Source organism: Nannobrachium achirus (genome assembly GCF_963921795.1).
Source record: "Nannobrachium achirus genome assembly, chromosome: 7".
NCBI lineage: Eukaryota > Metazoa > Chordata > Actinopteri > Myctophiformes > Myctophidae > Nannobrachium > Nannobrachium achirus.
In genome coordinates, this window is record NC_137816.1 from 78,652 (window position 1) to 150,740 (window position 72,089).

The 72,089-nt window shown below is 41.5% G+C and overlaps 1 protein-coding gene across 1 annotated transcript; it reads left to right on the top strand.

The window, feature by feature from the left end:
- Positions 1 to 21,624: 21,624 nt before the first annotated feature.
- Positions 21,625 to 44,319, top strand: LOC308288046 (uncharacterized protein; the record flags this gene model as incomplete). The annotated part of the gene is made up of 10 exons (XM_080729389.1): positions 21,625 to 21,742; positions 27,080 to 27,385; positions 27,969 to 28,253; positions 29,589 to 29,699; positions 31,505 to 31,561; positions 34,609 to 36,490; positions 37,627 to 37,800; positions 39,856 to 40,029; positions 40,246 to 40,437; positions 43,797 to 44,319. 10 exons carry the CDS (start codon positions 21,625 to 21,627, stop codon positions 44,317 to 44,319), a joined length of 3,822 nt encoding a protein of 1,273 aa, XP_080585515.1.
- Positions 44,320 to 72,089: the final 27,770 nt, after the last annotated feature.

Here is a 72,089-nt window from a genome sequence, read left to right on the forward strand (position 1 = left end):
GTTTTGTTTTGTCTTTCAACTATTGTAAAAATATGCTGTGTATACAAAACATTAACATGCACTATGGTTTGTTATTCAGAGAAACAGTGTAATGTGTACACAAAGTCTCACCAACTGATTATTTTATTTATTTTTATGAACAGTACACTACTAAAGCAGACACTTGGGTTGGATGCCTGTGTGTTAATGACACCAAACAAATGTTATCTTTTTATCTAATGTTTAAAGGCTGTGTGAGGGCATGCAAGAGCTTGGTGTTCTCCAGGCCCTTAAGGACAACCCTGCCTTACACGGCCAGTTTGCTGGTTCCCCTGCGGTGCTCCAGACGACAATCGGAAGAGCTAGCAGTCGGTTATTTCCGAGACTGGCTCTCTGATGTAGAGGGTACAGTGTGTATCACGTCACCATGGCAATAGAAGAACAATAGAAGCTAGTTACAAAGACTTAAGTAACAATTTGTTTATGTATTTTAAGTTAAAGCACTTTATTTACCTTATCTCCTCATAAATATTCAATAGTGATGATAGCCAGGGACCCACTCACCCAGAATGTGAGATGACCCGTGATGTCATGCCGTACTTTGTATCTATTAGTTTGGTCATTAAGGTCCACAGAATGAGAGGTCTGCGCTGCTGGAAACATCGCGAAAAAAGGTTATTTAAGGTCATTTGTATATTCACTGTCATTCCCATTCCCATGTGGAGATCAGATATTTCTTTTTTAGTACTGTATACTGTGTACATTTGAGTATTTTTTGTTGTTTCTTAATGCAAAATCCAGATTTTTGCACTTTAATGGATCACTAAAACTGTAACATCCTATAATGCTCTTTGGTCGCTCTTTTATCCTGTGATGGTTGTACCTCCATGGAGCGTGATCTCTATATTACAATTTGACATTACAGAATGTCTATCTGACAATGCACATTTTATTTGCATTTTAGCATGTTTTCTCTACATTTTAAGTTGAAGTTAAATCAAGAAGTGAGCAACAAAGAAAATAAAACATTTTGTTCATACACCTTATCTTAACTCATCTAGTGCCGATCCCGGACTAGTTCGGCTTTATTTCAATCCAATACAATCTTTTTTTTATTAATTCACTTACCCCGAGCTGCTTGTAGAGTCGTGGGTGGTCCTGGCTCGCTAGCCGCTAGCCAGCTAGCCATTCTACTCTGTCCGACGATATATTCCATTAAAAATGGTTTAAAATACATTTTTGAGCTCCCCAATGTTCACCCAATGTTCGGCGCCGCTTCCGATGAGTACACGAGAATGCCGATCCCGGAGTAGTCCGGCTTTTTTTAATTACATGAATAAAATGATAAGAGGCCTTCTGAAGCCTGGCTTGATTTTTGTAGCTACTAGCCGAAAGCTAACAACGTCCCAGCCGGCCGTAATTTGCGAACGCAATCGCCAATCTCCGCCTAATCCAATGAAAGACCGCATCTTTAAAGGCTTATATCTCTTTTTTGTGTTTTAGGAAAGCGGCGCGAGGTTTATTTACGGCGAAATCGCCCAAAAATGATCTTTTAGATGACAAAATGGGAATAGCCATTCTGTTAGCATCTTCATCCGGGACATTTCCATGCAGTGCATGAACGTGAGCACGTCAGGTCCTGGAAGCTGAAGTCCTGGAAGCTAAAGCGCTCGCCTATGAGAGATGCGCTGGCATTCTTTGGCCCCTAGAGGGCGCTGGCACGCAATGAGTTAAGCTGTGTTAATTTATAGAATTATATTATCAGTACATGAATGTGAATTAATTTGTTGGAACTGGCACATCATAATAATAATTATTTTTACATTCTCTTAGTGTTTCTGCCTGCGTTGTTATCTGTCCATTGGAGTGCGATTAAAAAAAATAACTCATTTTAATCGCACTTAGTTTTTGCACCACAGAACCTTCAGTTTCGGGCATACCGATCATAGCGATGCACCAACCAAGAAGAGACAACAAACGCAAAGGGAGAAGTAGCCCATCAGAGCGCTTTGCTTGGCCCAGTGGATGCGAAATTTTGATTTAAAAAATTCACTCGTTGATTCACTCGTACAACAAAATGTGTTTTACTTGAAAAAAAAAGGTTCTCAGGTCAAATTTCGATGTGTGATTAAAATGCGATTAATTAATCACAGAGCCTGTAATTAATTAGCTTAAAATTTTTAATCGCATCCCAGCCCTAGTTTAAAATAACAGTTTTTACTTTCAAACTGAAACCTGACTGGGGAGCGAGTGTGGGAGATAGATGGGTTAGTGCAATGACTCAAATGACCTTTGCATCCTAATGAGAAAGACAAAGTTTCAATGGACAATCAAAATCTGTTCCATTTAATTTTGATGTGGTCAAATGTTTTGAATTGATTTATTTATTAGATCCCCATTAGCTTACTGTACAGTTACAGCAGCTACTCTTCTTGGGGTCTTAAAAACATGTCATCATCAACGTCAGCTCAAGTTATTTTTTATATTTTACATAGAAAAACATACAGTCCATTCATACACAACAGTACAATTCAAAAACACATAACCTGTCTAATACATTTGATAGCTCCATAGTACAAATCATTGCCAAGTGGGATATAGAGCCTTTTTTATGTATGTTATGTTATGTAATGTAATGTTGATATGGCAAAAAACTAAAAACATGGCACTTAATGTCAAAAATGTTGCAGACCCATCCACAGATTTTTTTTTTTTTATGTATTGTTTTACCCATAGAGGTTTCAGAAAATATTTATATTATAGTTTAAACCTGTCTGGAACCAAGCATTCCAAGCCCCTGGGATATTTCATTCTAGACTATATTTACTAACTAAATACCCTTTTTGGGGGTTTTCAAATATTTTCTGACACAGAATCAAATGTGTTATGGTCGTGATTCACAAGGATCCTGGATGGCTTGCTTGGTTCCAGGTTTAAATAATATTTTTGAAATTGATATATGATATACTTTATTGTCAGTTCACACTGAAATTTGTCTTACAACACAGCAACTGAGTCGCGGTGCAGCCCCTGTACCAGCGCACCAGTTATTAAATTATCTCCGGTAGAAATCATTCGGCTTTCCAAGCCGCCACTGCTATGCTCAACAGCAAATTAATATCATGGTTTCAGTCCAGCTTCAAGGGATATCATAGTAATGAGTCTTCCCTTGCTCAAGATGCAAAATGACCATTGTCATGTATGAGTGTGAAGTAGGACCCAAATGCAGGATGAACAGGTAGACAATGTTCAGGAATGCTAAACGTAAGCACTCAAGACTGTTGATACAGAACCTGAAATGATACTGACAAACTAACCAGAACCTACCACCACACACAGGTGGGTTTAAGTAGACACAACACTAACAGGACACAGGTGAAACTCAAAGCACTATCAACACAGGATTGGACAAGACTAACAGCACACAGGTGAACCACATAAGCAATAATCAGAGTGGGACGAGACAACAGAGTGGGATGAGACAACATAGTCCATGGGCCAGACGGGTTGTCGGTATCAAAAAGGTGGCAAAGGTTACCATGCATTTTTGAAAAGCTCTATATCTGTAGATTATGTGTTGGTATGATAACCCTTTCTTAGACACAGCTAAATTGGTGTTATCAGCCAGTGGAGTTGGTGTCCCATTAACTTTACATTACAGGGAAAAAAGCAAAAAAATAATCTGCTTTTAGTAGCATAAGAGGGGTCAAACTAGGGGTTTGTCATGATGCCGAATCCATTGCAAGCATCTGTTTTGCACAAAAAACATTCCTTGGGCTATAAATGGCCTCAGAAAACGATGCATGTATGGGTGTGCATTCATGTTAATCAGAGGCCTTAGGGTTTTATTTCTCGTGCTAATCAGTCTAAAAGCGCCACATTTTGCACAGATGTAGCCCAGGGCATGCTCTAATGATTTAGCTAGGGCGCCCGAGTCGGTGACCTTCGGGGTCGCCACAGCTCCAGAAAAACAATGGTTTAGTGATGAAAAGTGATGAGTCATCACTTTTCAGAGTTTTGTGGATGTTTTCTGGAGCCCGAAGGTCACCAACTCGGGCGCCCTAGCTAAATCATTAGAGCATGCCCTGGGCTACATCTGTGCAAAATTTGGCGCTTTTAGACTGATTAGCATGAGAAATAAGACCCTAAGGCCTCCGACTAACATGAATGCACATGCATACATACATCGTCTTCTGAGGCCATTTATAGCCCAAGGAATGTTTTTTGTGCAAAACAGATGCTTGCAATGGATTCGGCATCATGAAAACCCCCTAGTTTGACCCCTCTTATGCTACTAAAAGCAGATTATTCTTTTTACCTTTTTTCCTGTAATGTAATGTTAATGGGACACCAACTCTAGAGGCTGATAACACCAATTTAGCTGTGTCTCAGAAAGGGTTATCATACCAAAATATAATCTTCAGATATAGAGCTTTTCAAAAATGCATGTTAACCTTTGCCACCTTTTTGATACCGACAACCCGTCTGGCCCATGGACTAAACACAGGTAATGTACAAGGGCAGACAGGAAGGCAATAACCGGCCCCACAAAATGATGGTTTAGTGATGAATCATCACTTTTCACCGTTTCGTAGGGGCCATTTGTAGCCCACGTAATGTTTTTTGTGCAAAACAAATGCTTGCAATGGATTCAGCATCATGAAGAAAACCCAGTTTGACCCCTCATATGCTACTTAAAGCAGATTTTTTTTATTTTTTTCATGTATGGGACACAAACACAAATCAGTTTTTTTTTTATGAGGTTTGCCCCGGGAGTTGAATTTCAACCTTTTAGTACATATTATTACACACCTTTAGAAACACATTGGTGAAGACATTTCTTGGTAAAGATTTACTTCGCAGATTTTCTTATGTTCCCCTTACTATCAGGGTTGTTCAATCAAGGTCTCAACACACTGGTAGTGTTTATGTTATGTCTTTAATTCAGTGGTTCTCCCAAATGTATTTGACTGCGGACGCCCATCTGAAAAGGTTTGTGCCACGGACCCTCATAAGAGAAGAAAGACCAGTAAGACTCCCTAAACCGGGAGATACATACACAAACTTTAGATTCAATGCTGCAATGTTTTTTAAACAAATGAAACCCCAGCACAGCAGCCAAACATGAATACATTCAAGCATTTAAAACATTATAAAATGTAAATAAACATTCAACAGACCATTGGCATCTTTGGGCAGAATTCATCGAGTGGAACTTGGAAGTTTGCATTTGAAGCTTCTCCTCTCTGGAGCCTCTTCTCCCTGGAGATTGTTTGCTTGAATGCATGATCATTTCCACTCCTTTTCAGGTGCACCCAATCAGGTGGGCGGCCATTTTTTCTGATGCACTCTGGGAAGTGCAGTTCTCTTATCTCTGCTGAGTTTTGACTTTACACCTCCCACTTGAGCTCCTGGTTTTCCATAACCAGAGAGCTCACAAAATTTCAGTCTTGTCTTTTTCCCCCCATCCTCTTCAACCTGATATTCTTCAGCCTGGCCGTTTCTTTCCTTGAATATTGTTCTTCGCTTCTGGTACTTTTCTTCTTGAATCTGTACACTATCGCTCTCTCCTTAGGCCTGGCTCCCTTCTTGAGCCTCATCTTCTTGGGCCTTGTATAATGATAGACACAGGACACAGAGGAGTAACGTGCAACTGTACTGTTTACTAGTCTTTCAGGAAGTAACCCCCGCCCCAAAGCATCCTGGGAGATGTAGGCAATGCACTACTGCTACACCTCCCCTTCTTAGCTCAGCAAATACATTTCCTTTAACTTCTCAAATGAACTGAATTATTTAAACTTTTCAACTGCACATGAACTGATATTAAACAATGGATTATTTAAACTTTTCAAATGCACATGGGACATACATCCTTATTCACTCTTTTTTTTTCTTTTTTTTTTTTTTTTTTACATTTCAAGAACTGACATGTCTTTTTTCTTTTCTTTTTTTTTACAAAAAAAACACATGCATCGCATTGTCAATTACAAATCAAGTCTCTCAGGAGCCCTTGACACTCTACCTGACCTGGTGACTTGTGGTTGTTCAGGAGGAGTACCTGTGGCTCTGAGGTGGATTCTGTTTCTCCTTAGAATGCCCCTGTCAGTCTCTACCAAGTATGACCTTGGTGTGTGGGCATTACTCAGTACAGTCCCTGGGGCTGCCTCTGTGGTGACCCACACTTTCTGTCCAGATGGGAGCTCTGGAAGCATTCTGGAACGGTGATGGTGGTTGTAGTTTGCAGCTTGCTTGCGTCTCCCTTCCTCATCCTTCTGGCGAAACACCTGCAGATCTGGCCATTTAGGATCCAGCTTGCTTGAAGGCTGGGGCAGAGATGTGCGCAGGTTCCTCCCCATCAGCAACTGCGCCGGCGAGAATCCGTGTTCCAGCGGAGTGGCCCTGTATGCCAGTAGCGCCCTGACTTGGTCAGCATCTTTTTCCCATAGCTTCTTGATGGTCTGAACAGCACGTTCAGCCTCACCATTTGCTTGTGGGTACCGAGGACTGCTCGTGACGTGTGTGAAGCAGCACTCTTTTGCAAATGATCTGAATGTCTCTGAGGAGAATTGGGGCCCGTTGTCAGAAACCACGGTCTCTGCGTATCCGTGATGACTAAAAACGTCTTTCACAGCCCGAACGGTAGCCTCAGATGACGTGACTCTGAGCTCTGCAACTTCGATGTACCTGGAAAAATAGTCAACAATAATAAGGTACGTCTTCTTTTTCCATTCAAACAGGTCCATGCCCACTTTTTGCCATGGGCGATCTGGGACTGTGGTCTGGATCAGTGGCTCCCTGTACTGGATTCTGTATTTTTGGCATATTTCACACCTGTCCACTGTCTGTCTGATGTGGGCACTGATACCAGGCCACCATACTGATTCCTGGGCTCTAGCTCGGCATTTGGAGATTCCCTGATGACCTTCGTGTAGTTTTGTCATGATCTCCCCTCTGAGTGCCTGTGGTATCACTAATCTCTCCCCTTTCATGAGAAGGTCACCTGCCAGATACAGGTCTGCTCTGACCTGCCAGTAGGGGGCAACATCCGGCCTCAGTGTGTGCTTTTCTGGCCATTCTGTTTGACAGTAGTGTGACACTGTTTTGCATGTGTCATCTGTTTGTTGTGCCTGCTTGATTTCTTCCAATCGTGTGTCCGTAGCAGGGAGTGAGGACACAACAGCATTCACAAACACCTGGACCTCTTTTTCTAATTCCAAGTCACCAGGTGACATATTGTCTGGCAGTGGAGCTCTAGACAGTGTATCTGCAGTGATGAGGGTTTTCCCTGGGACATGTACAATGTCATAATCATACCTCAGGAGTCTCAGACGAAATCTCAGCACCCTGGGTGGCAGATCATCCAATCCTCTGGTGCTCAACAGTGGGACCAGGGGCTTATGGTCTGTCAGAAGTGTGAAGTGCAGACCCTGCACATAAGAGGTCAGTCTTTCGCAGGCCCATGTTGCAGCAAGCGCCTCTTTTTCGATTTGCGCATAGCGCTTCTCGGTATCCGTCAGTCCTCTTGAAATATATGTCACCGGTTGCCATGAGCCATCGGACTGCTTCTGTGTGAGAACAGCACCTATTCCATATGCTGATGCGTCTGCTGCTACTTGTGTCTCGGCTGAATTTGAATATTTAGCGAGTGCCTTTGGTGAGCTCAGTCCTTCTTTCAGCTTTTGAAACGCAGTCTGTTGAGGTTCCCCCCAGACCCACTCATTTCTCTCCCTCAGTAAGTCTTTCAGGGGCACGGTGACAGTAGCCAGCTGCGGCAAGAATTTGGACAGATAATTTGCCATGCCTATTAGGCGCCGCACATCCTCCACACATTTTGGCTCTGGCATCTGCAGAATCGCTTTGGTTTTGTTTGGGTCAGGCTCGATGCCTTTTCCCGACACCTTGTGACCAACAAAAATCATGTGCTCCTTAGCAAACTCACACTTCTCATTCAAGGTGAGGCCTTCATCCTGCATCTTCTGGAGCACACAGTGTAGTCTTTGGTCATGTTCCTGTCTGTTCCTTCCATACACAAGCACATCATCTGCATGGCACACCACACCCTCAAAACTCTCCAACATCTGTGACATCCTTCTTTGAAAATGTTCGGGAGCGGATGCGATGCCAAAGGGCAGGCGGTTGAACAGATATCTCCCAAAAGGAGTGATAAAGGTAGTGTATGGTCGTGATTCCGGGGTTAATGGGATTTGCCAAAACCCAGATCGAGCATCCAGTTTTGTGAAAACTTTTGCCTCTGACATCATTGCGAGTGTTTGGTCAACAGCTGGTAGAATGTGGCGTTCCCTCTTTACTGCTGCATTGAGGTGTGTGAGATCTACACAGATCCTGATTTTATCTGTCATTGGTTTTGGAACCACAACCATTCCAGAGCACCAGGCAGTTGGTTCAGTCACTTTTGATATGACTCCCATATTGTCCATCCTGTCCAGTTCTTCACGTACTTTCTCCCTCAGCGGGAGTGGGACCCGCCTGGGTGTCGAGAGAGCATAGGGTGTCGCTCCTTGTTCCAGCTCTACGTGATAAGGCTCTTTCAGCACACCCAGCCCCTGGAACACAGATGGATATGCTGCCTTGAAGTCTGTTTCAGGTTGTGTCTCTGTGACTTCATCAGCCCTGTGTACCAGTCCCATGGCTTCAATAGCTGGCAAACCCAACAGTGGTTGTGTCAGTCCTGCCACAACGTAGATATGTTGTTCTGTAGAGAGGCCTTTTGCCACCATTTTGCCCAGGAAACAGCCTTTTACATTCAGTGGGTTGCGACCTGGTCCAAACAGTCTCTTAAGTGGTCTTTCCAGCTTGCCATCACGTGCTGGTTTAAAGATACTCTCAGGTATGGATGTTACGTCAGCGCCTGTGTCAATCTTAAAATTAATTGCTTACCCGTTTAGCTTTAGTTTTTCCATCCAAGGCCTTGTAGTTTGTGTTTGCACTTCACCTAGAAAAGCATAGTCCTCCTGATCCTCAACATCCTCTGATGGGCATTCAGTGACTGTGTGTACTGCTTTGCCTCTGAAACAGGCTACTGCATAATGTCCAATTTTGTGACACTTTCGACATTCTACATTTTTAGCTGGACAGTCTTTCCATGCATGTCTGTGCCCTTTTCCACACCGGCCACACTCTTTTTCTCCTTGAGTGTCTGACTTTTGGCCTTTGTTTGCATGCTGATACCTTTTTCCTAGGTGCTGGAATCTTGTTTGAACAGTATCTACATTTATCTTGGAGTCCCCTTCCCCAGTAGTGCTGTACATCAATGTTTGTTGTTTCTTAACAGTTTCACTTTGTCTCACTTTCTGTATGGTCTTTGCCAAGGTTAGTTCTGAGTCCATTTGTAGCTGTTCTGACAGCCTTCTGTCCTTTATTCCAACCACAATTCGGTCCCTGATTAACTCTTCCTTAAGTTCTCCATATTTACAATGTTCAGCCAACTTGTGCACTGCTGTGATAAATGCTTCTGCACTCTCACCATCTTGTTGGAACCTCATATTAAACTGAGCTCTTTCAAAAATAACATTATGTTTTCCAACACAGTGTTGCTCAAATGCTGTTTTTACTGAATCATATTTCTTCTTATCTTCATCAGACAATGGCAAAACTGCTAAAATGTCATCAGCTGCATCTCCCATAGAATAGAGAAGTGAATTCACCTGATAGTCTTCTTCTTTCTCTTTTAATCCAGATGCAACACGAAATCTCTCAAACCTTCTGATCCATCTTGGCCATTCTGATGGATTTGAGAAGTCAAATGGTTCTGGGTGTGACATTTGTATAGATGCCATTGTCCCTGTGTAATATCTCTTGACGTCCAGAAAGTTTAACAATCACTTCTCCCGTTCTCTCCCGTGTATGCTGGCTCGCGGGCTTTTTTTCTTTTTTCTTTTTTTTCTTTTTTTTTAGCGTGCAGCGCTGTTTTGCGCAAATAACGTCGGCACAGAACGTCCTCCCAAATATCTTCTTGACGTCTGCCGTTTTGCGTTCCAATCGCGGTGATTTTTGAGTCCTTTTTCACTCTCCGACACCATGTATAATGATAGACACAGGACACAGAGGAGTAACGTGCAACTGTACTGTTTACTAGTCTTTCAGGAAGTAACCCCCGCCCCAAAGCATCCTGGGAGATGTAGGCAATGCACTACTGCTACAGGCCTGGTATTTTTCTTGAGCCTAGCACTCTTCATCTTCATTTTCACCTGCTTGGGTGATGACGCCTCCCACTTTGATCGTTGTGGGGTTTTGAACTTGATTTTCAGCCACTGCTTGGGAGCTCTTACTTTTGGTACAGCTTTTGTTGTACGTGTTGGTTGGCCTTTTTAGCCGTGGGCTGGTTCCTGGAGTTGGGTGTGACTCAGGTTTTACCTCTGCTGCTTCACTCTTTGGTCTTTGAGTGTTCAGTAGGTCTTCTTTCTGCGGAGTCATTCTTACTTCTCCAGTTGGATCCATATGCCACTCCTCCACTGGCGACTTCAGGAACTGTGGTCCATTTTGCCATGTGGATTTCTCCTTCTGGTCTTCAGGAGTGGCTGCTTTAGCTGCGATGTCAGGCATCTTTTTGGTCTGAGCCACATCTTCCTTCTGAAGCTGGACTGCCTCAGTTGTTGGAATTGTGATTCTGTGATCAGCAATCCTCCGTGCAATGTCAAATTCAGCTTTCCTTAATTGAAGCCAGTCGTTTTTCTTGAATTTTATAAGTCTTTGCTTGAATCTGTTTATTTTAAATCTGGCTCTCTTCTTCAGCCTGGTGTATTTCGTCAGCTTGATGAGTTTCATCAGCTTGGCACTTTTCTTTGGCCCAGCACTCTTTGGCCCAGCACTCTTTGGCCCAGCACTCTTTGGCCCCTCACCTCTGTCTTGCTCTGGAAGTGCAGGGCTGCTTGTTTTCTTCCTGACCCCAACATCCACCTTCACCCACTTGGGTGTGGTTGCCTCCCACTTTGCCTCATCCTTCACTTCATGAGGGCCAAGCAGGTCCATGTTGGTGAATTCAAAGGGTGCAGCTGGACAGCTGTCAACCACTTTTTCACCAGTTCGTACACCTTGGCTGGGCGATGTTGCCTCGCACTTTAATTGTTTTGGAGTCTCACTCTCCTTGGCCTCTAGTGGGGCAGCAGCATCCACGTCTTCCACAGGGCTTATTTTCAACCTGCTCCGTAATGATGTCCACCATTTGAGCTGGCGTGGTTTCTTCCTCGCTCTCTGCTCCGGAATCATGCTTCCACCTTGCTGTGACAAATTCATATTTTCTTTTTTCAAGCTGCTTGTTGGATGTTCTTAGGGCCTCAAGTCTTCTATCCACATCTTTCTTCGAGTCCAAAGGGATCCATCTTTCCCATATGGACATTGCTGATATGGCCTCCTTCATCCTCTTGCCCAAGATATTTAGGAACACTTCATATCCCTCTAAATTTACACTTACCACAGGTATGTAGTTCGCATAATCATTGGCTTCTCCTGCTGCAATGATTGTCATTTCAAGCTCACTCTTGCCATACCTTGACCACAGGTTTGCTTGTACAATGCCTCTTATTTCCACCAGCTTTGTCTCTGCTTCTTTTACAAGGTCGGCCTCTTCCACTGCCACTTCTGCAGCCTGCAGCCCAACCTTGTAGTCATCATTGACTTTGAGCATTGTTCTGAAACGGTCTGAAAGTTCAGTGAACTCTTCCTTTAATTCAGATTGAAGCATTCTGCTTGCTCTTCTCTCCATATAGTTGGCCTGACTGGTGAAGCTGCTTTTTGCAATGGTCCTCTCAATTTTGAGTTGCTTGACCATCTTCTCCAAGCCATCTCCCGCCATCTTCATCCTCCGCGTCAACAGCTTGTTTCTGGATCCGAAGCTGTTTATCCTCAGGTCCAGGCTGCCCGCAGTGGTTTTCAACTGTCAAGTCACCCTCTAGTTTCAGCTCCAAAGGACACAAGGACGCAACTCAAGATTTTCCAAACTCAATCAACTTTTTATTTTCCAACTTGTTTCTGATCTGTTGTCTTCTTTGTTGATTGGGCAGGTTCAATAATCAGGTTGAAAACCTTGAAAGACAGAAAATATAAAAATTAACAACATTGTCATTTTACAAATTATAAAATTTCTTTCTAAACTATAAGATCTTTCTAAGTATTTCTTTTAAACAATTTGTGTTTCAATACTATTCAAAAATAAGTCTTCAAATAATTAAATGCTTTGACATTTTTAAGTCAACATTTTAAATGAATTAACCTTTTAAATGAATCAACCATTTAAGCCCTTTAAATGGAATAAAGATAAATTTCAAATAAGTAAGCTTTTAAATGAACATTTTTAACTTCCAATTGTTTTTATACTTTTAGCATTTCTTTATAAAGTAGCCCATTTTAAACGGTGTTTTTTTTAACTATTCCAAACATAAATGTCATTCAAATAATGAAATGCTTTTAGACATTAAAGTCAACATTTTAAATGAACATTTTAAGCTAAACGGGCCATTTAAGCCCTTTAAAATTTAAAAGGATAACTGATCTGAGCTTGGAGATCAGACCTTGTCAATGTCATTACTTTTAAACTTAACCTTTTACATTTTAAATCTTTTTAAATGTTAAACATTTTAACTTCTAACCTTTTAACCCTTTAAACTCTTAACTTCAAGCACAACAAAGGGCTTTCAAACTAAATGAATTCAATGCTGCAATGTTTTTTAAACAAATTAAACCCCAGCAGCCAAACATGAATACATTCAAGCATTTAAAACATTATAAAATGTAAATAAACATTTAACAGACCATTCGCATCTTTGGGCTGAATTCATCGAGTGGAACTTGGAAGTTTGCATTTGAAGCTTCTCCTCTCTGGAGCCTCTTCTCCCTGGAGATTGTTTGCTTGAATGCATGATCATTTCCACTTCTTTTCAGGTGCACCCAATCAGGTGGGCGGCCATTTTGCTGATGCACTCTGGGAAGTGCAGTTTTCTTATCTCTGCTGAGTTTGGACTTTACAGTGACATAGCGCTACAGCTGCTACCGGTCCTGCTCCCAACTGTGACATACAAACTCGGGAAGAGGGTTCTCCGCCCCAGCAGCATCGAGACTTGCAAGGCCTTCATTGACGTCAAGCCAACTGTTAATTTAATAAATTGACTGAACAAAAAGGGTTTTCAAAGAAGTAGGCCTACTGCTTATTTCCAAAAGGTATGGGGTGCAGACATCATGCAGCCACTTTTGTAATATAGTCTAATTTATAATTTGTCATAAGATTGATGACATTATGTATTTTAATGCAGTGCAAGGACAGTCATGTGTCATATCAGTGTATTTCAATTAGGCCTTTTGACTCGACAAAAATACAGGGAAGACGTATTTGCATATTATAACCACACCTGGTAATCTATTAGAGTAATGTTAGCTCCATAGAAAACAGAAGTACAAAACTATGGCACCACCTCTTTATCTACAGCACTGAACATTTTGCAGTTCAAACTAACCTGTTGTATCACCTTTTAATATTATTTCTTTATCCATTCTCTCCCCCCCCCCCCCCCCCCCCCCCCCCCTCCTTTTCCCCCTTTCTTCAGCCTGGAACAAACCAGTACCTGACATCGTCAACCACTGAATACCCACATGTGCTTATGCTAGGGGATGGGAATCAGTGTTCCCAAGCTTATGTCATTATTAATGGGCAAGCCTTGGAGCACCCCTCTCTTTTGGGTGCGGTTGATGGGTGTTTCAAGGCGTTTTTCGTCCTTGATCTCAATTACCCAAAACCATGTGCCCATGTTTGGGAGTTCCTTCAGTCTGCTGTCTTTGACATCCCAGGTAATGAATCTAATTCAGTCAAATTAATGTGATCACAACTGTCTGGGATGTATAGTTTTATTAACTGCCTTTTATAGTTTTATTGTTTATTTTGTTGTTACAAAAAGGTTTTATAGAGGTTATGCACTTGACATCATCACCCAGAAGTTATGCCTACTGAGTGGCAAGAAAATACTTTCTGCCCATGACAGCCCATACATCCAAACAGAAAAGTCTTATCTGATTGCATTAAACCCACGTTAAACTCACTTTGCCACTCACTTGCCATTCACTTTTGCACGCACATTCCTTCTATAGTTAAATTGTTTATTGCCAAATGTTCTGTGTGTTTGTGTACACATGTACACAAACATAGTAACTACCTCAGAGTTTAGTTTTTGGGCATTTTGTTCTGAGAGGAGAATTGGTTTCCCATGACTTTCTTTACATTAACTACATTTTCTTTGACTATTTCAAACCATTCTAAATCAATTCAATAGAAATTCAATCATTATTATTTTTCTCTGAAGAAACAGTAGTCTAAGACATTCTATAAAAACATGTTTAAGAAGTAGTGAAAATGGCTGATCTACAAGCTCACAGCGTGCCACGTTAGCTCGTAGATCTGCTATTTTCACTATTTTGGGTCCTGGGCAAATGACTAATTTCTGGGTCACAGGCTAAAAAGTTTGGGAACCACTATGCTAGTGCATTATTATGTTCGATTCTCGAACCAGACTTGTTGTCTGTCTGTTCTCCTCTATGCCCATTGTATTGTAATCAACGTGCCTATTGTATTGTTGTTCTTATATCTTAAACCAGGGGTCTTCAACAGGGGGTCCGGGACCTCTAAGGGGTCCTCAGAGTCACTACAAGGGGTCCTCCAAATATTTGTGTGTTAGAAACCTTTTTTTCTCCTTCTTTATATTAACCACTTGAACCCTAGCGTCCATATTTGTAGATCTGCTATTTTTGGCAAAGAGGTTTTGTAGAGGGGGGAAAAAGAGCAGACCAAGTACAGAGTGAAAGGTCAACTTTATTAAGTACTGACAGTTAAAGTGGTTAAATATCTGAAAACTCAAATTGACATAAATCCAAAAAACACTGATGATTGTGCTGTCAAACTGAAACTATATGGAATATATGAACAGGTTGTGGGGGTCCCTGCTTCATCTCTCAACTATGGGGTCCCTGGCCTGAAAACGTTGAAGACCCGTCTTAAACAATTAAGTGCCCATTGTTGTCCTCATATATTAACCAGTTAAGTGCCCATTGTGTTGTTCTTGTATCTTAACCAAAATGCACTGTGCTATTTTAAATGACATTTGTCAGCTGACACAGTACAAATGGAGCATTTGTTCACAAAATCAATTGTTCTTTTATAATGTTTTGTCCTACAATAAAACCATGGACGATATGAGCTTGCTTTGTTTAATTATTCAATCTATTATGAAAGTATAATTTATTATTTTAGACATTTTTTGGGGGGTTACATTAATAGCAAAGTAGTTTTTAAGCCATGTGTAAGATCCCAACCCAACAGTAAGGTAACTTTTAAAGGTGATACACCATGCATTTAAAAAGTATTTATGTCATATTGTTTATGTCCCAAAAACTTTTTTCAAAAGGTTTGAGGCTAAATTACCACCCCTGAATAGAGAGCCTCTCTCATTTTTGAATGGCTCTCAGAGCATTTCAGCGGCAGTACCACCTTTGGCCTGAACTGCCCCCCCCCCCCCCCCCCAAAAAAAATCTTTTTGAAAAAAATAAAAATATATATATATATATTTTTTATGATGACGTCACAATCGGCAGATGACGTCACAATCGGCAGCAAATCTAGACAGCCTGTTTTGAGAACCTGTGGGATACTTTTAACCTTCGCCTTCTCAAAACCAGAGAAAGATACAACGGTCAGAAATGGGACTTTGTGAGGATAGAAGGTGCTAGTGGGACCCCAAAAAAAGGTTTTAAAATAGGAAAAGTGAAATTTCATGGTGTATCACCTTTAAGCCATTTTTTTAGGTGTACAATACCAACCCAACAAGATGGTTTCACCCTTTACCCAACCCTGTTGATTTACACTTACTACTGGCTGGGCAGGTCCTACTTAACTGGATAACTGCCAGGGGGCACAAGAGGCCGCTAGAGTGCCAGACATTTGCCCATAGGGCTTCACTATCACATCCGGGTATCCAGGCAGAACTGCCTTGAGTTTTCACTGAAATGAGTGTTATCAACGTGAACCGGAGGGAGTGAGCTAACAGTTAGCTATCGGCTGTTTTTTTTTAGAAGACCGATCTGAGGCTATTTGGCCGCAAAAAAAACCTTTTCCGCTGCCCTAGGAACACAGTTCAGAGAAAATGAGCTCTAAAGATGTGACAATGTATTGGATTCGGCGGCGCGGTGCGGCGGCGTTACCCGATTACGGGCCCGTGGAAAGAGATCACGGTAGGCGGCCTGGATGAAAAAATTTAGTCAGGCTTCGTCGAGGCCTCCGATTATTTAATTCATTTTGTTAAAGAAACCGGAATTGTTCGGTTTTGGTACCTCGGATACGTTGCGCAAAAATAGAGTTTTTTTGGGGGGGCCTTAAACTTTATTCTAAACCATTTTCAATGGAATAAATCGTTGCAACATGTAGAATGGCTCGTTGGAACGCGATGGACGAGCTAGGACCACCCACGTCGCTACTAGCAGCTCAGGGTAAGTAAAATAGCAAAACAAATATTGTATTGGATTGAAAAAAAGAACCGAAATTCTTTGGTTTGGGCACTAAATGAGTTAAGAAACATGTTGGGTTACCAAATTATCCAACTTGGGTTATTTTCAACCCACCAGTTTTAAGTGTGTAACCTTGGCCAGCAGGTGGTGTATTTGAGTAACAAAAACCAACTGCAAGGACATGAATTGCATACACTGTCTGTATCTGTAGGCTATGTATATACAAAGGGATTTTAACATGTCTCTGTTAAAGTTTAAATCTTGTTTAAAAGACTAAGTAAGTACATAGCAACACATAATGGCATTGCTGTCTTCATTGTCACATACAGAAAGGCCAGTCTTTATCATATGAATCAAGAACTCTAGTCAACAGGGTCATAATACATTAAAAAGTCTTTAGGCCTATGTCTTATCTATCGGTAGTTCTCAAAGTGGGGTCCGGGGACCCCCAGGGGTCATCGTGGTGGTTCCAAGGGGTCCCCAGCTAAATGAGTTAATATTGAATCAAAAATCACTTTAACCACTTTAACCCTGTATGTTATACTTTGGCTATGAAGTAAAATAAATAAATAAAAAGGTGAACGACAAGCTCACAACGTGCTGTATTTCAACACGTTGTGAGCTTGCACATCAGCAATATAGAACAGACATGTTGTGAGCTTCCAGAGAATCTGGAACATTCTGAAGAGCTTTTTCAGAAGGCGGTCCGTAGCCAAATACATATGAGCATTACCTATGTGCACGTGTAACCTGGCTACACACGCACGCACGCACGCACGCACGCACGCACGCACGCACGCACACACACACACACACACACACACACACACACACACACACACACACACACACACACACAAACAGCCCTCAGGGTAAACGTCTCACTTCAGTGAACAGAAAACCGGTTTGTCCACATGAGGGATGTGAGCTCACATCAGAACAGTGTCTGCTTACATCTTTAAACACTTCTGTAATATTGTTATTGTCTCCGCCAGGCCGAAAGGCATGGGGAGACTATGTTTTGCACCCTGTCTGTCTGTCCGTCCGTCCGTCCGTCCGTCCGTCCGTGTGTGTGTGTGTGTGTGTCCATGTGTGTGTCCCGTCCTTCTGTTTGTGAACAGCTAATCTCTGGCATCGTTGGCACGGTGGCAGCGAAACTGTACATACACACTCCCTGGGTGCCAGAGCAATTTTTCACATGGGCCTGTTATAGCGCCACCAGGAGGCGGATTTGTGCAAAACAATTTTTTGGACAGTACTCTTACATAATTTGTCCAAAAATCCCGCAAATTGGTACACAGTATCTCTGATAGTCATTAAACTAAACAGGTATTTCAGATGTTTTATATTCCTTCCTGATTGGCTAAGATTGGCTTCCAAACTTTGCAGGATTGGTCAGTTTTGGACAAAATGCCATCATGAACACTGCATGCAATTTTGGTTGATTTTGGTGAAATTGTGTACGCACATTCCCAATAGGCAGAGGAAGAAATTCCACTTCGAATTTTCCAAATTAGCCTCATGGTGGTGCTGTAACAGGCCAATTTGTGTTTTAACCTATAACTCAACTGATCAGTGTAAAACTTTGTATGCACACTCCCTAGAGGCCTAGGAAAAAAAACCTTTGCCCTGTATATTTCTGCCTTTTATAGCACCACCAGGAGGCCGACTTATGTAAAAACTAGAATTGAAATATTTCAATATTAAGCTTTGTTGCTTGTCATTTTCAACAAAGAATATTAAATTTGGCTATACCAAAGTAGGGGAGAGACACGTTATTTGTAACACTTCATAATTGCGTTGACTACTACTAGTTTAGCAGTGTAGAGAGAGGGTAACCACAGTCTGAAAGATTACCATACCATTTGTAAGATACTATGCTGCGTCGCCGCCATTGATTAAAATCCTGCTGTGAGCGCAGTAAGAATACATGACCCCATCCATCCTCCCCTCAATACGGTATCTTACTAATGGCAATCTTTCAGACTGTGGTCCCAACTCTCTTCAGGTCATTGGCCAGGTCCTCCCGAGTAGTTCTGGTCTGATCCCTCATCTTTCTCATGATCACTGATACCCCACGAGGTGAGATCTTATACATGGAGCCCCAGACAGAGGGAGCTTGATAGACATCTTGAGCTTCTTCCACGCTCCAATAATTGTGCCTGCAGTTGTTGCCTTCTCACTAAGCCGCTTGCCTATTGTCCTGTAGCCCATCCCAGCCTTGCAGGTCTACCATTTTTTTCCCTGGGTCCTTAGACAGCTCTTTGGTCTTGTCCTAGTGGAAAAGTTGGAGTCTGATTGTTTGAGTGTGTGAACACTGGTCTTTTATACAGGTATCAACGTAAAACATGGGTCAATAGGATGAATTAATACAGGTAATGAGTGTAGAATAGGAGGGCATCTTAAAAAAATATTTGACAGTTCTGTGAGAGCCAGAATTCTTGCTGATTGGTAGGTGTATCAAATACTTATTTCTTGCAATGAAATGCAAATTAATTCTTAAAAAATCATACAATGTGATTTCCTGGACCTCTCCATTTTTTGGAAGTGGGGAAACCTGCTAAATCGGCAGTGTATAACATACTTATTTCCCCCATTGTATATATATATATATATATATATATATATATATATTACTTACTGCATGTTTTTTGTGTGGGTACCTACCCTAGAGGACACGGGGAGAAAATGCAAACTCCGCACAGAACCCCACCTAGGAGACACGCTTTTTTCCTTTACTACTTTTTTCTGGCTTTGCCACTTTATCGCTGCTTGCAGCTATATTTAAGTGTGCCTGCTATGCAATAGCAGAACACTTATTGTAATCCGCCATACTTAAGTCAGTCAGTCAGTCAGTAAGTAATGTTCTTGCAAATTTCTGCTCGTAATAACTGCCGCACAATTTACGCCACCGCCGCAATATATACATCAAAACGTGCGGCTCGGCCGGGAATGGTGTGCTAATACTTTTCTTTCCGATCCGCGTTACCATTGCGACGTAATTCGCAAAAAACGACGCCAAAAAACCCCATTCACTTAGAATGGGGGAAATTTCGGCACGTAATAACTGCCGCACGATTTACGCCACCCCCGCAATATACACATCAAAACGTGCGGCTCGGCCGGGAATGGTGTGCTATTACTTTTCTTTCCGATCCGCGATACGATTGCGATGTAATTCGCAAAAAACGACGCCCAAAAACCCCATTGACTTAGAATGGGGGACTCCGAAAAAAAACCAGAAACTTTGGCGCCACATAACTCTGCCATACTTTTGCCTAGCAACGTGATTTAAACTTTAAAATGCACACACAACTTTGGTCTTTTTCCGGCCAATAGGGATGAGCTGTAATTGATTAAGCCCCGCCCCCTCTGTAACAGGAAGTGCCTCTATAACTCATGAACCGTTTGTCGTACAAACTCGCGGCTGGTGTCATAATTTTTTTTTTTCTCAAAAATTTTTTTTCTCAAAATTTTTTTTTCTCAAAAATTTTTTTTTCTCAAAATTTTTTTTTTCTCAAAATTTTTTTTTCTCAAATTTTTTTTTTCTCAAATTTTTTTTTCTCAAAATTTTTTTTTTCTCAAAAATTTTTTTTTCTCAAAAATTTTTTTTTCTCAAATTTTTTTTTTCTCAATTTTTTTTTTCTCAAAACATTTTTTTTCTCAAAATTTTTTTTTCTCAATTTTTTTTTCTCACATTTTTTTTTTCTTAATTTTTTTTTCTCATTTTTTTTTTCCTCAAAAAAATGTTTTTTTCTCAAAAATCTTTTTTTTTTCTCAAAAAACTTTTTTTTTCTCACAAAACTGTCGTTAAAGTGCGACCCGTGATAACGGCCAAAAATGCGCCAAAACGCCACTAATTAGTCGAAATGGCTGACTTCCTGTTTGGTTTCTGATTGGCTGCTGGCCTTGTGACGTGGGTAGAGCTGCGAGGGCCCGGTCATTGCTGCTTGCAGCTTTAATTCATTAATCGTCCATGACCTTAATTGGGGCCTATTTCGCCAAACAGGAAGTGCCCCTCACCAAACAGGAAGTGACCCTTGATCTCGTGAACCGTTTGTCATACAGACACGCGGGTTGCGTCAAATGTAGTTCTAGTTCTTGATCTCTTCTCCACTAGTCCCTCCTTAACTTTTGAGTGTAGTTTTTATTTGTTGATGAATGTTTCGGTATATTTACTCTCAGTTTTAGTCATCATAGCTTAGTTTTTGTTTACAAACATTTTTCATCATAGTTTTAATCGACAAAATCAACACTGCCTCAGCCCTGCGTCAGAAACGTGTGTATTTTTAATCTAGGACGCGTTAAGCCAATCATCACAGCGTCCATCGGACACATACAACTTTATCCTGCAGCTACAAACAAATGCAGCACTTACATGCGAGAGTCCCACAGGGGGACATTCCTGCACAACATCAACGTGAATAATCTCTCCTCTCCTGCTCTCCAGAGGCAGAGAATCTGCAGTCTCTTTATGCACTGCGCTGTGTTGGACCTCACACATGTAGGCTCCAGTATTATGTTCATGTGAGTCATAAAGTAATTAAGTCATAAAAAGTTCAGTTTTCAAAGCGGAGAATCAAATTATCTGTGATTTACAACTGCATTCTACCAAGTGTCTCTGCACGTAATAGTATTGCAATGCTCTCCGTCCCGAGTCCCCTGTCCCTCTGTTCATCCTCAGCCACTGTAGTGTGTGTGTGTTTGTGTGTTTGTGTGTGTGCGTGCGTGCGTGTGTGTGCATGTGTGTGTGTGCATGCTCAGCTAGCACCAGGTGGAAAAGGTACTCAAATGTTTTACTTGAGTAAAAGTATCACCAAAGCAATGCAGAAATACTCTGGGGGGAGCGTTTTGCTGTTTCTATGTGTCATCTTACGGACCCATTACATTGAAAACTTAGCAACATCACTGATGAGGTGTTGAGAGGAAACTCCTCCTCCCTTGTCATCTGATCTACAGCACTGTACACTCTTTGTCTGGGTGAGTTTGAGGAAGTGACAACGTCCTCGGGTGAACTCAGATTAAGATGAAAAAAGAGTTCCAGACTATATAGCATTCGGTGATTGGGGAATAGTTGAATTCAGTATTATTTCAGTAAACAACAAAGTATAATCGTTACTCTTCAGGGAGGAGCAGGAAGAGACGATGGCGCGTTGCTCGGGCTCACATTCATTCTTCCAAGTCACGCTGTGGACTCTGAAGTCATGGATGGTGATTTATCTCTACATGTCATGGACCGACTGTTACAGCGCTTCTGTCACAGGTAAAGTTAAGGTTGTTGGCTCCTTTCTGAACCTCTCCTTCCGGCCGCTTTTCTGAGCTTTCCCCTGGAGATAGCGAACAGCAGCCAGTGGTGTAGTAGAAGTAAAATGATTGAAAATCTGAAATACTTAAGTAAAGTACAGACTTTCAACTCTTCGGTATTTACTGCTCTTTTACTGAAAATGTCCTGCAATGCACTTTTTCCACAGGTTTCTTTCCGTGTTCTGCCTTTTATTTTTATTTTTCATGGAGAATGGAGCGTATCGGTGATCGGTAAAACACTGTTAGGTGGGTCAAGTGTAGAGCAGGCAGTGTGCTGTTTAGGCTGTTTAGACCCACCAGGCAGTGCATCTGTCCATCTGCCTGCCTGTGTGTTTGTGTGTATGCAAAGGTTGTTAGAAACCTGGGGGTGCCTGCTAGCTTGTGTGTATGTGTGTGCTTGTGTGGCACATTGTGTGTGTGTGTGTGTGTGTGTGTGTGTGGGGAAATGTGCGCTAATGCTGCTGCAGCGTCAAATAGGAGCGACAGAGGAAAATTACAAACATGCCGATACAAGACTTGCTCAAGCGGGCAACTAACTTTGCTCTACAGACTGAGCTACAAAAGCATGGACTGCACTAACAAGCTGAACAGTGTGTTTAATGATACAAATACTGCAAAGAAAATCCAAGGCTGAGATAACAGCCAACGTTATTTTGAAATGTAAAGAATGAGCTTCCTGCAGCAGGTGTGTTTGTGTGTATTACTATATGGGGTATTGAAGTTTGAAGAGCTCACGGCAGTAGATTAATACTTTTCCCCCTTCTCTGTAGCAGTATATTGTATGACTCAAATAGAAAATTGATAATTTTCAGGTTAGTGTGTCATAGTACATTATTATAGATGTCTAGTAGGCTATGGTTGAAGCATTCTATCTTGTGATTATGAATATGACTTGTTGCAATCAATGTTGTTGAAATTGCGTTGCAATTGTGTTTGTAATGTATTGTGTGTATAACTGTGTGACAAAGTGCAGTTTCCATGCATTCCAGGGGTTTTGACCCCCCCAAAACCCCAAATCTTTAATTATTTTTTTAAGACAGGAGGTGTCCCTTATTTGAATCTCTGGGAGTTGGCAACCCTAGTCACATTGTTGACTACAGTATGTGCGGAAAGGGAGTTAACAGTTCGTGTGGAGTCACGTTGCCCTCTTCTGGTAACATTGGTGTACTGCTGCTACTCTGTACAGTGGTGATTCTGATATTGACTTTAGTAGGCCTACTGTTGTAGGCTCCAGGGTGCTCGCCAACAAGCTTAGCTCTTTGGCTGACTGGTTAACGTACGCGCCGTCCATGGTTGCGTTCGGACCCCCCGGATTCCGGCGAGCATGGTCGCGCTTCCAGGTAGAGGGGACAACTGTAGGCTCCGGGGTGCTGCGTTGGCCGTTCGCCAACAAGCTTAGCTCTTTGGCTGACTGGCCCTGTTAAGTAGCGGCCCGGGTTCGTCCCCCTGGTTGTTGCCTTGCGTTCATGCTACACTATTATTATGAATACTGTAGTGTACGTAGTTTAACCTTGTAGATTGGCTGTTGTTAAAACATTTAGATACATATTGAAACATCTTGAAAAATGTGGATTGATTTTGAACATTGAATCATAATTAAACAGATCTTCTCTTATGGAGGTCCCTGGCACAACTATTATTTTAAGATGGGGTTGTCAAATGAATTACATTTTGTTCAATTCAGTTCTCCTTGACATGAAAATGTTTGAGAACCACTTTTCCACCGTGCCTGATCATTTAAAGAGTTGATTGAGTTGAACTACTTGAACGTCCACCATCCATATTCTGGTATTCAGTTGCGAGCTTGTAGACCTGCTATTCTCATCAGGGACATCAGCCAAAATTAGCCTGTATTTTTGGTGAAGAGATTTGGTGTAGTGGGAAAAAAGCACTATGCTAGATGTGCTCCCCCACAAAGTATACTGTGATCTACACCAGGCTCTGGTTATAGGCAGAGCGACGCGTTGTGAGCTTGTATCTGCTATTTTCAGAGCGCAACACCTGAGCGCAACCAACCACACTAGTATAGTTTTTATTTGTTGAAGAAATTGTCAATATATTTAGTCTTAGTTTTAGTAATCATAACTTAGTTTTTATTTAGTTGTTTTCGTCAGTGAAAAAAGGTAGTCGTCAAACATTGTTTGTCATACTTTTAGTCGATAAAAGCAACACTACTGGGAGCGGACCGGTACAACCACAGTCTGATAATAGCGACTTTAAGCTAGATGATTTTCAGGACGCGTAGCGGTCAAAATGGTTAAGCAAAGCCTCAGCGGCGACGGGGTCCCACCCCTTTCACTGAACACTTTGGTTCCCATGGCGACACGTACACGCAGCAGACGGAGTAGGAGCTACGTGGGAAGGGACCTTCTGCCGTAGTAGAGACGGCTGCGGCGACGGCAGGTTTATCTATCGAGCACGGATCATTTCCGGTTACCGTTGTCATCTGCCGTTGCCGTAGCGTTGCTTAAGGTCGCTACTATTGTACTGGGAGCTGACCGGTGTCACGAGTTAATCCTATCGGCTTGTTAAATAGCAATAGATAGGAACTACCCTGACCTAAAAGTAAGCTGTGTGTGTGTGTGCGTGCGGTGTGTGCGTGTGCATGTCAAACTAAAACAAAACGGCACTGTCCCCAGTGTTGGGAAAGTTCACTTTCAAAACGAACTAGTTCAAGTTCAAGTTCAAAACTTCTAAAATGAACTAGTTCATTTCCTAGTTCATAATTCTACATGTTGAAGTTCATGGTTCCCCAAAATGAACTACTAACTTAGTTATTTTTAGTTATTTTTTTAACCATAATATTTTTATACTTTTGGCTATTCAAAATGTTTTTTTTTGTTACGTTGCTGCAAGCTATTATTTGTCAAAATTATTGACAAAGCCCAAATAGAACCACACACAGCAATTACCGTATTTCATCCAACTTAACATTGAAGTGCCCACAATATTTAGGTGCCCACCACTAGTGCCCAGTCTTCCTGCACCCTCATAATGACTGACCACTCACTGACTTTTCATTTAGACCACCAGGATATAGGTGTAATACATGATAATAGATTCTATTGTGTTATAACCACTATCATAATCTATTATAGTGTATTATAATTATCATAGTAATACATTAATAATTTATAGTGTATTACAGTTATAATCCATTATAGTGTATTATAATTTAGGATAGTTGTAATACAAATTTATATTGTATTATAATCACATTTAAGGGTCCATTTGTTTCTTACCAATAGGGCTACGTTTGTGTAATGGAAAATGTAGATATTTTGATGTGGTGAGGTGTGGTGTGGTGTGGTGTGGTGCGGTGTGGTGCAAAAGCCGCAGTCAAAAAGGGGCTTATTGTGAAGTCAGAGGTTTCTAAAGGTCGTTCCCATCTGCATGTTTAAGTGTTGTTTAAAATAGCTGCTCTACAAGCTCACGTTGTCTTGTGGATGCGACGCGTTGTGAGCTTGCAGATCAGCTGTTTTCGGCATGCAACACACACAGGTCATATGGCGAAGTAGTCAGGCTTTACTTGCGTTGCGACCTGCGAGACGTAACGAGGAAGAGAAGCACCCAGACCAGCTGGGTGTTATTGGAGCATAATGTGAAATGTGAATGAAAAGAAAGACGCAAGGACAGAAGACCGCGGAGCGAACGAGCCGTCGAGCGCCGTTCATGGACGTCAGAATGAATGCGTTCGACAATAGCGTTCATCAAGCGGAAACAAAGAACGTTCAGTTCACGTTCACCCAAAATATGAACGCGTTAGTGAACGATCGTTCTTTTAACGCGTTCGGGTACAACACTGACTGTCCCCCAATCTCAACACTTTGCATGTCCACTCACCAACTGGCCACGGCCAGCTCTGTCATTGGCCAACACAGCCGGAGCGAGATGCTGGATATGGTCCGTTCAGATGCGGGTAAACAACCTGTGGTCTTTTTGTTGTTTTTATATTTTCTTCTTTTTTTCCCCCTGTAGGATCTTTCTTCTTTTTATGTATTGGTCTCTGCACATTCACGACGCTGGTTCTCACAACAGCTGGACAGTCAACAATAACTTTCTATCGTACGCGAAGCTCCACTATGCTCCACTCCTGCGAACTATAAGGCACCGGAGGACAGCGCTATCCATCCGTCCCTTATCTTTTGCAACCGCCGTCGAGTTGTGGCCTCCGTATGTACGTTAAAGTCAAAGCTATATCGTCTTCCACGCCGCAGCTCGTAACACACGAACCGCCACGCTCTTCAAACACTTCCTTCTATCCTTGTCCCCGCGTGATGACGTCCATTCATATAGCCGTGCCTCCAGTAGCCGGCCTCCACCATCATGACGTACAGAGACAGTGCCAAAACAATAAAATAAAATAACCAAACCATGTGTGCAGTGTGTGGAAAGATATGTGTAAGCCTATGATGCACAACATCCTAACATCTCCCCCATAAAGAAAATATAAAATAGATTTTTTCTTTACACTGCCAATAACCTAATTCTTCCTGCCCTACCAACCTAACCTCCCACTGCCCTAGAGAGTGTGTCCGCAATGACGTTATTCTTCCCTGCTACATGCTACAACCACAGTCTGATACTGTTGTACTGGGAGCTGACAAGTACAACCACAGTGTGTTACTGTTGTACTGGGAGCTGACCGGTACAACCACAATCTAATACTGTTGTACTTGGAGCTGACCAGTACAACCACAGTCTGATACTTTTGTACTGGGAGCTGACCAGTACAAAGACAGTCTTATGCGGCAGTGAGCTTGTAGAACATTTTTGCTCAAGTGAAAAAAAAGAAAAGAAAAAAAGATCTATGGAGGTTTTTCTGCACTGCTAAATAATAATAATAATAATTACAGTGTCCAAAACCGTTTGTTTTGTATTTATCATTTAAAAAATGATTTAAACTAGTGAAAACAGCCGATCTACAAGCGCACAACGCCTCGCGGTGCGAGGCGTTGTGTGCTTGTAGATCTGCTGTTTTCACTACTTTTGTGCAACGGCCTTGCCCTTGTATGATGAAACAGGGCTTTGCTTTGCGAAAAAAATTACCAAATTTGAAACTTGGAGATACAAGGTTTCTGCCCGACAGTGACGATTTACTTTGTTGGCCGCCCAGCCCCCAAAATGGAACAAAGGCCGACATTTTATTTGTATTCTTTTCCTAATGGCCGGCCTGGACCGGACGGGAATGAACCAGCCGTTCGGGAGTTGTCCCGCTTTTCCCAATGGCCAGCACGTCCCTGCTCATTGTTGACTTTATCTGTTCAAATTGACTGAAATAATCTTCTCTCCACAGCTCAACAAGATGGGATTTACATTCCACCACAAGGAATCCGAGTCCTTCGCCTGCTTCCAGACACTAGCTCTGTTACTAAACCCATCACTGGCATCCTGTGGAAACATGAACCCAATAAAGCAGTAGAATGGGATCTGGGTTTTGGTCCTGATGTGGATTACTACGGGACATTTAAAAAACGCACAGAACTGGATAAAGAAACCGGACAGTTGGTCATCAACAATATGACCATAGAAGACATTGGAGAATACTCTGTTTACATCAACGGTCGACTGCTGAACAAGACTTACACGGTTAAACAGATGAGTGAGTATGAACTGTGTCCTGTGAAGATCATGTGTCATCATGGGTCTACCATAATATACAATGTTTTCTGTCCACATAAATGTTCATTTGAATTGAAGTTTTGGTTAATAGAATGTGTAGGGGTGGGGGATCCAGATCAATGGGGAAAAAGGGTAACAATAGGAAGATTATGTTTTGTACAGTCTGTGATAGTGAAGAGAATCGGTGCTCTGCTCTATTCTACAAAGTTGTAAAATACCAGAACCTTTTTTAAACTTGTCTGGGAACATATGGGTGCATATGAAAAGAACATGTATTGTGACTCATAGCAGTGTGACAATGGCTTCTTTAACCATAAAAGCACACGTACATTTAAGCAGTGAATCACATTGTTTGACGCTGGTGGGTGTGTTGGTAAAATGCGAACTGTGTTTGAATCCCTCTAGAACAGCGGTGTCCTGTCTGGCCCGCGTGATGATTTTGATATATATCTGCGCCATAAACCTTACCTGAGGAAGATCAGAAAGGCAACATGTGTTTTGTTTTAACTGCAGTCTGGAGACAACATCAGCAGTAAGTTGTCTTCATTCTGTTTCCTCAACAGAGAAAGTTCCAAAGCCAGTCGTGGCCACAAAGGAACCTTGCGATTCTAGCTCCACCAGCTGTGAAGTGGACTGTTTCTTTCATGGGGAGTATGCAGACGTCACAGAGTCAGGACCAATCACCTATCTCTGGAAGAAAGATGAAGGGGAATGGATGGTGTCTGACTCTAACCGGCTGATTGTCACCAGGGATGAAGATGGGAAAGTTAAAACATTAATTTGTGAAGTGAAGAACGTGTTCAGCATGGAGCGGAGTGATCCTGAACCCAACCTGCTTTATCATGAAGGTCTGTAGTTTACTACACCATGTGAACACATTGGCCCTCATGTATCAAGGGAGTGTAAAAATCTACATACCTGTATTTTATTTCCTCAAATTTTGCATTGGCCAACATTGAAGCACTTGGCATTTATGAAATTGTCCTACCTGGCCAATCCTGCCCTACATTTGATCCCAGCATTGCCGGCTGAATTTAAATATTAAAGAAACACCCCTATTTTGCGACCAGAACAAACAGAATACGGCATAGCAGTGGGCCACTGGGATTACCATTTATTCTGTAGCCTACCAGCCTACATGAATACACCACACCAGCAGTCACATCGTCATGAATGGAAGCGTGTTTGAGAGCTTACACTAAAATAAAGCAATACATTTCCCCATGAGCCACATATGGGCTGGCCATCTCCCCGGTGGCCAAAATAAATCATCCAAAGTGTGCGTGTGCTGGGCACAGCCAGGTTTGGAGCGGGTATTATAGTACTCACTTCACTGTATGATTTAGACACACATGGCTTTGATGGCTGTGAGCAGAATGTAAACAACCTAAAACATGTACACATGGTGGCTAAAGAGTTAATTAACCTTAAGTGTGTTTCATATAATGTCCATTATTTAAAGGAGACATCCAGACCAAAACACATATAGGGTTAAATCTGCCTTTTATCATACCCCTTCATACCTGCTTTAGTTGATTTTTTTCATAGCTGCCCCTGTTGCTAGATTTCGGCTGCCCCTGTTGCTAGATTTCGCGGGCTCTCTCATAACACAGTGGATTGTCCTTAGGCTAGTGCGGTTATTTCTTTAGCTTCAAAGTTAGTATTTTTTGATTGGATTGTGTTTACACAACGTCCTGAGACCAACCAAACCGCTGTTTTGACCTCACAGGCACCGTTACATGTCAAACGGCTTCTGCTCTGCACCAGAGCAGGGAGAGGAGAGGCTAGAAAGGGAGGGGAGGGAGGTGTCTGTTTGACAAGTAAGGGTGCCTGTGAGGTCAAAACAGCGGTTTGGTTGGTATCAGGACGTTGTGTAAACACAATCCAATCAAAAAATACTAACTTTGAAGCTAAAGTAATAACCGCACTAGCCTAAGGACAATCCACTGTGTTAGTTATGAGAGAGCCCGCGAAATCTAGCAGCAGGGGCAGCCGAAATCTAGCAACAGGGGCAGCTATGAAAAAAATCGACTAAAGCAGGTATGAAGGGATATGATAAAAGGCAGATTTAACCCATATGTGTTTTGGTCTGGATGTCTCCTTTAACCAATTTGTGAACAACATGCAGAACATGTTTATTTATTCTTGAATTGAAAATAAATTAAACCCTTTATTCTCCTTAGGACCTCCACCCAAACCTACACCCACAGAAGCCATTATTGTTGGAGCCATCGTTGCTCTCCTCCTTGCTCTCCTCCTTGCAGTTGGCTTGGTGTTGGGGGTGATATTTCGTGGTAAGTTTGTCTAATGATTTTAAGTTACATAACATACATTAGTTGGTCGGACATTGCACTGCCTTTAATGTTATATGCTGTACAGTATGTGTGCTGTAGGTGTGGGCGTATCTACAGTATACTTGCTGGAATACGTCATACTTTAACACATTAAATGCCCACGTGGTGCCCACGCGCCAATCTCTTTGATGTTTACGTGTGCCCATCGACGCGTTCGACGCGTTGTACAGTAAACTATACTGTACTGTAGCTACTGTACTTGGCTACCGCGGTGATGAAACAAACTCCATTTCCCAAAATGCTGCGCAAAATCACGTGACCAGGACGTGCTGTCTGTCTCGTTGACTCCTGTTTAGCGGCTGCACAAAAATGCAGTTTTCTCCGGATTATTTTCTTTTTTTTCTTTTTTTCTCAAAACGGCGGCCTCTTCTACCGGCCGTAACACAAACACTGTGGCTTAGAATTGATAAAAAACGGTCCTGACTGAAAGAAAAAATTTTCACGAAATAAACAGGACATGCTTGGATTACATTTACTCGGATTACTTTTCTCGACAGTACTTCGAAGGTAGGTAACATGGCGGGTTGCCATGGGCACCAGCAAATTAAATGTTGAATAATTCTGGGCACCCGATGTGTTAAGACAGTGGTTCTCAACCTTTTTGGGCCGTGACCCCCAAAATAATCATATTTTAACAGGTGACCCCCCCACCCTACGAGCACTAAGAGTTTGGGAATTACATTTTGTATAACACAGTTCTTTTGTGAAAATAGCAGATCTACATGCTCACAACGCTTCGCATTGCGAGTTGTTGTGAGCATGTAGATCAGCTATTTTCACAATTTCTGCCTCAAATACTTGACAATTTGGCTAATGTTTAATTTGTTTTAGAGGTATTAAAACGTCCTTAAATTGTCACTTTATAAATGTGCAGATACCCTCTATAAACTTAAAACTTTATGTTGGTTTGTTTGTTTAAAGAGAAAACAATGTTGCACATTATGTTAATCATCTCGGGACCCCCAAAACCACAGCTTTAAGAGATATTGTGGACTTCATGCACGCAATCGCTTGTTGCGACCATCAGGTCACAGTTACTATCAAAACCTCCACTTCATGTCCGTCAGTCAGTCCGTCACACTAATACACAACATTACGTTACCTATCGACTTCAGTTCCTCCCTCCCATAGTTCCTCCCTCCCATTCCATCCATGAAGGCAGGTCACAAAAGTTTGTAAGTTAGTAACACTCCACAGACACATGTGACTGAGTGTTATACCAAATGTGTAACTTAGAGTTACACATTTGCTGTAACACTCAGTCATGTGTCTGTGGCGTGTCACTGATTGTCTGTGGCTTCACTCTTCTAACCTCACTCAGCTGTGCCCATCCTCTCACAGTTGTATAACACACAGTCTGGGTGTGTCTTTCACAGACAGCTCAGCTGTTTAACCGATCAGTGTGTGTGTGTGTGTGTGTGTGTGTGTGTGTGTGTGTGTGTGTGCGTGCGTGCGTGCGTGCGTGCGTGCGTGCGTGCGTGCGTGCGTGCGTGCGTGCGTGCGTGCGTGCGTGCGTGTTTTGGGGGAAATCTCTTCTCGCTTGTTACTTGTATGTTTATGTCCAAAGTATAGTTTATATAAATGGAATCTAAAGTTTAATTTAGTTTTATGTTACTGTTTTTTTGTTCTTCAAATGTATGTTTTTAAATGTTTTTATATGTGGAGGTACCTTAGGGCACCGCTAATGTTACTGCATGTCGTGTCGTGTCATGTCATGTTGTCACTGTGTTTGAATTTCATCTCAGATCGTATACGGAACATGTTTTCTTCACCTGAGTCTAAGCGTGAGCGTGATCCTGAAGGTCAGTGAGTTTGAGAACTTTATTCATACGGGTGATGACATGCCAAAAATAAAAATAAAATACAATTAAAATTAAAGCTGCAAGCAGCGATGACCAGGCCCTCGCAGCTCTACCCACATCACAAGGGGCAGCAGCCAATCAGAAGAGGGGGCGGGGCTAGTTTAACCAATTAAGCTGAAGGACTCTTAATCAAGCCATATGACGCCACCCACACGTCTGTACGACAAACGGTTCATGAGATAAAGAGGCACTTCCTGTTTGGTGAAGGGCACTTCCTGTTTGGCGAAGGAAGTGCCGATTAAGGTTAAGGACTCTTAATCAAGTCATATGATGCCACCCATGTGTCTGTACGACAAACGGTTCATGAGATAAAGAGGCACTTCCTGTTTGTCGAAGGGCACTTCCTGTTTGGCAAAGGAAGTGCCAAATATGGTAAAGGGCTCTTAACCAAGTCACGTGACACCAGCCACGAGTCTGTACTGCGAACGGTTCATGATTTATAGAGGCACTTCCTGTTTGGCGAAGGGCACTTCCTGTTTGGCGAAGGAAGTGCCAATTAAGGTTAAGGACTCTTAATCAAGTCATATGATGCCACCCACGCGTCTTCACAACAAACGGTTCATGAGATAAAGAGGCACTTCCTGTTTGGCGAAGGGCACTTCCTGTTTGGCGAAGGAAGTGCCAAATATGGTTAAGGACTCTTAATAAAGTCATATGACACCAGCCACGAGTCTGTACGACAAACGGTTCATGATTTATAGAGGCACTTCCTGTTTGGCAAAGGGCACTTCCTGTTTGGCGAAGGAAGTGCCAAATATGGTTAAGGACTCTTAATCAAGTCATATGACACCAGCCACGAGTCTGTACGACAAACGGTTTAAGATTTATAGAGGCACTTCCTGTTTGGCGAAGGGCACTTCCTGTTTGGCGAAGGAAGTGCCAAATATGCTTAAGGACTCTTAATCAAGTCATATGACACCAGCCACGAGTCTCTACGACAAACGGTTCATGATTTATAGAGGCACTTCCTGTTTGGCGAAGGGCACTTCCTGTTTGGCGAAGGAATTGCCAAATATGGTTAAGGACTCTTAATCAAGTCATATGACACCAGCCACGAGTCTGTACGACAAACGGTTCATGATTTATAGATACACTTACTGTTTGGCGAAGGGCACTTCCTGTTTGGCGAAGGAAGTTTGATGCTTCACCACGGGCACGCCGTTTTATGAAAACTCACGATTCGCACAACTTTTCATCGTTAAGGTGTCTTGAGTATGCCGAGCGAACTTGAAGTTGAGCCGATTAACTCCCTAGGAGGAGTTCGTTAAAGTGCGACCTGTGAAAACGGCCAAAAATGCACCAAAACGCCACTAATTAGTCAAAATGGCTGACTTCCTGTTTGGTTTCGGACATGGCGCCAAGAGACTTTTTTGTGAGTCCTGACATGATACAGGCGTGTACCGATTTTCGTACATGTAGGTGAAACCGTATGGTGGGGCTTGAGGCACGAAGTTTTGTAGGGGGCGCTATTGAGCCATTAGGCCACGCCCCCTTTTGATTTTTTTTAAATACGAAATTTTTCGCCACTTGTGATGTGTGTGCAAAGTTGCACAACTTTTGGAGTACGTTTTGCGGCTCAAAAACGCGATTCATTCGGCGGAATAATAATCTTTGCAAAAACAATAGGGTCGTCAACACACTGTGTGTGCTCGGGCCCTAAAAAGAGAGAACTAAAATATATATGCTAATATGATTGATGACTTACGTCACATATCGCCTTCACTGTACGGGTACTATACTGTATATAGACCCTATTCACGGCCCGCCCACGCACGCGCACTCAGGGAATTTCTCAGCAACTTCCTGGTGCTGACGTCAGCTTTGGAGGGTAAAATAACATAGAAATTGCTGGACTTAAAGCCAACAAATCATTATTTCGAACGGTAAAGTAAATTATAACGCTTTGTGCCTTTTACTATCTTGTTTTCTTGATCATGCTAGCTGTATTTTATACATTACTTTTCGGAAATTGCATTAAATTTGCGATTTCTGTGTTAACTCTATGGGATATTAGTATTTTTCCCCTTCAACTGTGACGTCAGCACCAAGAAGTTGCGTGTCGTGAATTCGGTCAATTGTACTGCTGGGTGATGGCGAAATGAATGAAGCTGGGTATAACTAGGGGTCTGACAGTAGCTTTGTAGAGGGGGGAGAGTGGGGGGAGGTTGGAACATTAAAATAAACAGGAAAAAACAGAATAATCTTTTCACTGATGAAAAAATGCCCTACTATACGTATTCATAGTCAGGCGATGTGCAATTCATTCTAGGTAGACTTAAATTAATGTGTGTGTGTGTGTGTGTGTGTGTGTGTGTGTGTGTGTGTGTGTGTGTGTGTGTGTGTGTGTGCGCTTGCGTGCGTGCCTGCCTGCCTGCGTGCGTGCGTGCGTGTCATAGAGTATCCACTAAGAGTTTTTCCATCACCAGACAGTGATCCACCAGAACATAGTATGTACAAGATGTTTCTCTTTTGTTATTACTTGTCTAGTGTTTATTAATTTAGCTATGATGTATCATTGGTTTCAGCAGCCATTTTCTATTTGCGTTTTCTGCCATTCCTATGTTGGGGATTAAATTGGGTATATATTTTCCAAACCACACGTTAACACAATACTTTTTTTTTAATAAAAAAAAAATGAGCTCAAAAGGTGTTTCAGCCTGACATGTTGTGAGCTTGTATATCAGCAGTTTAAGTGGTTAATTAGTAAATAATGTAGATCAGACGTCAAACAAAATACTTTTACATAGCTCAGCGATGAGTGTGAGCTGGTAGATTGCCTATTTCCGTTGTTTGTAGTATGACAAATCATGTTCGGCTTGAGTGGTTAATCCTTGTCAATAATTTAGATCAACTGAGATCAAACTGCTTTTCCATAGCTCAATGTCTACAGCAGCAGAAACATGATTCCCTTTTATCATTAGAATGACCAAAAGCTCTCATTGGAGGACCACATCTACCATAACATGTTTTGTTCTTTGGTCATTTAGAAACTCCTGATCCTGTGTATCAACAACTCAAGTATAATCTGAAGGAGAAATTTGAGTGTTTGTTGGAGTGGATCCCAAAAGGAGGACCAAAAACACTTCTGAACAAGATCTACACAGAGCTCTACATCACAGAGGGAGACAGTGGAGAGGTCAATAAAGAACATGAGATCAGACAGATTGAAACAGCATCCAGGAAACCAGCCGGACTAGAAATACCAATCACATCAGAAGACATCTTTAAGCCTTTACCTGGACAAAATAAACCAATCAGAACAGTGATGACAAAGGGGGTGGCTGGTATTGGCAAAACAGTCTTAACTCAGAAGTACGCTCTGGACTGGGCTGAAGACAAAGCCAACCAGGATATCGACTTTGTATTTCCTTTCACTTTCCGAGAGCTGAATTTGAAAATGAAGACGACTTATACCCTGGTGGAACTAATTCATCACTTTTTTCATGAAATCAAGGAAGCAGGAATCTCCACCTTCAACAGTTCCAAAGTTCTGTTCATCTTTGATGGTCTAGATGAGTTTCGGCCTCCTCTACAGTTCCAGGTAAATAATATCTGGACTGATGAAACAAAGCCAACATCAGTGGACGTGTTATTGGCAAACCTCATCAGTGGTCACCTGCTTCCCTCTGCTCGCATCTGGATAACCACACGACCTGCAGCAGCCACCCGGATCCCAAAAGTTTATGTTGACAGGGTGACAGAGGTCAGAGGGTTCACTGACCCCCAAAAGGATGAATACTTCATGAAGAGATTCAGTGATGATGAGAACCAGGCCAGAACAGTCACTTCACACATCAAAACATCACGAAGCCTCCACATCATGTGTCACATTCCAGTCTTCTGTTGGATCACTGCTGCAGTTCTGGAGAACATGTTGAAAAAAGCGGTGAAAATATCACTGCCAAAGACACTGACTGACATGTACCTCCGTTTCATGGATGTTCAGTCTGAACAGACCAATGTGAAGTATCATGACAAAGATCAGAGACATGCTGACTGGAATCCAGAGAAGAATACAAGGGCCATTCTGTCTCTGGGAAAACTGGCCTTTGAACAGCTGAAGAAAGGCAACCTGATCTTCTATGAAGAAGATCTGATTGAGTGTGGCATTAATATCATAGATGCAACTGTGTACTCAGGAGTGTTCACCCAGACATTTAAAGAGGTGAAGGGTGGATGGTACAAGGAAGAGGTGTTCTGCTTTGTTCATCTGAGTGTTCAGGAGTTTCTGGCTGCTCTTTATGTCTTTGACACATTCATCAAAGATGGTGTCAACCTACTGTCAACCTCCATGTGGTCCAAGCTATTTAGAGGCAAATCTAAGATCAAACACCTCTACCAGAGTGCTGTAGATATGGCCTCACAGAGTGAAGATGGACACTGGGATTTGTTCCTCCGTTTCCTGCTGGGCCTCTCATTGGAGACCAATCAGAGTCTCTTACAAAGACTGTTGGGACAGACAGGAAGTAGACCACAGGCCAATCAGGAAACAGCCAAGGTCAATGAAAATCAATCTCCAGAGAGCATCAATATGTTGGGAGAGACAGGAAGTAGCAATCAGACCAATCAGAACACTGTCAAGTACATCAAGAAGAAGATAAGGGAGAATCCCTCGCCAGAGAGAAGCATCAATCTGTTCCACTGTCTGAATGAGCTCAATGATCACTCCCTAGAAGAGGAGATCCAACAGTCCCTGAGTTCAGGAAGTCTCTCCACAGAGAAACTCTCTCCTGCTCAGTGGTCAACTATAGCTGCCATGTTGCTGTCATCAGGAAAGGATCTGGATGTGTTTGACCTGAAGAAATACCAAGCTTCAGAGAAGGCTCTCCTGGGGCTGCTGCCACTGGTCAAAGCCTCGAGTAGAGCATTGTAAGTGCCCTGATAACTGGATACATTTAATATATTATATCATTGTTCTGTTATAGTGAAGATAATTCAAGCATTAAACTATTTCAACACTCCTCATATGACAAATAGTGAAAATAGCAGATCTACAGCTACCAGCATGTGAAGTGAGCTTGTATACCTGTATATGCCATTTTTGCTATTTTTGAAAGAAAAAAGTTTATCACGTTTGAAAATGTTTGAATTTTTATAATTTATAATGACACATACAAAATTGGTTAAGGGTTATCACTCCCAGAGAGCTTAAGCGAAAGTTCATTAAAATCAGCAGAAGTCTTCTTAAACTTGTTCAACATATCCAAGGCAGTCCAAATCACCTTGGTGAAACATAGACTAATCTAAATTGTGTGTGTGTGCGTGTGTGTGTGTGTGTGTGTGTGTGTGTGTGTGTGTGTGTGTGTGTGTGTGTGTGTGTGTGTGAGAGAGAGAGAGAGAGAGAGAGAGAGAGAGAGAGAGAGAGAGGGAGAGGGAGGGAGAGGGAGACAGAGACGTGAGTGCACAACAGTTAAACAATACAGAAGCAAAGTTTACAATTTATTTTGCTGATAGACTTGCAAAGAATTTTATGGAATGGGAATGACAACATAATGAGAAAATAATTATAGCATTGTTAATATAATATAATATATTCATTTCTAACATGTTTCTTTAAAACAAAACACAAACATATTGATTTCATCCACAAACGTTTGTTTCTCCAGGCTGAGTGGATGCAACGTCTCAAAGAGATGCTGTGAAGAGTTATCATCAGTTCTCTCCAACTCCTCTAGTTTGAAGGAAATTGATCTCAGTTACAATGATTTGACCGATTCCGGAGTGAAAAAACTCTCTGCTGGACTGGGGAGTCCAGACTGTACACTGGAGACACTTAGGTCAGTATTCCTGAACATGTACAGAACACCATTCATATCCTGGTTTAAATACATGGATATTAGCCTGACTATTAAAATATATATACTTTTAGGAGGAGGCAGACAAAGTCCGATACTGGATACATTATGCTATCGTTCTTTTACATAAATAAATCATAAAATAAAGACAACATGGTAATGTTTTTTATCACTAATAAACACATTATTATATCACAAATGTTTCTCCAGGCTGAGAGGCTGCAACCTGTCAGAGACATGCTGTGAGGAGCTATCATCACTCTTCAGCTCCAACTCCTCTAGTTTGAAGGAAATTGATCTCAGTAACAATGAATTGACCGATTCTGGAGTGAAAAAACTCTCTGCTGGACTGGGGAGTCCAGATTGCACGCTGGAGACACTCAGGTCAGTATTCCTGAACATTTTCAGAATACTATGCATATCCTCATTTAAATACATGTGTAAATTAGCCTGACTATATGTGTCCCAGCGCAGCTGGCGGCTAGTCATTGATTTTTTTTTTTTTTTTTTTTTCATTTTCATTTTTTCATTTCATTTGAAAGCTGGGGATCATAGCTACAAAATGATATGGTTGTGGAGATTGACCCAACAGTTTTGGCTTATAGAATGATGCCATGCTGAAATAGTACTTTTGAGATATTTTAAATACATTTCTAACCTGCAATGACCTGACTCCACCACATGGGGAGCAATCTTCAATTCATATTCAATTCAAAGAAGCTTTATTGGCATGAGAACACAAACGTTTACACAGTAGTGGAAAAAGTACCTACATTTTATAATTAAGTAAAAGTATCAATTCTGCAATGTAGAATCACTCTGTTACAAGTAAAAGTCCAGAATTAAAAATGTACTTGAGTAAAAGTACAAAAGTATTGGTATCCAAATGTACTTAAAGTACCAAAAGTAAAAGTACAAAATGTTTGAAAATAGCAGATCTACAAGCTCACAACGCGTCGCACCGCAATGAGCTGTGAGCTTGTAGATCGGCTATTTTTAAATAGCCTTGGTATAACATAGGGCTAAAGTGGTTTATGTATGTTTTAAACTTTAGTTATTGCTTTGTAGATTTTTATTTTAATAGTCCAAATTGTAGCCTATACACATTTTGGCCATTTGAAAATAGCTCACATTGTGAGCTTGTACATCTGCTATTTTAAAATATATATTTATTTAATACCGGACTTCTACTTGTAACAGAGTATACATTGCAGTAGGCAACTGCCTATAGTACTGATACTTTTATGAGAAAAGGAAAGTATGTCTTCCTATAGAGGCACAAAGTTCTATGGGGCACAGTTTTCGTCTACTCTACGTTGCTCTACGGGAATGCACGTGCGCAACACCAGAACTCATGCCCTATCGAAATTGGTCGGCTAACTGTGCTAACTGTGCTTTATGTAACATCATCGAGTGTTTGTGTAACTTCAGTCAGATTGAAGGATCATCTGACTCTGATAATAAACCACAATCTACAGGCTACGCTTAACCGCCTCGCGTTGTGAGCTTGTAGAAGAGCAAAAATAGAGTTTGGTCGCGTTTTATACAACAGATGCCTACGTTAGCCTGCAGCTAGCGCTAGCTAACGTTAGCGTTAGCCACTCATCAGCCAGTCATCCAGAATAGTCTACTAAGTCAATTTTCCAACGGCGAGTGAACGATTGCATTCCGTGTCCTTCATGGATTTTTTTCCCCTGGCTGTCAATGTTTTTATTGTCCAAAAAGAAAACGCTCTGAACGTTAAAACTAGACAGTTTACGATCATGACACTTTTCTGAGTCAATGCTAAGCAGTGACAACAAAGGACTCGGCTCGCATCCGGCTCAGGCAGGAAACGGAACGGATCCTTTTTTTCCAAACTCGAGAAGAAGAACAGCGCCAGAACAGCGCAATAATAAATAAATAAATAAATAAATAATAGATTAAATCATTATAACAACGTAACGTGGTTCATTTGGAACATACGTGGCACTACATTAACAGGATAAATACTGTGATTTGCAACGCTAGGTAATGGAGCGCCGATATTACCGCATTTGGCTACAAATGGCTAACACAGGGTGGTGATAACTAGCATGTTAGCTGTATTCTGGGAGGACCAACAGAATTATGTCCCGATCTCTCACATTAATTAAAAAAAAGTCTTATTTACATGCAGAGTTAAGCTCTGGCGTTTAAGTGAAATGTAGCCTGATATTTATGAAATGCTTTAGTGGCTTTATCGGTATTTTCAGTCCCTGTCTAAAGCTGTACTTTCCGAGATGACTGCCCCTCCATGAGATTGGGACACACACACACACACACATATATATATATATTAGAGGGAAGCAGACACGATACATTATGCTATATTTCATTTATAGAAAAAAATAAAGACAACATGGTAATGTTTTTTTTATCACTAATGAACAAATTATTGTATCACTAATGTTTCTCCAGGCTGAGTGGCTGTAAACTGTCAGAGACATCCTGTGAGGAGCTATCATCACTCTTCAGCTCCTACTCCACTAGTTTGAAGGAACTGGATCTCAGTAACAATGAATTGACCGATTCAGGAGTGAGAAAAATCTCTGCTGGACTGGGGAGTCCAGACTGTACACTGGAGACACTCAGGTCAGTATTCCTGAACATGTACAGAACACCATGCCCCTTTGGCATGTGTACGGTAAATTAGCCTGACTATTTAATATAGAATTTTAGAGGGAGGCAGACAAAGTCTGATACGGGATACATTATGCTATATTTCTTTTATAGAAAAAAATAAAGACAACATGGTAATGTTTTTTTATCACTAATGAACACATTATTGTATCACTAATGTTTCTCCAGGCTGAGTGGCTGTAACCTGTCAGAGACATGCTGTGAAGAGTTATCATCACTCTTCAGCTCCAACTCCTCTAGTTTGAAGGAAATGGATCTTAGTAACAATGAATTGACCGATTCTGGAGTGAAAAAACTCTCTGCTGGACTGGGGAGTCCAGACTGTACGCTGGAGACACTCAGGTCAGTATCCCTGAACATGTACAGAACACCAGACAAAGCCTGACAATAGCTATTGTAATTATAACTAGAAAGGTGCAATTCTGGGGAATTATGGTCACACTGACGCTGGCCATTTATATTTTATATTGTGATATTGTCTGATTGGACTTAATATTGTCCAAGATATCTGGAATTCTCAACTCAGATAACTTCTGTCAAAAGGTTAACAAAAACAGGTTCACTTTAGCTGTATAAAAGTTCCCAGACCTAGAACAATAGTGTGTTGCCTATAGCAACCACACTCATAGAGGACCCCACTCACCCGGCCCATAAGCTGTTGACCCGCTCCCAACGGGCAAGGGGCTGCATCAAAGCTAAAAATGATGTTAGACTGTTGAACTCTAATCCACAATAAATGCACTTTCACAGTTCTGCCTTGCTGTACTGTTAATATAGTATGTCAATGCTGCCATGTAATATCGTCTAATAAATGCTGGATATGCTACTACTGTTTTTAATATGCTGCTCAGTTTTATGCTGAGGATTTTATGCATATTTATTGATAGTTATTTATTGTACATTGCTGGTCCTGAGTACGATTTTCTTTTCATGCAAACATGCAAATGACAAACCAAATTAATGTTGACAGGCTTCACACATAATAACAACCATGTTGTGTGTGTGTGTGTGTGTGTGTGTGTGTGTGTGTGTGTGTGTGTGTGTGTGTGCGTGCGTGCGTGCGTGCGTGCGTGCGTGCGTGCGTGTGCGCGTGCGTGCGTGTGTAGGTTGTCAGGCTGTATGGTCTCAGAGGAAGGCTGTTCTGCTCTGGTCTCAGCTCTGAGATCCAACCCCTCCCACCTGAAAGAGCTTGATTTGAGCTATAATCACTTGGGAAACTGTGTGGAGCATCTCTCTGCTGGAGTGCAGGATCCAGGCTGGGGATTGAAGACTCTCAGGTAGGGAAAGACACGCTGCAAATGGCTTCTAGTAGGTTTAGAGGAGCGAAATAATACGATGATGCTGTATAGCAGGGCTTTTCAACTGTTCTGTGCCCTAGACAATTTGTCCCTTTCATCAATTCTAAACATTAATATGAATGTTGGTGCTTAAAGGACAACTTTTTTTTTACAACAATATTTTAGATTGTACTTAGAAAAAAGAAAAGGTTAGTGTTAAAATGTTTTCATTTACTTCTTTCCATTGTTTATTGCATGCGGGCATGTGTACAAGTGCCTATGTGTCTTTTTTTAGACACAATACGCTTTTTTAGACACTACTAGCCCCCATAAGTCATATTTATCCATGAAAGATTATGGTGCTGTCCACAGACTTTTAGGTTTTATCCCTTTTCAAAAACCTGGGGGGAGGCGGGGCTTAAGGTTCCGTTGCATTCCCTATGGAAGTCACATGTTTCGATAAGGGAAGCTTCCCTTAAGCTTTCCTTAAGGCTGGATTTAAGGGAAGAGGTATTCATAAGGTAAGCTATTAGGCAATCAGCTTAAAAAATTTCCTTTAATGTGAAAATGCACTCTGCTTCGAGACTCCACTCCATCACAACATGGTCGATGTACTGACTGACAGACAGTAAAGGGTCACATGTATTTGTGAAAATAAGACAAAACTATTTATACACAGTGATTACTCTAAAGTAACATACATGTGTGGGTAAATCATTTTAATTTCTATAGTTGAATAACCATGCTGTATAGTATTGTTTAATGTTTCATGATATAAAATCATTATCAATATGTTGGGTGGAAACCTTTCTTATTATTTTTAAAAACATCTTAAAATAGTGAAAATAGACGATCTACAAACTCACAACACGTCACAATGTGCCATGTTGTAAGTTTGTAGAATGGCTACTTTCACAATTTTTCTCTTACGCTCTTGTATGACTAAGTAGCGTATACTAGCTATACGAAGAATGTAAAAGGTTTAATATGGATATTATGGAGATACAAGGTTTCTACACAACAGTGACTAAAGGCCATGGTTTCTGCTGTGGCGAATACTTTGATAATATTTGGAATTTATCAATAACACTTCAGCTTAACCACTTGTAGTTATAGTAAAACAGACCTGAGTTGCCTGCAGTACACTAGGTGTCTTCACCTAATATAGCAGATCTGCAACCTCACAATGAGTCACATTGTGACATGTTGTGAGCTTGTTGATCTGCTATTTTTGGTGAATGTTCCCCCCAGAATAGGGGGTTTAAGTGGTTAAACGCCAAATATAAAAGTTATTTTTGATCTGTCCTAATGGAAACAGATATTCTGTCAAATGTTGACATATTGTATCTTTAGGGGGGAAGATTTACATATTTGACATAAATGTAAGGTACTGTAAAGTAACAATGTAATTCATGCGTGCCATGGATTAATACGTTATTTACAGGGTGACCTGAAACAAACATGTTTTAGAACCTCTACTATAGACTATGAAGGCCTGACTTTGTCTGTTTTCCTCCCACAGTGTGGACCATAGTGGAGAGAAGAGGCTGAAACCAGGTGTGAGGAAGTGTAAGTGTTTATTCTGTTTTATTCATTAAATCAAAGCAGCACAAACAACATGTGACATTCACTCATTAACATCCTACTGTGAATAAAGATGATCATAATCATATGAGTAATTTGACAAGAAACACTCCCTGAGGTCGAGTAGCGTAGTTTTACACAAAGCCTACAAATAGCCTCCTAAGTGGGCGCCGGCTCTGGCGGCAAATGTCGCGAACGTCCTATTTACTGGTGCTATAGATCCCGCGAGAGTGTGTTTACTTGCGCTAGAGTCCTGCGAGAGTGTGTTGCTGGGACAGATAAAGGGCGATAATAAAGTAGATTTTCTTCTTTGTTGTGTCGCTGAAAAAAGCCACTTTAGTATGAACATTTTGATAATATTTGCAACTTGTGTTTTATTTTGTGATCCACAGTTTGAGATGTGTAGCTATGTAAGATTTGGAAAACAGAATTTGTAATTTTACAATGCTTAAAATGTGAGTTGCAATAAAATACATGTGAAGTGGATTTTGCGGTGTGTGTATATATATATATATATATATATATATATATATATATATATATATACCCTGTTAGAGTAAAGTCCTGTATTCAATATTTTACTTGAGTAAAAGTACAAAAGTATTGACATCCAATATACTTAAAAGACCAAAAATGGCAGGTCTGCAAGCTCGCACTGCAACACATTGTGAGCGTGTAGATATGGTATTTTACATAGCTAATTTTATAGCAAGTATGAAAAGAACAACATACTCAAGTAATCAAATTCCCAAGTAAAAGTACCGTAAACTATTATTAATATATTAATATCATATATTTTATTGTTATATATGATAGTAAACTGGTGGTGTGTGTTGTTTTCTCATCAGATGTTTGTGAACTCACACTGGATCCAAACACAACAAACAGAGACCTCATTCTGTCTGAGAACAACAGGAAGGTGACACGTGATGGAGGGAATCAGTATCCTGATCATCCAGACAGATTTAAGGACTGGAGACAGGTGATGTGTAGAGAGAGTCTGACTGGACGCTTTTATTGGGAGGCAGAGTGGAGTAGAGATGTTTCTATAGCAGTGACATATAGAGGAATCAATAGACAGGGTGATGACAGTGAGTTTGGATACAATGACGTGTCCTGGTGTCTGGAATGTGATGGTATTAATAAGAGGTACACTGTGAGTCACAATAAGAATGAAACTGTTCTCCCTGTCAGAACCTCCCCTGACCTCGGTAGAGTATCAGTGTATGTAGACTGTCCTGCAGGCACTCTGTCCTTCTACACAGTGTCCTCTGACACACTGACGCACCTGTACACCTTCCAGACCACATTCACTGAACTGCTATATGCTGGGTTCAACTGCTGGGGGCTTAACTCCTCAGTGTCTCTGTGTCAGATATAGGAGGAGGAGGGATGGTAGCAGGGTCAGGAGGTCAGAGGCGTGTATGCGTGTGTGAGCGTGCGTGTGTGAGTGCGGTACATTAGAATGGTGTGACCTTGGCGTCAGGCTGCAGGTCATAACCTTTGACCTTGGCGTCAGGGTGCAGGTCATAACCTTTGACCTTGGTGTCAGGGTGCAGGTCATAACCTTTGACCTTGGGGTCAGGGTGCAGGTCATAACCTTTGACCTGTGGGCCAGGCTTCAGGTCATAACCTTTGACCTGTGGGTCAGGCTGCAGGTCATTCCCTCCTGGTTTCATGACAATACACACATTCATTCTGACCTTTCACCTTTTGACCCCAGGTCTAATGAGGCACTAATTATTTACCCCTTAAACCCTGGAGTCCCTCAGGGCTCTATACTAGTGGCTGTTCTGTTTCCGATGAAAATAGCCAATCTACAAGTTCAAGGCGTGTCGCTTTGCGACGCGCTTTGAGCTTGTAGATCGGCTATTTTCAGCGAGGGTTTAACCCACAATATGGATGCTGGGGTTTAAAGGGTTAAGGATGCATGATGCAATATGTCACACATCAAAATGGGACGATATTTCTTTATCAAAAATGCATAATGGGACCGAAAGCTCAGATTATGATGACACATTTATTGATGTGCTGGTTGAATGAGCAGGTGTGCAAGCCAGCCAGTCTGTCTGTCTGTCTGGGACTAAATGTCCTAATCATTCATCCAGTCTCTCTGTCTGTCTGTCTGTCTGTCTGTCTGTCTGTCTGTCTGTCTGTCTGTCTGTCTGTCTGTCTGTATGTCTGTCTGTCTGTTTATTTTGTTCACACATAGAACACATACTATCACAGTCATTATATATTGTGTGTGTGTGTGTGTGTGTGTGTGTGTGTGTGTGTGTGTGTGTGTGTGTGTGTGTGTGTGTGTGTGTGTGTGTGTGTGTGTGTGTGTGTGTGAGAGTGTTTGTGTGCGTGCGTGCATGTGTGCGTGCGTGCGTGCATGCACGCGTGTGTGTGCGTGTGTGTGTGTGTGTGTGTGTTTTAGCTCTGACTCCACAGCACCAACTTGTGGACTCATAATTACTCATAATTGTGCTCTTAGTGGACTAATAGGCTCTGTTAGCAGAAATGTTGCTGTTATTTCATAAAAATGTCAGATTATGTTTCTGTAACATACCTGTACACATGATTTTTATTATTTATTTATTTTTATTTTCTTCATGTGTATCATAAATGTGTATAAAGTGTGTAAAAGTGGTAACAGTGTCTATTAGCTCGCAGTGTCTAGTTTAAACATTGTAGGAGGAGATACATTTTAAATCAGGATTTGACAGAGATTACACTTTATTTTTGATAAATCTAAAAAAGTATAAAATATCAGAACTGTATATTTTCCCAAAAATATTATAATTTGTTTTATTACACATTGTTACTTCACTGAACCACGATTATTGTTTTAATGTAAAGTTTCTTAATCAAAGTGATGTCCTGAACTGTTTGAACATACCTTCATTGTTTACCTTCAAATAATAAATAACTTAACCGGTGTCTGTGTGAAATGTGTGACTATTAGACAACATTAACATTTAAAGGGGGGGTTCAGGGAATTAAACTATTTGTTTATAGACATATTATACATGTAGAAGTCATCTCTGAACCCCTGTAAAAATGGAACTTTATATTACAGCATTGTGGAATAAGACCATTTTAGGTTTTTGAATCATATCTGGGGCAACATATTGTCATGCTTTCACCGTCGTTTGTATCACGGTGATAATGTAATATGTAATACATAGGCCACGCCCCTACAGTACTTGGCCAAGAGGGCAGAAAAATATGTATTGGATTTCACACATTTTTAAACATAATTTTTCAAACCTTTCGATTTTTTTCATCATTCAAATTGTGTCTGTTGGCTAATAATACATTACTCTGTGACAAACTGGGAATACACTTGTTATCATATTTATTTGACTGAACTTGGCCTTTAAGGCCATGTTGTCGGACAGGTTTGGACCAACACCCTAAGAATGATTTAAAAAAATAATTCAGATGCTCTAGCTGAAGATCTAAAGGAATGTTCCTACCCTTTCCTCCCTTCCCATTATAGAATATGTTCCATGTCACAGAATGTGCCATCCTTGGAGACAAGGTGGCTTTTAGCTGTACAGTTAGAAGCAGTGTACTGTAAGCGTAGTGAGTGTGTCCATATACCTTATAAAACAATAAAGCCATCCTGTACAGGTGCATGAGCCTCCCTCCATCCCCCTCTTGTACAGTGTCCTGCATGTCAGCCAAGATTAACCCAAACATGAGCCTGTCTTCCGAGTGTTCCTTGACATGGTCTGAATTACTGTGATTGTGCACTATGGGCTCCCTCATGGTGCTATAGTCATGTGTTAGGCCATGCTTTGATAGCTCATGCCGTGACCGTGTCTTGGCAAACATGTACAACCAGCTGCTCTACAGGGAAACTTGGTTTTCTCTGGTGGCTCACAAATACTATCTGCTTTATCAAGGTCTTTAAACAAAGCAAATGTTTCGATGACCTCTCCAACAGTGTGGTTCAGTCAACTCCTTTTCTCTTCCTCTGTGCCTTGTAACATCAGGTATCAGACCATCGGGAACATCTGTGGAAATATGTAAAGCACATTGTGTTATAGGAATTGTGCATGCATGTACTTACTTTAGTTGTTAAATAATTGGTTAGAATGAGGCTTTTCAATTAAGTTAAAGGGGTACTTAAGCCATAAGACAAATAAATTGATTAAGGAGAAAGGCTTCTTTTTATTTTTCTATGGAAATAATGTACTTGTGTTCCAAAAGTTTAATACAATTTACAGTCAAAGTTAAAGTGATAGTTCGCCTATTTTATAAACCAGGGGTGCCCAAAAGGTAGATCGTGATCTACCAGTAGATCTCAAAGGCTGTGCAGGTAGAACACATGACATGCCCCTAAAATATATATATTGTTAAAATCATCACAAAACCACTTTTGGCATCCGTCAATAAAGGGCACTTGATTAACATCAAGAAGGGCCCAACATCTCCCTTCATGGCTTCCAAAGTAGGCAAATTGGGGCCAATGCTTTGTTTTCATAGCATTACAAAGAACCAGAAAACCTACCACTTACATTCCATTAAGATTTTCTTCCCGCACTATTTCCCATTCCATGTGTGTGTAATGCCAGTGCCGCTATTCCAAAGCCCCCTCACGTACATTGTTTTGGGTGGGTAGATCACGTTGAGCTGGTCATTCTAAAAGTAGCTCTCAAGTCAAAAAAGTGTGGGCAGACTGGGCACCCCTGTTATAAACGCAGCTGTGTGGAGTACTCACCAGTAATGGACTTGTTCTAAGGGCATGAATTGGTTAGCTGAATCCCCTGGACAGAACTGTGGTCATTTTTGTGCTGAATTAAAAGTAGTTCCATTGAGTTGCTACTAGAACCTATTTTTTGTAATAAACTAATCCACAAAACCGCCGTCATTATTATTGTTGACCTATTTCTACTTCTACGAGTAATGCTCGTTCAACTTTGACCCCTCTGTAACATGGTACTATTTCTTCTCTTGAGTAGATCACTGCGCCGCACTATAACTCTATGGCGCCGCATCACTCATGGCGTATGCTCTGTGCTTCTGTGAGCTGCTGCAGCACACTCTGTTTATTTGTTGTGTGGTCGCTGCTGATCGCTCCTACCAGCTAGCCTTGAATAGCAACTTAGCTAACCTTTATCTGCCATTGCTAACACAAGGGAGATATATCCACGCATTTCTGGGTAACAGAAAAAAAACTTCTTCACCGTTTTCCCAAGGATAAAGACAGCCAGCGAGTTTTCCCCTCTGGTCCCGTATCTAACACTACGCTATGTCACTGGTGAGCACTTGCGCTCTGAGCCGCGGCAGCACAGGCTGCTCAGCCTCTTGTCTGTAGTAAAAATAAAATATACAGTTTCACTACTCACCCAAAAAAAAGGCGGTTCTAAGATGTCGAAAGCCTACTGTCCTTAGTGGCAACACTCGTAGCCCCCCATCTCACGTCTAAAATACACATTTGGTCCAGAAAAGAACATATTTCACTGGAAGTTTTAGCTACTCCACACCGCCCTCTACAGATCTTGTCAATAGAAAAGTCCATTGACCAGATATTGCTTTCGGGTGAAATATATTTTCTTTTATGGCAAAAAGTGCTTTTTATACGTGACATTTAGACAGATTGCCCCCACTTCTGAAAGTAGGCTTTTTACTCTATGGAGATGTCTTTGTTTTGGTGAGAAGCGAAACTGTACTTTGTATTTTTACTACAGAGGAGAGGGTGCGCAGGCTTTCCTAAAGCGCAAGGGCTCATCGGTGACATAGCGCTACGCTATGGACCAGAGCTACCGATTTCCGAGGGTAAAACAACACTGGACTAATAAAATATATCGTCTGTACCATTGGTTCTCAATAGTTAGGACCGAAGGCAAGATTTCAGCTTTCAAGAGCGACCAGGCAGCTATCAGTTCAGACTGTTTTGGGGGCGTGTGCTGCGGCTGCCGCGGGATGCGCCCGTTGAGTTCCAATCCAATCCAATCCACTTTATTTATATAGCACATTTTAAAAACAGAGTTTACAAAGTGCTGTACATAGAATCACGGCTAAATACACAAAGGATAAGATACAAAAAAGCAACAAAACATAAAATACAGTAAAAAGAGCAGTAGAAAAAACACTGACAATAAAAGACGCAGCTGCGTCAAACAGTGAAAATAATAAGCAAAACAAGACCATATGAACTCTCAACTGGAATTAAAAGCCAGGGCGTACAGGTGTGTCTTCAGACGAGATTTAAAGATCTCGATGGTGGGGGCCAGTCTGACTTGGTAGGGGAGTGTGTTCCATAAGGTGGGACCTGCGACTGAAAAAGCTCGGTCGCCTCTGGTCTTTTTTGTTTTGCCCTTTGGGGGCTCCAGTTTCAACTGGCCCGTGGAGCGCAGAGACCTTGGAGGGTTGTAGACCTCCAAGAGGTCTGCAAGGTATTGGGGTGCCAACCCATTCAATGATTTAAAAACAAACAAAAGGATCTTGAAATCAATTCTGAACTGAATGGGGAGCCAGTGAAGAGAAGACAGCACTGGTGTGATGTGGTCACGACTGCAGGTTCCTGTAAGGAGCCGCGCTGCAGCGTTTTGTACTAACTGTAACCGTGCAATGGATGCTTGGTTTAAACCAACATAAAGTGCATTACAGTAGTCTAAACGAGTGGAAATGAAGGCGTGGATGACACGCTCAAAGTCTCTAAAAGAAAGCACAGACTTTATTTTAGCGAGCAACCTCAGGTGATAAAAACTGGAACTGACCACAGCGCTTATTTGTTTGTCAAGTTTTAGCGCATTGTCCAACTTGACGCCCAGGTTGGAAACAACTGGTTTAACATAGGGCTGCAGTGCACCTAAGTCAGCAGGTATAGCACCAGGGCCATTGGGTCCAAACACTATGACCTCTGTTTTTTTCTCATTTAGACACAGGAAATTAAAAGCCATCCATGCCTTTATGTCATTTAGACAGTCAAGAAGAGGAGTCAGAGAGCTGTTGCTTTTCTTTTTTAGGGGCATGTAAATTTGGGAGTCGTCCGCATAGAGATGATAGGAGATGCCGTGTTTTTTAAAGATTTCTCCCAGGGGGAGAAGGTATAGGGAGAACAGTATAGGCCCCAGGATCGAGCCCTGAGGGACCCCGGAAGACAGGGGGGTGGAGGAGGATACACAGTCTCCATATTTAACTGAAAAACATCTCTCAGAAAGGTAAGACGAGAACCAATCTAAAGCAGAGTCCCTAACACCAACACAATGTTCTAATCTTGAAATTAGGGTTTTGTGGTCCAGGGTGTCGAAAGCAGAGGATAAATCCAAGAGCAGCAAAATCGCAGAATCACCAGAGTCAGTGGTCAATAGGACATCATTTAGAACCCTCGACAATGCTGACTCTGTACTGTGAAACGCTTTAAAACCTGATTGAAATATGTCAAAGATGTTATGTAGCTGGAGAAAAGACTGTAATTGTACCAAGACAGTTTTTTCAAGGATCTTTGAAATAAATGGAAGTTTAGAGATAGGTCGGTAATTTGCCAAGACAGAGGTATCCAGGTTTGGTTTTTTAATTAATGGTGTCACAACTGCCTTTTTGAAGTACACTGGTACAACACCTGAAACAAGACTGCTATTAATGATGTTTAGGACACTGGGCCCGATGGACTCCCAGACCTCCTTAAAGAGGTCAGTGGGGATAGCGTCTGTGGGACAGGATGAGGTTTTGAGTTGGGAGACCAATTCGCTGAGTTTTAACAGAGACACAGGGTTGAAATGGTTAAATTAATGAGTGCAGGTGACAGACATAGAGGGGTCAGAGGCAGGGGGGGAGATGTGTGCTCTAATAGTAGTGACCTTGTCAACAAAATAAGAAAGACATTTTTCACAGACCTCAGGAGAAACTTCCAAACACGTGGGTTGGGGAGGATTTAAAAGCTGGTCAATAGTTTTAAACCCGAGGTTTATCCAAGTTTTTGGAAATAAGATCAGAGAAGTGCCTGGTCTTTTCAGCTTTGACAGTGCTCTGATATTCTTTCCAACATTCTTTTAGAATGTCACGTGACACACGGAGCCTGTCCTTCCTCCACCTGCGCTCAGCCCTACGACACTCTCTCCTGGCAGCACGAGTAGCCTCGTTTAGCCAGGGCTCAGACCTAGGTCTGGGGCGCATGGCTTTTAGCGGTGCAACCGTGTCCAGGATGCTGGCACAGGTGGAAGTAAAGGAAGATGTTAGTTGCTCAGTGTCTAGACCTTCGGGTAAACCATTCTCAGCCTGTGCTACGAAGGCAGAGGAAAAAAGAATTGCAGTAGCGGGTTTCAACACACGGCACTGACGTGGCGGAACGCAAGAGTTATGAGTGTCACAGGGCAGTGTAAAATCAAATATTACAGGAAAATGATCAGAGCGAACTGGAGCACAAACCTGAACATTAGAAATAGGCAAGCCAAGAGATATGACAAGATCTAGCGTGTGTCCGCGCTCGTGTGTAGGCTCAGTGACATGCTGAACAAGGTTAAAATCATCAAGTACATCCAGGAAATCTTTAGCCAGTGGCTTAGAGATACAGCAAACATGAACGTTCAGATCTCCAACAATTAATAATTTATCGTACTTAATACGAACACCAGCCAAGAAATCACAAAAGTCCTTTATAAAGTCCTTATTGTATTTCGGCGGCCGATAAATCACCGCACATAGAATCGGGTCAGAGCGACGCAGCTCAAGCAGACTTACTTCAAAGGAGGAGAATGACAGCGGTGCCAAGGGCTTACAGTACAGGCTGTTTTTAAAGATCGTTGCTATTCCTCCTGCGCGACCTGTCATCCTAGGAGAGTTTATAACAGTACAGTCAGGAGGTAACAGTTCGGTGAAGGCAGCCGACTCACCCGGTTTCATCCAGGTCTCCGTCACAAAGAGAATATCTAACGCGTGTGAGGAGAACAGATCATTCAGAATAAATGTCTTTTTATTCAATGATCTCGAGTTCAGCAGCGCACATTTAGTTGTAGCGGTACTCACGGCGGTGTTAGCCGCGCGAGCAGCCCTGCTCAGCGGTTTGAGGTTGCCGTGATTCACTCCGCCACGACCCCGGGGGCGAGGCAGAACCGAGCGCAGCCCGTAGAGCTCTTCGTAGGGGTCAGCGACTGGTAACAGCCAGGTACGGACCAGGGCGCGGGGTCGGCGGGAGGAGATGCGGTCGAGACAGGCTCCGTAGTCCAGTGGGGCGGGGAAACAGCTGCGGGAAGGTGGCGGCGCGGGAACACTGCCGCGGGAAGGCGCCGCGGGGAAACTGCCACGGGAAGGCAGAGCCGATTCTGTAGCGATCGCAAGCCAGGCTTTTACCCGCACTAGCCGGCCAGCTCGAGTCCCTCTGCGTCGGTGACGTTTTCGCCTCCGGGGAGGTGAGTCCTTTGCATGCAGAAGGTAAGCGGGGATGTCCGCTAAATGAGGGGGAACTCCTTTGCTCATCATGGCCAGATACCACCAGACAGTCCACGGTAGCCTTGATTTTCAATAGCTCCAGGCGGTCATAGACCAGGAGAGAGTCGATGGTCCTTGTCACAGACGCTAACAGGAGAACAAACAGCAGGAGGGCACAGAGCCTCAGACGGCCCGCCAGCCAGCCCGGCGCCATCGTGAGGGTGTCCCGGGGCATCATGAGTTGAATGCGGCGCAGTGATCTACTCAAGAGAAGAAATAGTACCATGTTACAGAGGGGTCAAAGTTGAACGAGCATTACTCGTAGAAGTAGAAATAGGTCAACAATAATAATGACGGCTGTTTTGTGGATTAGTTTATTACAAAAAATAGGTTCTAGCAACTCAATGGAACTACTTTTAATTCAGCACAAAAATGACCACAGTTCTGTCCAGGGGATTCAGCTGACCAATTCATGCCCTTGGAACAAGTCCATTACTGGTGAGTACTCCACACAGCTGTGTTTATAAAATAGGCGAACTATCACTTTAACTGTAATCTGTTTACATGAAATCAATGTTATTTTCATTACCCTCTGTGTTTTTCAGGCCCAAGATGTATCTTTCTTGACCGCCTCCTTATAAGGGTTGAAGGCCTTGTGGGGTCCTGCCTTCGCATTGCTACACTTCATTCTGTTCATATTGGCGCACAATGTCCCATGGTCCCGAGCAGGTCCTTCCTTAAAGAATAGACTGTGATAGATCTGAAGAATAACACAGAATGCAATTACAAAACTTTTATTGGTATGTGTTTTTGCAACCGCAATCGTTGTCCAACGAATGAAGTTTCCAAACATCAAGCATCATGCAGCAGCATGCAGCATGCATGAAAACATTTATTTACTTCTCGAATTCAACTTGGAACACGTTGAACTGGAACCCCAACTAATTTACCCTGAAATTCTTCAACCCGAACTGTTTGAACATGCACACCATGTGACACCAGACACTACATCCTTACAGGCAAGGGAATAAGAAACTGGGTTATCATCAATAAAATGTAAAGGATGCCCCTTTACATTTTATTCATCCTTTACATTTTATTGATGATTATCCAGTAGTCACCTATTCTGTGTGGATCTTCCTTTTACCACACACTTCATACAAGTTTCTGACTGCATGCCAGTCAAGAAACATGAATATAAGGTCTTCCAGTCTATCTTTTTCTCTTGCACCATTTGCGAAGGCCCACAGGACATTTCGACTATTAGCCTCAGTAATGGCTCGAACAAACTGCATGACTTTTTGAGCCGATTGTGCCGTCGCGACCATTTTTGGCGCTCGCCGACAAAAAACGGTGATCTGACTTGAGATCGGGCTTTGCTCGCTGATCGTTTTGCTCGCTGTGTATGAAAGGCTTTCCGAGCAAATCCGTGCGCGATTCCAGCACTGGTAGCGCTCGCCGACAGCTTCACGAGCTTGACTGAAAGGTAGGATATTCTGCTCTGGGCTGTGAGAAGTCCTGCGAGAACTGGGGAGAGGGATCATGTTTAACCTATGAGAGGACAGTGCCCTGTGGCTGGGTGAGTGTCCCTGGACATTTAAGTTGGTTGTCAACTTCGCGCCGCTGCCTACATCCTACATTTACGTATGCCGGTAGGCTAACAAACAGCGACTAGTGAGTCAGCAACAAACAAAGTAACAAACTGCGAACTATGAACAAAGTGAAGACAACACGACAGCAGAAAAAGAAAAATGCGCAACCCAAATGGACACAAGAAAAGGAGGATCGAATGGTTGAACTGTGGCAGCAACACCATTTTTTATATGATGTCTCTCTTGAGAAATACCATGACAGAATGTTAAAAGAAAAAACATTGCAGGAAATGGCCAGTGCTTTAGAAGTTTCAGGTGAGACATGTAGTCTATATTTATTTACAGTCAGTCGTGGGAAAAAGTAGGCTACGCACATTTTATACAATAGTTTAAAAATATTAAAATGTGCGTAGCCTACTTATTCCATACATAGCCTAGTACATAGCCTATTTTCTTCTGTAGTAATAGCCAGCAGTTCAAAACAGACAACATAATGTGACCATTCGTTTCCTTTTTCTGTTTGTCATTGTGTCTTTTAAGTGAAAGAGCTTGAAACAAGGCAGACTACGCTGCGGACACAATTTTCTAAAAATCTAAAGCCATTCAAAAGTGGTAATGCACCCAAGCCGCAGACTCCAAGAATAAAGTGGCTGATGAGAGCTTTGTCATTTTTAAAGCCTCACATTGCTCATCGTCCATCTGTGACCAAAGTAAGTAGCATATAGTCTACTGTTGTAACAATGCCTCCTTGGAATCAGAGACGTGATCCTCAGTGTCGTTTCAACTGTCAACTTTATTCTCTGGTTTACAAACATGGTGTTTTCCGTATTAACATGTAGGCCTACCGTAGGCTACTGTATATCTGTATACCGGCGCAACTCACAAAGCTGACACCCAACGGGGTCGCGCTACACTATTCACTCCACCAGTGCGCCAGTGGCGTTCAGCAAAAGCTAAGGTATGGCAACATGACTGGTGTAGTGCACGTGCGAAGCCACGCATGCAATACACCAGTCATGTTGTCAATCCTTAGCAACAGGCATGATTAATTTATTTTATTAAGTACATTTTATTATTTTCCCCTGTAGCCAAAGTATGGTAGCTGCCAATGCTGCCATACCTTACCACTGACGCCTCTGCAGTCAGGCTCTGGCTGCGCCACGGGACTCATTCAATATGCGAAAACAGACAATAATATTTGGGAGCGTAATTACAACGCATGTCTCATTAAAAACTATATATTTTATAGTTGAAGGGCATATAGGCCTACACAGTGGCACATGAAACTACTACATGTAAAAGTAGGCTGCTCATTCTGCAGATGTAAGCGTGTACATCGACTAATAAAAAAAGGGAAAATTTAAAACTGTGGGTTAGGGTTTTTGTAGAAATAATTAGCCTACAACTAAGTAGTAGACCTACATTTTAAAACTAGAAAAGAAAATTTCGAAGAAATTTTAAGTGTGCCTGCAGCTCGCTAAGTGTGTGCAACCTTGTATGTGTTAACATTAGCATCTTTGTTAGCATTAGCATGTGTTAGCATTAGCATGTGTTAGCATTAGCAATATGGTTTCTTGTTTTTAAGAAATAGGCTCCTCCCACAAGTTCCGCAAGGCGATTACGTTGCCCCGTCGCTCCCGAGATCGTTTGTGTTTCGTTTTGAGAGGGTCGTTCCCCCTGAAAAACACGTTTTGGCATGAAACGGTTACGTTTTGCGCGTTTGTGGTGCCCCCTATGGGTCGAAGTGGAAATGCTTTTGGGTATATGTTCAGTATAGCGCCCCCCACTTGTGGTTAAACTTTGGTGTTGACTGGATGTTTCGTTTGTGATTTATGGCTACTTCTTACAAAACGGGCTCCTCCCGCTAACTTTGGAACCCTGTTACGGAAGAACGGTATGGACTATCAAAATATCGTTTAAATATGTTTATCGCATGAGTCCATAGATCGTGTGTATCGATTTTTGTGACATTTGGAGAAAATATGTAGGAAAAGGAGCAAAAAGTGTGTTTTGAAGAAAATTCAAAATGGCGGAAAATCTATCCTGACGCAAATGGGCGTGGCCTATATGAGGAGATGCGTCATGACCCAAGGAATCCAGGGAAAACGGAATTTTAATTTTCCGACCCACGGTTCAAGAGTTACAGGCCGAAAGGTAAAGTAGACTGTTATAGCGCCACCATGAGGCCAACTGACAAAATTATTTTTTATTTAATCCTTGATATCATTATAAATCTCCTCTCCAAGTTTTGAAACTGTAGCCACTATGGTTTGCGAGAAAAAAAATATTGAATGTGAGTTTTTGCGATTCCCATTATAAGTCAATGGGTAAAATTAATTCACTAATAAATTAATATCAATTAAACGATACAACTTTTCTCTTAGAAAAGTAATAGCACACCATTCCCGGCCGAGCCGCACGTTTTGATGTATATATTGCGGCGGTGGCGTAAATTGTGCGGCAGTTATTAGCGCACCAAATTTGCAAGGAACTTAATTAATTAATTAAGTATGGCGGATTACAATAAGGGTTTTGCCATTGCATGGCAGGCACACTTAATAATAGACCTAGTACTAAATTACAGTAGCCTATTTGAGCACATCACCTGCACTTTACATTCCACCACTGACACTATTTAAGTGTGCCTGCCATGCAATGCAATGGCAAAACACTTATTGTAATCCGCCATACTTAAGTAAGTAATGTCGCCACAAAATTTCGGCGCGTAATAACTGCCGCACAATTTACGCCACCCCCGCAATATATACATCAAAACGTGCGGCTCGGCCGGGAATGGGGTGCTATTACTTTTCTTTCCGATCCGTGTTACCATGGCAACGTAATTCGTAAAAAACTATGCGCAAAAACCCCCATTGACTTTGAATGGGGGACTCCGAAAAAAAAACAGAAACTGTGGTGCCACATAACTCTGCCATACTTTTGCCTAGCAACGTGATTTAAACTTTAAAATGCACACACAACTTTGGTCTTTTTCCGGCCAATAGGGATGAGCTGTAATTGATTAAGCTCCGCCCCCTCTGTATTCCTATTGGCTGGGTTTTAAACAGCCACTACTCCAGTTCACAGCATGGTACCGTCTCAAAACTCGCTGTGTGTACTTACATGGCAAATAGGAACTATCTCTAAATGCTTAAGCCCCGCCCCCTCTGCCTTCCTATTGGCTGGGATTTAAACAGCCATGTCTCCACTTCCCAACACGTTACTGGTCACAAACTCGGTGGGTGGTCCCACAGTCCCAACGGCTAACCGCTAATGCTAACAAATGCTAATGCTAACAAATGCGAATGCTAATGCTAACACATGCTAATGCTAACAAATGCTAATGCTAAAAATGCTAATGCTAAAAATGCTAATACTAATGCTAACACATGCTAATGCTAACAAATGCTAATGCTAAAAATGCTAATACTAATGCTAACACATGCTAATGCTAACACAATGCTAACACACGCTAATGCTAACAAATGCTAATGCTAAAAATGCTAATGCTAATGTTAAAAAATGCTAATGCTAACACATGCTAATGATAATGCTAACACATGCTAATGCTAACACATGCTAATGCTAATGTTAACACATGCTAATGCTAACAAATGCTAATGCTAACATATGCTAATGCTAACACATGCTAATGCTAACAAATGTTAATGCTAATAAATGCTAACTAATGCTAATACATGCTAATGCTAACAAATGTTAATGCTAACAAATGCTAATGCTAACACATGCTAATGCTAACAAATGATAATGCTAATGCTAACACATGCTAATGCTAACAAATGCTAATGCTAACACATGCTAATGCTAACACATGCTAACAAATGCTAATGCTAATGCTAACGCTAAGGCTTGCTAATGCTAATGCTAACACATACCAATGCTTACAAATGCTAATGCTAACACATGCTAATGCTAACACATGCTAATGCTAACAAATGTTAATGCTAATGCTAACGCTAATGCTAACACATGCTAATGCTAACACATGCTAATGCTAATGCTAACAAATGCTAATGCTAACAAATATGCTAATGCTAACATGCTAATGCTATGCTAACACATGCAAATGCTAACAACATGCTAATGCTAAAAATGCTATTGCTAAAAATGCTAATGTTAACAAATGCTAATGCTAACAAATGCCTAATGTTTAAAGGGAAAAAAATGCTAATGTTAACAAATGCCTAATGTTTAAAGGGAAGAAAATGCTAATGTTAACAAATGCTAATGCTAACAAATGCCTAATGTTTAAAGGGGAAAAAATATGATAATGCTAAAAAAAATGTTAATGTTAAAGCTAATGATAAAAATGCTGATGTAAATTCTAATAATGATTTTAATGTTAATGCAAAATGCTAATGCTAACACCAACTGCTGTACAAGGTAGCGAGCTGCAGGCACACTTAAAATTTCTTCGAAATTTTCTTTTCTAGTTTGTCTTGCATCTGCAGTAATATTATCACTTCACTGTCATCTGGTGACCCCTCATGATCACGTGGACGGGTTGAGAACCACTGCCACAGGACAGACGACAGGGAATTGTTAGACCTCTTGTTAACCCTGCAAGGCCCAGCGTTGCTTTTTGGCAACATTTTTTAAATCATTTTTTTATAAAATGTTATAATTAGCTCCGCCGGCCGCGCGGCCCTGGCCCGCTCTTCGCGGCCACTCCGGGGGCGAAGAGCAGGACCAAGGTCCGCTGGCCTTCGCGCCGCTTGCAATGTCGTGGACAATAATCAAACGCCTCCGCCCAGAACTGCGGTGTCATTTCCAATAACGCCCCACAGAGACTGACATTCACACCTCCCAGAGAAGTTGAAATTCCAGCGTCTGGACGAACAACATCTCACTTTTTAACTGAAGCTATTCCTCACTAAAACTTAAGTAAAATGCCTGTAATATTTTTTTCGTGATCATTAGAATGTCTAGAACACGTGCATATGTTAATATTGTGAAAAATATCCCCAAAATGCAAATTAGAGCATGATTTATGATTTATGATTTATGGCTATAAAACCTTACAAAAACATTATAACATTTTTTAAATTACATTTTCTTGTGATTAGGACTCCTACAACACCATCTGATTTTTTTAATTTATTTTTTTGGCCAGTAGAAATTAATTCGGGTCTTGCAGGGTTAATTAGGTAATGTAGATGTTTAAAAATAATTCCTCTCTTGGGCGTGTATGGTTGTCTATCTTGGCAATTGGCATGCTGTGTGCTCTATTGAGTGTAAAAAACCAAGTGGTTTCATTGTACATGAGTTAAAGATTTATAAGGGTCCATTTGGTTACCAACTCCACTTCATTTATCTGGGGACTACCTGGAATCCCTTCAAGGACCACGGGTTGACCACGTAACTGTAGCCACTGTGTTTTAGGAGCAAAATAGAAACAAGCCCTGTGTTTTTTGTGTGTTATCCTTTCAGCACAGTGGTTTTCAACATTTATTCATTCACTGTTTGCACAGATCTATTCCACTTGTATTCAGAAAGACTGCTCATTCAGAATAAAAATGTTCACGTAAACACCTCAGTTTATTCCATTCCATGGTGTTCCAAACAGTTTAGGTTTCGGGTTACACCAGTGGTTTTCAACAGGTGGTCCGGGGACCATCAGTGGTCCCTGAGGGGGTTCCAGGTGGTCCTCAGCTAAATGATTGAGTGTGGTCACCAAAACTCTTGAAGGTGTAAATGAAACCAAATGGAACCTTAAGGGTCCATTTGGTTTCGTTTTACACCTTCAAGAGTTATATTATTGTTAAACCTCTGCATTACTTAATTTACAAGAAGTCCACATCAATACAACATGGAATTGGGGACAAAATCTTACCCAAAGACAACACAATATACTAAGTTTTGTGTCTGAGAGGCTAAATCTCATCAAATGGTGGATCCGTGGCTCAAATGGCGAGTAAATAGTGGTCCTTGACATGAAAAAATTTGAAAAACACTGTGTTACACTGTTTATATGGCACCGATTCAAATGGTGTAATACCACACCTCCAAATGGAATGAAAATAAATTTAGGTCAGACCGGTATGGAGTAATTTGGGACGTTTACATGATTATTTTTATTCTAAAAGAACAGTCATTCTGAATACAAGTGGAATACAGATGTTCATGTAAACCCAGCAATTGGCCCACTGATATTCATATTTTGGGAAAACTTTAATTTAAATTGTATGGTATTGGTTATATTTGTATTCTCAGAGTTAAACACAGTATAGGCCTACTGTATATGTGTTTTAAGATTTCACGTCTAGAACTTTGCCTACGTCTTGCAATTGACTGCAGCAGTGTATAGTTACTCTTGCACGCAGATCTAAACAGGTATGGACAAAATCAGGCCACAACCGGATGAATTATGTTTTTTTTTTTTTTTTTTTTAGCCTGTAATTTCAACTGCACTGCTAGTCAAGGCAGATTTATACTCCTGATATATCTATGTAGGGGAAGTATTCACACATCCACTAGATTCAGGTGCAGGTGCGTAGGACTGAATACTGAAGTAATCATGAAAAGATATTTCATGAACAAAAACTCCCGCACTCTGCTCTTGCTCAGCTGCTCTTCTTTATTTCAATTGACAGACATTTCGGTCCCCCTGGACCTTCTTCAAAAGTGTCTTAAGACAGTTTTTGAAGTGTCACAACGCGTCGCATTCTTAAACATTTGTTTTCTAATTTATGGAGGTCTTCTTTGATTTTTCTTTTATTTCTCCGTGAAATTACCGAAAAAGAATCATTGAATTTGTTTTAAATTATTGAAACTTTTTGCTACCGGTATTTTGGCCTAGTACTCAAAAAGAAAATGTAGGGAACAAAATATAACGGGACAAAACATGTGTAGATAACAACTTTGGATTTTCAATTTATTTGAAGTAGTGGATCGCCCCCAGCAGCAGCACAACCTTGGACGTTTCGACCCACACAGGGTCTTTTTCAACAAATAATGAAACGTAGTCACAGCAGGACACCTTTTTAATCCATTCAGGACTAAACCACATTTTGTCACCGTAACTTTTATCCACTTTAACCATTATTTTATGCTTTATCTATTGAAAAATAGCAGATCTACAAGCTTGAGCTTGTAGGCAACTGTTTGGAAACCCCTTTGTACACACACTAGGACCATTTAAAAGGTCATGCTCAGATCTTCACACATCTAGAGACGATATACACAATGTCAAATGATTCATAACACCAAAGAAGATATTATATATATTAAGTGGAGAGGATAGCTTACTCCTTCTTTATTTATGATGAAGAGAGAGCAAGATGGCGGCGCCCTGTAGCTCACCGGCAGAACTGCAAAACAAAAACTAACTCTTTTAAAGTTTAAGAAAGAAAACGAAGCCATGCCAGGTCCGGGTAAGAACACGCGTTCAAACCCGGCCACAATGGAAGAAGAAATGGAACAGGTCCGTAAGACACTGGGCTCCCTGTCACTGGACATGTCAAAGGTGCTAAAACAGCTCAAGTCGCTGCCTGAGCTCGTTGCTGAAGTCAAACAACTGAAGGTAACGATAGAGGAAAAAGACAAAAAAATTGAACAGCTTGAGAGACGTGTGGACGATTTAGAAAAATATTCAAGGATGGACGATCTCATTATCTCGGGATTAGACATCCAACCTCGCTCATATGCACGAGCTGTAGAAGGCGGAGGAGATGTCACTGAGGACGCTGCTACTGAGGATCTGCTAACGCTGGAGAAGCAAGTTGTGCAATTCTTCGAGAGTAAAGACATCGCTCTCGATCCAAGCAGCATCTCCGCGTGCCACACGCTTCCAAGGAAGGACAAGAAGTACAAACCTGCCATCATAATCAGGTTTGTAAGTCGCATGCAGAAGACGGCGCTATTAGCGCAATGGAAGAAGCTGAAAGGAACCCAGGTCTATATGAACGAGCATCTAACAAGAAGAAATGCTGAGGTAGCACGAGAGGCTCGCCTCCTGAAGAAGAACGGCAAGATCAAGTCCACGTGGACAAGAAACTGTAAAGTGTTCATTCGGCTAAACGGAACCACTCCAGAGGAAAGCAAGGCAGTAACGGTAAGAGATCTCAACGACCTTGATCCATACCGATAATGTTACTGTCTCCTCTGAGCGTTATGGCCTGGGCGGCTAATTCATGTACTGTAGCTATGGAAAAAGCACTACGATTGTTTCTTTTTTTCTTTTTTGGACTGACTTTTTTGGTGCGGGATTCTTTGGCATTGCATGGACATGGACTAATGTTTTCCTATCAGCATGGAACTCCTTGCGTGGCTTTGCAGGTCGCATGCTCTTCTATTCTTATTTCCTCACTTGCATGGAACATTGCTTTGGGATATAGGTCTATCTGGGGAAGAAAAAAATGCCCAAGCTATTGTTTACTTTTGTGGCCTGGATCTGCAATATTTTTTCTCTGCACTTTTTGGACTTGGCCTGGCAATGTTTTTTCCAAATTTTTTGCATGGATATATGGCCAGGCGATACGTGATGGAACTATGGCTCCATGGAGAACCTTATGTGCCTCTTTTTGTTTTTTTTCGTATTTTTTCTTCACCGTAATGGACCGTCAAACGCTCTGCTATGAGTTGTGTGACGGACAAATGTGTGTGCGTGCGGGTGTGTGGGCGGCTGTGTGTGTGACAGAGGATGCGTGTGCGTGTCTACGTGCGAATGTGAGAGCTCCTGTGTGCGTGAAAGATGGTGCGTGTGCGTGCGTGCGTGAGGTTGCGAGCGTGCGTGCAGGTTGGTGTGGGTGCAGGTATGCAGTAAGGTCTGATAGTTGTAATCCCAGCCACATTGTGAGTGATTGGGGTTCATGTGGTGGACAGTTGTGTGTGCGTGCATGTGCGTGCGAGCGTGCGGGTGTTTGGGCGTTTGTGTGCGTGCCAGAGGGTGCTTGTGCGTGCGTGTGGACATGTGTGTGCGCGCAGGCGACACTGGCGCCTATTCAATAGAGCCAAGTGGAGCAATGGCTCCCCCTATTTGCCAGTCGGGGGAGCCCGGCTCCCCCTCCCTGCTTTTATTTATTCACGATCATATAATCACAAAATGTGATTAAGAAGAAGAACGTCAGAAATTCGCCTTGTTTGACCCTTTGAAGCACCCATAGCATGGCTTCTAAGTTCTAAACCAATCACAGCGAATGGGGGGCGGGAGGTATAGGTCTACTGTGTTATATGCCAAGCCTGTGCCTTTAAGGGGGCGGGCTTAGGAGCAGTACGGGATGACGTTGACGCTGTGTTTTGAGACCGGCGCGGAAGTGAATGTGCGGTGTGATGCTGGGGAGAATATATTAGTGAGAAGTTAAGTTAATACAAGTGGATTAATAGTGAAAACATGACGTTTATGCTGTATGTTCCTGCCTGGCCCTGGAAGTAATAAATCATCGTTATCTACACAGAAGTTGTATGGACTATTTGAATAAGTTACCACATGACACGAGCCAAGTTATTGCTACAAACAGTGGAAAAGGTAACAACTGGTTTCTCAACCAATCAGTGACTGTCTGAACCTCGGCTGACAGAGCGCTGCACAACAACAAACATGGCATGCATGGCTTTATCTAAATAACAGAATGAAACAGTTGTTTCACAGTGGAATATGCTACCTGGGGTTAACAGGTACGTTGTGTTGTGTGCCTCCAAGGAACTTTCTTCTGGGCACCTCAATATAAAATTGGATATTTTCTTGTCATTTTCTCAAGGTAAGACATGGCTTTATTTAACTAACTGTTCACTGTGGAGCCTCTTCTCTCCTCCTCCGTGTGTGTGTGTGTGTGTGTGTGTGTGTGTGTGTGTGTGTGTGTGTGTGTGTGTGTGTGTGTGTGAGTGAGTGAGTGAGTGAGTGAGTGAGTGAGTGAGTGAGTGTGTGCGTGCGTGTGATGAGATGCTTGCTTGCTTGTAAATATTGGTAGCTGCTGGTTGCAGATCTGTGGTCATGGTTGTGGACTTGTGGTCAGTGTGGTTGTGTTGTGTTGTGTGTTGGCTTGTTGGGTGCCCCGCGGACCGCAGGGCCGACTTTAGAACCGCAAATATCCGATTTTTCGCGGCGCCGCTTTGCGGCGCCAAAAAAAAAAAAAAAAGAAAAAATCCTGGATTTGTGCTCCCCCTAGTGGGGACAGAGTTAGGCGCCGGTGGCAGGCGATTACAGGTGCTAGGATGAGTGCGTGCAGATATGCAGGCCTAATAAGGACTGAGTTGCAATCTTATATTACATAAAAACTTATGGAAGGACTATCTCAAGGACAATGACAGAAACTGATGATGAAACTATGTTTCCCTTTAGGGACATTGATGTTGATGAATTGAACTCAGTTCATTCATTTAATGAGTGCTATGCGGGTGAATCCATACATCAATTATACTCAAAATATGAAAATCTTAATTTGAAAACCTTTGAATATATGGAACACAAAATGCATGATTTTGGTAATGATATAGACCCTGAAAATAACTTCTTTAATGGGATAAGCAACTCATGTGAGTACTATAATGATGAACAATTTAAAAGTATTAAAACAGATGATGCATTTTCGATAATTCACTTCAATAGTAGGAGTCTATATAAAAATTATTCAAAAATTGAAAAATATCTCCGTCAATTCAGTAAGTTTAATGTAATTGCCGTGTCGGAAACTGGTCTGAAAAAGGAAAAGGGGTATAAAGTAGAAATGGAGGGCTATGAGTTGTTCACCATGGATAGGACCCATACAAGATCTGGAGGAGTTGCACTATATGTGGATGCGGCTCTAACATGCAACATGATTCCAGCAATGTCAACCACCATTGATGGAATCATGGAATGTATTACCATCGAAATTGCTGTTGCAGACTCAAAAAATATAATCATTACCTGTGTATATAGAACACCAGGAACCTGTATAGAAACATTTACTCAAAAAATAGACAGCATGTTTGGTAACATAAATAACAAGGTACACATATTTTGTGGGGACCTTAATGTGGACCTTCTGAACCCTCATGGGAACCCTAAAATAACAGACTTCATAAATACAATGTACAGCAATAGTTTATTCCCAGTTATAACTAAGCCAAGCCGAATTACACCAGAAACAGCCACATTAATAGACAACATATTTATAAATGCAATAGAATGCCAAATAATTGCTGGATTACCTTTAAATGACATCTCGGACCATCTTCCTGTTTTTGCCGTTTTTCACAAACTTCTTAAAAGAGAAACTAGTATAAATACAAACACTCTTAAACTGACAAGAAATAGAACACCTGGAGCTGTGGAAGCCCTCAAGGCGGACCTAAGCTCACAGACATGGGGTGAGGTCTATGACACAGAGGACCCAGACCAGGCCTATGAGGCCTTCTTGTCCACTTTACTTACACTTTATGATAAGCACTGTCCATTAAGAACATCTAGAATTAAAAATAAAACCAGCCAAGATAGGCCTTGGATTACAAAAGGCATTGAAAATGCATGCAGGAAAAAAAACTTGTTATATAAATTATATATGAAGCACAGAACAAAGGACGCAGAAAATAGATATAAAATATATAAAAACAAATTAATAAGTATTATAAGAGTAAAAAAAAAAAGGATTATTATCACGAATTATTGGAACAGCAGAGGAGTAATATCCAAGGGACTTGGAAAATATTAAATAGTCTAATTAAAAAAGGTAAAATAAAAGCTGGATATCCAAATCAATTCATTAAAGACGATAAGACTATTCTTGAAACAAAAGAAATAGTGAATGAATTTAATAACTTCTTTGTAAATGTAGGACCTACTCTTGCTAGTGAAATTGTGGAACCGAAAGATAGTTACAGCTTCAATGAAACAAACATTAGACAGAATTCAAGCTCCATATTTATCAGGAAAGTTCACGAAAGTTAAATCCTGGAGATTGTTAAAAAATTTCAGAATAAAAGGTCTACAGACCACACAGACATGGATATGATGCTGGTTAAAGAGATTATAAATTGTATAGTAAAGCCATTCACTTACATTTGCAACCTATCTTTTCTAACAGGCACTTTCCCTAGCAAGATGAAAATAGCTAAAGTAATTCCTATTTTTAAAAGTGGTGACAAAAGTCAGTTCACAAATTATAGACCTATCTCTCTGCTGTCACAATTTTCTAAGATTCTAGAAAAACTTTTTGTAATCAGGCTTGACAATTTCATTGATAAACATAATTTACTCAGTAACCACCAATATGGGTTCAGATCAAATAGGTCCACTTCTATGGCAATCATTGATATGGTAGAAAAGATCTCAACAGCTATAAATGACAAATTATATACAGTAGGGGTATTTATTGACCTGCGAAAGGCTTTTGACACCATCCATCATGGACTGCTTTTAAAAAAAATGGAACGATATGGAGTCAGAGGGACTGCTGACTCCATATTTTAGTGACAGACCTTAGTGACAGACGCCAGTTTGTACAAATGAATGCTGTCGATTCTGAACAGAAAAATATCACATTTGGTGTACCTCAAGGCTCTGTACTGGGACCAAAACTATTTATTATCTACATAAATGATGTTTGTCAAATTCTAGAATAAATGAGCTGTGTTTTGTTTGCTGACGACACCAGTCTGTGCTGCTCGGGCGTACGTTTGGATCAGCTCGTGGATACAGTACAAAAAGAACTTGCGGTATTGAAGGATTGGTTTGATGTAAATAAATTGTCACTAAATGTAAATAAAACTAAATTTATTATTTTTGGCAATAGACCAATTGATAAAGAGGTTAAAATCATGATTAATAACATAGAAATTGAAAGAGTATTTGAGAATAAGTTTTTGGGCATTATTATAGACAATAAACTTAATTGGAAACCACACATAAATAACCTAAGAACAAAAATATCCAAAACTATTGCTGTTATGTACAAAATGAAAAATATTCTAAACCAAAAATCACTATACATGTTGTACTGCTCCCTTGTACTCCCATACATGAGTTACTGTGTGGAAATATGGGGGAACAACTACAAAACGGTCATCAACCCAGTGTTTCTGCTGCAGAAGAAAGCAATTCGGATTGTCAGTAAAAGTGAGTATTATGCAACAACAAATCCATTATTCATTGAACTAAAAACCATAAAATTACAAGATCTAGTTGAATTAAACACTGCAATTATAATGTATAAGGCACATAACCATCTGCTTCCGTGCTGTATCCAGGAGCTGTTCCAAACGAGAGAGAGCAAATACAACTTAAGGGGAACTGCCATTTTCAAACAGGCTAACACAAGAATAAATGTTAAAGACAGATGTATATCAGTTGTAGGGGTTAAATTATGGAATAGCTTAAATATAGAATTAAAAAATTGCAGTTCAATAAATAAATTCAAAAGGTTGTATAAATCACAAATAATAGATGGATATAGGACACTTACAGGATAAAAAATACATGCTATAATTAAATAATCTACTCTGATAAATTATAATTTAGTTAGTATACACCAATTAAAATGTGTAAAGGTTGGTTTCTAGTATCGTTCTTCCTTTTCTTCTTTTCGTTTTCTTCTTTTTGTTTTGTTTGTTTCTTTTGTCAAGTGCTCTGTTGTCTAATGTTTTTGTACAATTTTGTTTTTGTGTTTTAGTCTTGTTGTTGTTGTTGTTGTTGTCGTTCTGTTTTGTTTTGTTTTTTTGTTGTCTTTTATTTTTTCTTGTTTTGTATCAGTTAGTTTGTTGTCATTATATCTTCTTCTAGTGAATGAATGATACAAAGGGTAAGCACAATAAGCTTAAGCTTCAGCTTACTCCTTTTTTGGTCTGTTTATTATTTATGTTTATGTGAATGAAATTAATGAAAATGCATTGCATTATAACAATGACCAAAATAAAACTACTACTACTACTACTATTTGTTTAACCCATATTTCATTCCACTGGTAGGTGAAACACATCTGAGCATGTCCTTTTAAATGGTCCTAGTGTGTGGCCACTGGTATAGACTCACTACAAAGCCGGATACACTATGGTGCATTTGAACCCAAAGATTCTGTGGTAGTGGGCAGGAACATAGACCCTATAGCAGGGTCACCTGGCAGGGGGAAGTACAAATGGAAAGTTTAAATGGTTTTATGTAGAAGTTGCCTTTCTGAGAAGCATGACTCTATTGCATCATAGGGTTGTCAATTTTAGACACCCTTTACTAATGTATTTGTTATGTTTGTTTTTACGTTTTTTTTCTTCTCCTTTTTAGAATGCCGTGGGTAAAGGCGGTGTGGCGAGAAAGGAACTCTGAGGTGGAAGAGACGGTGCCAAACACCTGGGTGAATATGGCAGAAGAAATGGTGTATTGGCCGGCTGTCAGCAATGCCAAACAACACCTTGCGGAACGGCGTCAACCTAAATCTGGTTGCCGCAAATTTCATTTGATCAAAGTGAAGTTTCATTCAGGGGTTGGTAGTTGCATCTATTTTGTGCACTTTGTCTTCATTAACGTGCCATTTGTTATGTAATGTCAACCCTTGACGCTGTTTGTTTGATTAATAGATGACTTCGAAGAATGTGAGGCATATGCTGAGACCAGTACTGCAGAACTTGTAGATGATGATGAGGATCAACTACCATCAAAACGACAGAAGAAAGAAAAGACTTATCCAGACTGCGATACAGGTATTTTCTTTTTAACTTTGCAGTTGTCGACATTCCGATTTTTAACACTTGATGATTGATTGTCACTTGAATAACTGAAGAACGGTTTCACTGTTTTCTGTTGAACAACATAAAAAGCAACATTTCTGTTTGGCTTTTTAGGCTTTGTAAAAAACATGGCACAGACATGACAATAATTTAAATATAAAATAAAACAAATTTCAGGTTAAAAGGTGAACATACCCAGTATACAAGCTCTTGATATGACTCACTGTGGGCTTGTAAATCTGTTACTGAAAGTATGACGATCAGGCACCGCCATCAGGCAATTAATAATTGCGTCGGGCTACTGTCAGGTCTGTACGCCAACTCTAGGCTTAAAGGAAATCAATTCTTTTTGCCAACCTGTGTGTCTCAATTAGATGGAGGTACCAGTGAGATGGAAGTGGAACCTGATGAACCGGATGAAGATAATCCAGGTTTGTTACCCCATCAATGGACATTGTCAGTTCCTCCTTCCCACTTGATTGATTGACTGTGTAAGATACAAATGCCAGTAACAGGAGCAATATTGACGACTACTGGCGTATAAATACAATGAGATTTGTTTTGCTCAGAGCATCTCAGTCTTAAGACAACATACAGTGCAACAAAAACGCAACAACCACAGTACAGACAAAAACAACAAAACATAAAGTGCATGAAGTAAGATGCTAGTGCATTGCAGTGCAGGTCAACTGTTCAGCAGCCTGACTGCCTGGGAGGAAAAAGCTATTGCTAAGACGGGTGGTGCGTGATCTGATGGTAGCGTTTTTTGGAAGGAAGTGGACGGAACAAGCAGTGGGCGGGATGGCGTCCTCAATGATGTTATGGGCATTTCTCTTACAGCGTGTGGTGTAGATGTTGTCTAGACTGGGTAGTGATGTGCCATTTCCAATGATTTTTTCTGCTGTTCTAACGGCCCTCTGCAACTTCTTGCAGTCCTGGGCGGTCATGTTGACGTACCACACTGTTTTACAGCCTGTTAGGACACTCTCAATTCACCCTTTGTTAGCCTTCTGGTTGGTTCCTGACTGACCAACCAGCAGGCTCTATCTACCTTGTCCCGCCCTGGTTCTGCCTTTTTTATGTTAAATTTGCTAAAACATAATTATTGGAGAAATACAAATATTTAAAAACATGCTGAGTCACTCTACTGCCAATGAGCAGCTCCATTTTACTGAAACCAAGTTTGAAATCAGAATTGAACACACAGAATAACAATACGAAACAACTGAATTAAAATGGTAGTGGATGGAGTGTCCCACCGAGTGTCCCACCAAGACACAGCAACCAATGGGTGTGAAGAGGGGCGGGACAGCGGGCGGGACTTGACAAAGGGTGAATTGTGCACCGGTAAAGGTTGACAAGACCCTTGGTGCTCAGACCAAACTTTTTGAGCCGTCTCAGAAAGTACAGTCGCTGCTGTGCTTTCTTGAGGATATGCTCCGTGTTAAGGGACCATGTGAGAGTGTTTGTGATGTGAATTCCCAGGAATTTGAAGTAATCAACTATGTCAACAGATTTCCCATCGATGTACATGGGGGTGTGGATGTGTCTGGACTTCCTAAAGTCGGCAATGATTTCTTTGGTCTTAATGATGTTAAGTGAGGGTTGTTTTTTCCGCACCACAGGACTAGCTCCTCTATCTCTTTCCTGTATGCTGTCTCATCACTGTCCAGTATCAGACCGAACACTGTAGTGTCATCCGCAAACTTAATTATGATGTTGTTAGAAAATCTTGCAACACAGTCATACGTAAACAAACTGTACAACAGTGGACTAAGACATAACAACAGCCTATACAATACAGCTGAAGTGATGTATATACAGTTAAAAAGTTGGGTGTTAATCACTGTTTTCTGTAGTCCAGAGCTGTTCGCGAGCAGTCCAGAGCCTGTGCCAGAGCGTCCAAAGAAGCTGCTGCCCGAGCCTCCAAATAAGCTACCAGTTTCCACACCAAAGGTGTTCGACCAAAAGGTTAGTATGAAGTCAAAAGTTTTATTGGTCAGTGGTATATGCTTGTCCATACATATAACATTGTAATGGATGTGATTGTGTGGGTGGGGAGTTCAAGTCATCATTGTTTGTATTTCTCATTTTGGAATAACACTAGCTGCCACTAGGTCATATTTGTTAAATGCAAATGTAATTAATAGGGCTGTAGTCGAGACCACCTAACTCGAGTCCTTGGTCCGAGACCAAGTCAAGTCTATGAAAAGTTGGTCTTGAGACCGAGACCGGACTCGAGTCCTACAGCTCTAGTAATTAATATTGAAGAAAAGTAGAGCAGATCTTCTCATGGATGCCTGTCTCAAACAGAAAAGTAGAGCAGATCTTCTCATGGATTCCTGTCTCAAACAGAAAAGTAGAGCAGATCATCTCATGGATGCCTGTCTCAAACAGAAAAGTAGAGCAGATCTTCTCATGGATGCCTGTCTCAAACAGAAAAGTAGAGCAGATCTTCTCATGGATGCCTGTCTCAAACAGAAAAGTAGAGCAGATCTTCTCATGGATGCCTGTCTCAAACAGAAAAGCAGAGCAGATCTTCTCATGGATGCCTGTCTCAAACAGAAAAAGGCACATTGCAGTTGAACACCGCCAGCTCCACGCCATCCCCTCGCCCAGAGGCCAGCTCCACGCCATCCTCTCACCCAATGACACAAAGTAAGCGACACACGCACACTTAAGTTGTGTTGTTGGTATTGATGTTCTCTCAAATTGTCGTGATAATGTCTTTCAACATATCAGTATTTCAGGTGTTAATCACTGTTTTCTTTAGGCCCCTTAAGTTCAGAGACTCCCGATGCTCCAGGGGGCTCAGAGCCAGCTTCTCCTGATGTTCCAGGCTCAAATACTACCCCCATGAAAAGTTTGTAGTTTGCTTTGTTATTTACAGTTTGCTTTGTTTCATTTTGGAAGAACTAGCTGCCACTAAGTCACATTTGTAGGATATATTAAACCTGTACTTAATGTAAGTTCATACTAAGAAAAGTAGAGCAAATGACCTCATGGATGCCTGTCTCATCAAACAGAAAAAAGCACCCACCACAGGCGGGTCTTCTCCACCTCCCCCAGACGCCCTCCCCCATTCCCTATGCAAGCAGGAAGTAAGCGACACACACACACACACACACACACACACACACACACACACACACACACACACACACACACACACACACACACGCGTGTACGTTCTGCTGTTGGTATGGTTGTGCTCTTTGTAATTGTGATGATCATTATTTGTTTCTATGCTTTAGGGTTCCAACGGAGAGTATTGGAGTTGCTTGTGGCCATCAGAGACAGCTTGGAGGACTTGAAGCTGGAAAAGGAGAGGGAGACCAGTGGCAGCAACCCTCTACCTGCACAGGTCACAACCATAGAGGAACTGAACAGCCTCGATCAAACCCTCATAGATGCCAGTGTGAGGCAGCAACTGGTAGGTTTTGCAACAGTTTCAAGACTGTAGCATTTAAAACGTTATATCACATGCTCTACAGCAGAGGTGGGCAACTTTGATGATGGGCCACTGTATTTCCACACT